The 69,058-nt window shown below is 38.6% G+C and overlaps 1 protein-coding gene across 3 annotated transcripts; it reads right to left on the bottom strand.

Moving 5' to 3' along the window:
- Positions 1 to 14,859: 14,859 nt before the first annotated feature.
- GPR174 (G protein-coupled receptor 174) lies at positions 14,860 to 54,645 on the bottom strand. Of its 3 annotated transcripts, XM_058658352.1 has the most exons (5): positions 54,213 to 54,645; positions 53,927 to 54,060; positions 40,922 to 41,014; positions 38,517 to 38,714; positions 14,860 to 19,422 (listed from the first exon to the last, which is right to left on the bottom strand). In XM_058658352.1, exon 5 carries the CDS (start codon positions 18,889 to 18,891, stop codon positions 17,866 to 17,868), a length of 1,026 nt encoding a protein of 341 aa, XP_058514335.1. In that variant the 5' UTR covers positions 18,892 to 19,422; positions 38,517 to 38,714; positions 40,922 to 41,014; positions 53,927 to 54,060; positions 54,213 to 54,645; the 3' UTR covers positions 14,860 to 17,865. The 3 variants fall into 3 exon arrangements, with proteins under 3 accessions (XP_058514335.1, XP_058514334.1, XP_058514336.1); XM_058658351.1 differs by lacking the exon at positions 54,213 to 54,645 and having other exon boundaries at positions 53,927 to 54,202; XM_058658353.1 differs by lacking the exons at positions 38,517 to 38,714; positions 54,213 to 54,645 and having other exon boundaries at positions 53,927 to 54,202.
- Between the last annotated feature and the right edge of the window lie 14,413 nt (positions 54,646 to 69,058).

The raw sequence follows: 69,058 nt of genomic DNA, 5'->3' as shown, positions 1-69,058 counted from the left end.
TATGCTGCTGCGGCCTATAAAATGCTGCTTGCTGGTGCTTTAGTTGCTTTTGAAACTAGGCAATTATAAATAACTAATGATATTTATGCATATCCTGTTAGCACATTTGCTGGACCATGGAAGAGGGTGGGTCCAGGCCCATGGGAGGAATACATATTGCTGAATAGGGGGATGCAAAATTCAAACTGTTAAATACCACACATTAAGGTATGTTTTTAACTTTTAAGATCCACAATTTTGGAAGTTACTCTATGCACAGTTTATTCTCTGAGCTCACTTTTTCTCTTTAGTTTTTACACAAAATTATTGAGTTTATTTTTCTCCATGGCAAGATGGTGTTGATGTCCTTATCTTTGCAATCCTATTGAAACACTACTTATTAGCCTACTAAGAGTCAACAAAATAAAACAAACAGAAGCAATCTGCAGTTCATGGTCACTCTTCGGAATGACCACCTTCTTTACCATCTTTACCATCTCAGGAGGCTTTGCATGGTTCCTTACTGCCAAAAATGGATCATGTCTGTTACCAAAGCTTATGACAAACTTTCTAGGACTAATTTGACAGATTTTCAAAATGAGAATGTCTGTGTATAAATGCATTTAATGCTAACATTGAGGTCCTCACCTCTTTTTTTTTTTAATTTTTGATGATGTTTTACATAGTTGATCAGGGTGGGAAGGATTGAGGGCTGGGGAAAAGTGTGTGTGCTCATTGTTTCCAAATTTTCTATCTCTTATTCCTGTCTCAGGGGGAAGAGAGGAGATAAGAGGAGCCATTCCCAGCCTCCCAACTGTTTCAATACCCAGGGATGAGGAACAGCCACACAGTATCAACACAGGGTCCTGATGTGGCACACGCTCCAAGGGTTCTGCCCAGGTGGTTTGGATAGTTCTGAAGTGTTGTCAGGGTCACCAATCCAAGGATGAGGAAACCCTTCCAATGTCCATTGGCTGACAGTCAACGTTAGAATCTCCACTCGCCCATATATTTCTGTCATCATTTGGCTGTGATGGTTGTCCAACTTGTTCTGTTCCCCTTCCTATGCTACAGTCCCAAATGTCTTCTGCAGGCCCCAAAGGGCTTCTTTATCGTCCATGTGCATCAGGGCTTGCCATCCACTGCTCTGTCTCTTCCACTGAGGAGGACCATTTCTCATAGGTGGGCCCTGCTGGACCCGTGGGAAGACCTCTTAACACCTCTACTGTCTCTAACAAATTACCTCTAGTTCCAACTGAATCGAATTGCCTGTTTCTTAACTGTTGGTTATTTTTTATTGTCACCTTTCTTGAGGTGCTCATATTATCTATATATTGATTCTCTGTACATTACAAATATTTTCTCCCATTTTGCTTGGGTGTCATCTCACTGTATTGATTTTTTTCAGTTGGTGTTCATAAGCTTGTGAGTTTCATAAATTTCATTGTTTTTGTTTTGCTTCATGACAAAAACAATCTGTTATGTACAAGGAGTCCTTAATAATATTATCAGATGATAGCTCAGCAGAAACACTGGAAACCAGAAACAGTTGGATAACATATTTTGACTGTCTCAAGAAAAAAAAAAGAACTCTAAGACTATAAATTTTCTTCAAAAATGATAAATTAAAAAAGACATTTCCAGATAAATAAAAATGCAGCTCATTATCACCAGACTCAACCCTCCAAGAAATATTAAGGGAAATTAAAATGTCATCACTGAAAAATAACGGAACACACATTATCTAAAACTTAAACAGCAATATGAAAATCTTTAGTACAGATAAACACATAATTATAAATTTAATTAGAAACTTCACTTTTTATACATAATTTAAATAAAAACTTTATAAATAACCTCAATTTACTTTATTAAATGTATAATAAATGAAGATGTAGTTACATATGAATAACAAATTCTAAGGAACACAACTATGAATAAGTAGACTTTTATATAAAATTAAAGTTAAATTTATATCACAGCAAAATAAATTGTATAATTTTGTATAATCTTGCTGATAAGTACTAAGACAACGTAAGATGCACACAAAAAGAGAAAACAGGGTAAAAAATCAACCAAACAGAAAGGAAGACAGTGACAGAAAAATTCAAGGTTACAGGAAAGAAAAGAACAAAATGGGAAATTGTACAAATTATTCAGACATAAAAATCAGCAAATTCCTGCGCTGAGCTGGCCGGGGGGCAGCATCAGCCTGTGGGGGCCTGAAGATGTGTGCTTGGAGTGGGGGAGGGCTCTGGGCATAGCACTGGTGGGGTATGTGGGGACTTGGTAGATCACCTCTAGGAAGATGAAGTGAACTTGGGGATTTCAACCATGTGCTTGGTTCTGGCCAGGGTGAAGGAGAGGGGAGGGGAAGAAGCCCCCATGTCAGCATGCTGTCCTGGTGTGCTGGTGGACCAGTCCTGGAGAACTTCAGCTGGCCTGGATCTTGGGTATGTGGAGGGGTAAGGCACCAGGCCAGCACATATGCCAAGAACTCGGAACTCTGGTGGGCAGGCGGAGCTCGGGAGCAGTATACCGCTCACTGGACTTCCAAAGGCTGGGCTGGAGAACCCATGTACTCCTGGGAGCAAGGATTATGGATTGATTAGGGAAAGAGGCAATAGGATATTGGGTAGGGATGACTGTCATGGGGGTATCTTGCATGTGAGGAATGACTCCTGAGTGACTCCCAAAGACAAGGTCTCAGTACTTGCAGGTAAGAGAGGACACGGAGACCTGGTGGTTTAGAGGAGAAAGGATGGAAGATCTTTATGGGTCACACTGATGCACCAGCCTACATGGGAGTCCTGAGCTGGGCTTGTTAGCATGGAACACTATTAGCCACTACATGCCAGCCCACACAAAAGCTGCCTGGCAGTGTTAGATCCCAGTACCTGAAAGTGAGTGTCGGAACAGAGGATGGGTCACATTAGGCTGGACCATGACAATAAGCAGCATGCCAGAGAACCAGGTCTGAAGGTAGAATCATTGAGAGGTGGGCCCAACCCTATGGAATTACAAGTCCCACTGGTTAACGCTGAAGAGTTGGGATGGTCGGCCAGCACAGTGGCCTAGTAGGTAAAGTCCTCACCTTGAATGCGCCGCGATCCCATATGGGTGCCAGTTCTAATCCCGGCAGCTTTGCTTCCCATCCAGCTCCCTGCTTGTTGCCTGGGAAAGCAGTCAAGGACGGCCCAAAGCCTTGGGACCCAGCACCGTGTGGGAGATCAGGAGCAGCTTCTGCTCTTGGCTTCGGATTGGCTCAGCTCTGGCTGTTGCGGCCACTTGGGGAATGGATCTTCGGATGGAGGATCTTCCTCTCTTTCTCTCCTCCTCTCTATATACATCTAACTTTGCAATAAAAATAAAACAAATCTTAAAGAAAAAGTTGTGGTGGTGATGAGCTGAGCTATGAGTGGCCATGGAATTCACCAACATTCATGGATATTGAGGCTGGGAACAAGCTGGTCAGGTCCAGGCTGCGTGTGCATCTTAAAACAGGGTTTGGGGCTGACCTGGCCACAACATCCACTAGTTTGTACAAGGCCAAGATGGAGGGGTAGGCTATAGTGGGCAAGGACATAGCACCCACAGGCATGCATGGAATCTGACTCTGGGAGTGGGGTGAGTGGGGGAAGCTCCCCTAGTGGATCATAGTTTCCACTGGTGAGCATGTGGTTCAGGCCTGGGTGTTCAGCAGGCCGGGCCAGGCAGCTCTACCTGTGGGAAGGGGGCTGACAGGGCAGGGCTGAGCCAACCTTAGCCCACTGACAATTGCAGAAACCAGGATGGAATGCAGGTCATGCTGGGCTAGGCTATCACACCCAGTGGTTTGCATGAGATAGGGATGGGGGCAGATTGAGCAGGGCCAGGTTGCAGCACACACCAATGAGAGTTGGGACTAGCGGTGGACCAAGTCAGGCCAGATTATTGCATGCAAAGGCAAGGCCAAGACAGGTAAGGGGCTTTGCCAAGCTGGGTCAGAGCAATCACTGGCACATGCAAGATTTAGGTCTGGTTGGGGAGCTAAGGGGATGCCCTGGCTGTGTTGTGGTTCCTACTGGTGAGTGCAAAGGCCAGGGTGGGGGCTGCTGTCTAGTCTGAGCATGGCTGTAGAACAAGTTTCCACAAGCAGCCATCAATGTATCTAGACCTTTCATGGGATCTAGGAAAACAACACTGAAAAACAAAACAAAACAAACAAACAAAAAAACCAGTTACTGCACTTTAAGACTGCTGATGTGTTCCCAGGCTCTCCCATTTACTCATGCTACACATCTTGCCAAAAACAAAAATAAATACTGATTCCACTCTGTATACTCGGTGCACAAGTGTGGACTAGATCTGGGATGCACCAGACTGGGCTAGACTCCAGCACCCACTGGTGCTCATGAGAACCAGGGTAGGTGTAGGACAGGCTAGGCTAGGTCTCTGCCCCTGCTGAACCATGTGTGAACTCTGTCTGGGTGTGGGACAGGCTTGGCTGGGCTGTAACACCTGGCAATAAAAACCAGAATGGGTGAAGGCTGGTCAGGAAAGGCCACTGTTCCTGTTAGAACAGGAGGTGGACTAAGTCGGGCTGGGCCATTGAACCATTGGTGAGCGTAAGAGAAAGAGCTTGGGGAACTCCTCTGTCGGGACATGTCACTGCAGGTGAGCACAAGAACCACAATACAGAGAAACCAAGATCAGGCAAGGTAATGTTACTCACCAGCATACATTTGGCTCAGGTCTGCAGCAGGATAGGCTGGGCCAGATCAGTTCACCCACTGGCAAATCTGAAAACCAGAATGGTGTGTGTGACATGCCATGTTAGGCCGCAACATCAGCCAGTTCACATTAGGACCAGAACTGGATGTTGGCTGGGCAGGGCTAGGCTGTAGCCCCCACCAGCATGAGTTGAACCTGGGATGGGCTGGGCCGGTCAGGTTACAGTACTCACTGGCAAATGTCGAAGTGAGATGGACCATGACAGACTAGGCTGCAACACCTAACCAGTACATTTTAGATGGGGCGGGGGGGTGTGCAAATCTCGTAGGGGAGCTACGGGGGGCTCCCCTGCTGGATCACTACTCCCATTGGTGAGCATGAGAACTGGGATTGGGGGCAGATCAGGCCGGGCAGGGCAAAACACCTGCTGGCCTGCCCATGAGCTGAATCAGGGGAATGCCAGGCTGGGTGACTGTACCTACTGGTGCATGCATAAGCCAGAGTGGGTGTGAGTTGATTGTGCTTTGCAAATTCTGTCAAGCTAAACTGCAGAACCACCTGGAGAATGCAAAATCCAAGAATGAGAGCGTGCCCATTAGGGAAACAGTGAGGCACACTGCCTCTTGGGTTGCCTCTCTGACTGGTAAGCATGACAACCAGGATTAGGTTCAGGCATGCCTAGATAAAGAGTGGCACCTGCTCACATCAATGTGGACTGGATAGTGGGACTGGTTGTATTGAACTAAGCTTCAATGCCCATTAACATGCATGAGAGCTGAATGGCATGTGGGATGGACTGGACCAGTCTGCTGCACATACTGGCAAACATGGCAACCAGGGCAGGGGGCTGGCCTGGTTGGGGTTATTGGTGGTCACTCTGACTAGGCTTGTAGCTCATGCTAGTATATGTGAAGACCAAATGTGTGGTTCACAGGATTGGGCTGGGCTGCATCACCCATTGGTTTGTGTAGAAGACAGGGCTGGAGACATAACTGACCCAGCAATTGCAACCACCAGTGTGCGTGTAGGCTGATTTGACTGATAAACTGGGTCAGACTGGCAAACATACACAACGATCAAGTCTGGGATCATCTCAGAGGAGATTTCCTTGGGGATTCCCCCCCAACTGAACCACTGGACCCAGAACCCTAACTATGGACAGAATCACAGGTTCCATGCTCTGACTGTGGAGCGCATGTGTCAGACCTGGGCCTCCTCAGTGGCTTAGACATAGCAGTGGATGGCATGTCTTGGTTCACATGGAAGATATGGCAGTACTATGGAGTCTGCAGAGGACACTGGGTACCATAAAAGAGAGGAGAGAAAAGAGGAGAGAGGACAGAAAAAATTATCAACTCCCAAGCCAAGCTTTGGCAGTGAGTATCTGGGCAAATGGAATCTCTAAGGTGGACTATGTCAACTAGTGGATTCTGGAGTCATTTCATTGTGCTTGGAGTGGCAGGATCAACAGCAATTCAGACCTGTTTAACTGCCAAAACCAATTGCCCAGGATCCTCAGAGAATTCCCCACATCGGGAACCCTGGGATGGCATCAAGTGGCTGTCCTCCATCCCAGGATATGGAGGTGGTTGGGAGACTGGGTGTGGCTTCTCTGCTTATTGGTCTCCCTTCTCCCACAAGCACGAAGGAAAAGATAATGTAGAAACAATGGTCTCACACACTTTCCTCAGTCCTTTGACCCTTCCCACCCAAATCAACTATGTAAAAATCACCAGAAATAAAATTAAAAAACAAAAATGACAAAAAAATCAGCAAACACATCAAAGTTGAACTTAACAATAGAATAGGTAGATCTAACAAACATTTACAAAACGATTTATCCAACAATTGCCAAATATGTTCTCATTCACATATGAAAATTTTTTCAGGCTTGTCACTCTTTCATGCAACAAATCAAGTATAAATACATTTTAAAAGTACAAAACCATATGTCTGTGTCTTCTTAGATTAAAATGAAATCAACACAAAAATCAGCTGTGATGGCAAGAATGAAGAGGGAAAAAAATAGAAATAAGAAGGAACCAAATTTGGAAGGAGGGAGTCATAACATGAATCTTTGTAGATGACATGGATTATAAATAGAAAAACCTAAACAGCCTACCAAAATCAGTGAGAACCGATAAGCATATACATCAAAGTTTCAGGATATAAAATTAGCATACATAAAGTACAATTTCTGTATTTTAAAAGCAAACCCACTGAAAAATAAAAACAAATTTAAAAAAATTCTATTCCAAGGAACTGAAAAGTCAAAATATTTAGGAATATATTTAATCAAATAACTGAAACATCTCTCCAAGGAAAATTATATCACTGATAAAAATGATCTTAGAGGCCACAAAAATGAAAATTAATACCAAGTTCATGGATGTGAAGAACTAACATAGATCAGATATCTTTCAGTATTACTCAAAGCATTGTCTCAGTGTCAAGCATGTTAAAATTCCAATGCCATTCTTCAAAGAAAAAAAATTCTAAAATTCACATGGAATTGTAAAATATACAGAATACATAAATTGATAAGCAGCGAAAGAAAATTGAAAGGAAGACAGAAACAAAGCTAGAGACATCACACTATCTGATGTTGAATGACCCTATGAAGCTAAAATAATCAAAACAACATGATGCTGGCCTAAAAGCAAACATAATAAATATAATAGAGAAGTCAGAAATTAATCCATATGCACATAGCCAAGCAATTTTTGACAAAGGTGCTAAGAAGATACTTTGAAGAAAGGGCAGTATATTCAATAAATGATACTGGCAAACTGGATATGTAGACATACATAGTTGAAATTAGATCTATTTCTTTATAATCAACAAAATTAACTCAAAGTATCAAAACTTAAATGTAAAACCTGGAGCTATGAAATAGCTAAATGAAAGCATAGGGAAAGCAATTCAAGATTTCTATATAGTTGATAATATTTTGATATAGCCCTAAATAAACTGGCAACAAAATCACAAGATTTTTTACAGGAAAAGAAATCACCAATGGCGGCGTGGCCCAGTGGCTAAAGTCCTCGCCCTGAATGCACCAGGATCCCATATGGGCACCAGTTCTAATCCTGGCAGCTCCACTTCCCATCCAGCTCCCTGCTTGTGGCCTGGGAAAGCAGTCGAGAATGGCCCAAAGCTTTGCGACCCTGCACCCGTGTGGGAGACCTGGAAGAGGTTCCTGGTTCCCGGCTTCAGATTGGCACAACACTTTCTGTTGTGGTCACTTGGGGAGTGAATCGTCAGACGGAAGACCTTCCTTTCTATCTCTGCTCTATGTATATCTGACTTTCCAATAAAAATAAATAACTCTTCTTAAAAAAAAAAAAAAAAACTTCTATCTGCTGATCCATTTCCCAAATGACCACAATGGTTGGAGCTAGGCCTCTGTGAAGCTGGGAACCTCAAGCTTCCTCCAAGTTTCTCATGTGGGTGCAGCGGCCTTAAGACTTGGGTTCTTCTCTGCTGCCTTCCCAGGTCATTAGTAGAAAACTGTTTCAAAAGTAGAGCAGGCGGAACTTGAATTGGCATCCATAAGGTATGCTGCAGCCATAGGCAAAGGATTGGCATGCTACGCACCATGGTGCCAGCCTCATTGTCACTATTTTCAGAGATTTATTTACACACTTATTTAAAAAGAGAGAGAGAGAGAGAGAGAGAGAGAGAGAGAGAGAGAGAGATCTTCCATCTGCTGACTCACTCCTTAAATGGCCACAGCAATCAAGACTGGGTTATGGCTAAGCCAGGAGTCTGGTTTCCCACGTGCCTGATATGGGCTCAATCAATTGGACTGTCTTTCTTTGCCCTCCCAAGTGCATTACAACGAAAATGATTTGGAAGTAGAGTAACTGGGATTTGAACCAACCTACTATATGAGTACTGGAGTCTCAAGTGTTGGTTTAACCCACCATGGTGATGGTTCCTATGGTTGTAATTCTTGAATTATATTTAATTAGCAGCGAAAACTTGGATCTTAGTATTTCCAATATTGCTCTGGCACCAAATCTGATATCATCTGGATGTCCTACAATTCAGTTGAATTCTGACACTACCTATCAAGATGTAATATGGTATCCAAAACAGCAAGTCTTTTGCAAGATTGTTGCCACTTTCAATGTCAAATATACGTTCCAGATGTGCTCAAGCCACTTGCAGTTTTCCTTGACTGATTATAAATCTGGGGTTTTCCACAAGAAATCCATTCGGTTCAGTTCACTCACTAGAGTAAGTCATAGAACATAGGAAAGTGTTATGCTTGTGAATAATAGTTCATTACAAATGTTATAAGTGAGCAGCCAGATGAAATATTACATAGGACAGGATCTGGGAGTCTTGAGTTCTGGAGCTTCTGTCCTAGGAGAGTCAGCATTTACCAGCCATCTTGAACATCAATATGTTCAGTAGCCAGGAAACTAGGTTTCATTATGTATAGGTAGTTTATTGGTTTATTGGGCGTGTAATAAAATCCTGTCTCTACTCTTTCTCCCCTTGCAGAAGCCCAGACTGATCTTAATTGCTTATTCACATGATTGTCTTTTTATTTTGGTAAAAGGAACTCACAGCAGATACCATGTATATCTTTCATTATGCCATATCAACAAAAGTAAGCTCACATGCAGCAAAGCTGAACATACTTACTCTTACATATACATTGTGAGTCTGAATTTTTATTGTGCACTGTAAGCCATACCTCACCTCATATGACTTTTTGTACAAAGAATACTGGATAACAGCTGAATGTATTTATACGCCTTTTGTATCTAACTATACAACATACATTTCATTAAATATTTATTTATTTGAAATGCAGAATTAAGAATGGGGTCAGGGATGGGAAAAAGAGAGAGAGAGAGAGAGAGAGAGAGAGAGAGCACTCTCATGCATTGGATCACTCCCAAATGTCTGCAACTTCCTGGGTTGGACCAGGGCAAAGACAGGAACAAGGCAGTCCCACATGTATGGAAGAGGTACAAGACAAGCCAGGAACTGCCACATGTGTGGCAGGGACACGGGTACTTGAAGTACTTGAGTCATCTTCTGCTGCTTTTCCACATGTACTAACATGGAACTGGATTGAAGTGCAGCAGTTAAGACTCAATTGGTGCTCATATTTCATACCATCTTTGCAGTTAGTATCTTAACACACTGCACAACGCCAGCCTCAACATACAATTTTTGAGTGCTTACTGTGTGCTCATCACACACACAAAAGTAGATAAATCTAATAATTGTCAAGTTGGGAAGAGATATAGAAGATGTTTAGACTGATAGATAAGCAAGAGGTCATGAAAGAAAAAAATTCAAAGTAATAAAAACGAACTTATGTCTACTATAAGTAAAAAGGTCTTTAGATAAGATGATCATCTTTAATAACTGAAGGATTTTGAAAACTGAAGAAAAAGACAAGATATCTACCACAGGACCAGATTACAAACCAATTTTGAAATAATTTTAATTCCATGGAGTAATCAAGCTTGAGGTGTGCTCTGGACCTGAATTGACTCATCAGGGAAGGTAAGAAAAAGAATTGTTGCTTCCCATCTAGAAAGCAAAGCTAGAGAAATGTAGATGGAAAAGTAACTATTGCACTGAATCCTTTTATTCTCCCCTTTCTTAACCCATCTTGCTGATACTTGTTTATAAACAAAGTACCAAAGCCATAACTATGGAGGTGTGGGGGGCGGGGTAATAAGATGAAATGAGCATACAAGGAACTGCTTAATTTGCAGTTTAGATGAAAGGCTTAGAACAGATTATGTCCTTCGTATCTTTTTAGCTATTTGCTTCACTTTTTAGATATGTCCAACCACTGATTTGCTATCCAAATGGCCACAACAGCCAGGGTTGGATCAAGATGAAACCAGGAACCTGCAATTCCATCTGGGCCTCCCATATGGGTGACAGGGTCCCTAGTATTTGAGTCATTGTTTGCTGCGCTCCTAGGCACATTAGCCAGCAAGCAATCACTATGTGAAACAGTGTTTTGATACAGGAAAGCTGATGTTGCAGGTGGTGACTTGACCCACTATTCCACTTTATCAACATTTCCATTGTACATCTGATATCCCTAAAATGACAAAGAAAAAAAGTCACATTGTGTCCCCATATTATTTTATATTTCTTCTACAGTAAAATAATTTTTGGCTTAGGATGTGACCACAAAGACTAATGACTGCAATTTCTACTCTCTCTTGCAACTTGGCAAGACCGTATTGCTGATTTGCAATCATCCACTTAGAAGAAAAAAGCATGCACTTCCTTCTCCATTTCCCAGCCCTGCTATTTGTGATGGAAATGTGATAAGATACTGTTGCAAGCAAAGCTTCAAACTAAATTTGGCACAATTTATCTGGTCAGAGAATGATTCACTAATTATGCAGTACTCAAAACCAGAAAAGTTTTCAAGAGTTCCACTTTGGTGGTGTGAATAGTGAGTTTTGTAGGTTCAATATAGAATCAAAGTTAGGAAATCACTTGACTATGGCTAAGCATTTTGCCTTGTTTGGTTGGAAAGTCTCTAGTAAGACGTTAATTGGCAGTTTCTGATTCATTTGGTTTAAGCTTTATTTTACTGTTTACATTGGGCTTCAGTTTACTTACACAGGAACCCAAGGCATTTCAGTTATCTCAACTTGAAGGCACACAAACTTTATCTTAAGAACACCTTGCAACATTCAGATTAAGGAAGCCCTCAAAAAAGGCTGGCATTACAAGAGAAGAGTTTGGATCTTCAAGCATCTTTCAAAGAAAAGCCATCATGCTGGCTAAGATTTTTACATGAAAGAGAAATATATTTCCATGTAGTTTAAGCCACAACTCTATTAATAACAGCTGGACACATAGCCCAATTAATCTATCCTTGTCAGTACAGATTGAAAGGAAGAAAATGCAGAATGTCTGAGGGAGATTTCAGCAAAGGTTAGCCACAAAACCATGGGCAGTGTTCACAGGGTAGACAAAACTATGGTATAGGTTTCAGAAAAATTACAGAATATACATTTACATTGATGCATTCTAATACCACTTTATGAAAATTGGTTAGTGGATCAACTTGAATTAAATGTAGAAAGGCAGCCTTTCTGCATTTGTGTTTTTGCATTCAGTGGAACTGAATTCCTGGAACACATTCTATGAAAGCCACTATATATTATAGTATGGAATCTGAACTGAGTTCAACATCAGTCTCATTAAGAATTCTACAGCAAAAAGAGGAGTTACCTAACAGAAAATGTCAAGTGACTAGATGTGTTTATTTGCTTTTAAATGTACTTGTGCTGATCAATAGGAACTTACTTTACTTGTAGAATTTTGTGTTAATGTTACTAGAAAGCATCTACATGGCTTTTTGTTCCTTGTCATCTCCTGATCACACATTGAACACTTTATGTATATTACACCATAATATACTAAAATATTTGTGGATGAAATCTTACAAATTCTGGGATGTATTTTCATATAATCTGAGACATGGGATTAAACATATCTGTGGAAGAAAATATTGAAGTGCACAAGCATTTGGAACAAGAGTTAAGATGCTAGTTGGAAAGTCTACATTCCATATTGTTGTGCTTGGAGTCCTGACTCCACTTTCAATTCCAGTTTCCTGTTAATGCACACACTCTACAAGACAGAAGTGGTAGATTAAGTGCTTGAGTAATTGACACCCCAGCACAAGACCCTGTTTCATTGCCTTGCTCCTGGGTTAAGCCTAGCAGAGTTTAGGCTATTGCAGATATTTGGAAAGTCAACCAGTAGATGGAAGATATCTCTTTTCTTCTTTTTTTTATTGGAAAGTCAAATATACAGAGAGGAGGAGAGACAGAGAGGAGGACCTTTCTCTGCTGGTTCATTCCCCAAGTGGCCGCAATGGCTGGAGCTGAGATGATCCATAGCCACAGGGGCTTCTTCCAGGTCTCTGGTAGGGGTGCAGGGTCCCAAGGCCATCCTTGATTGCTTTCCTAGGCCTCAGGCAAGGAGCTGGATTGGTAGCAGGGCAGCCAGGATTAGAACCAGCTTCCATATGGGATCCTGGCATGTGCAAGGCACAGACTTTAGCCTCTAGGCTACCATGCTGGGCCAAGGAAGATATCTTGTTGTATGCCTTTCTCTGTCAGTTTGTCTGTTTTTCCAGTAAGTAAATAAGTGATTTTTTTTTTGGTCAGCATTAATCAAATGTTAGTATCGGTTGAAGCTTAATGAAGGGATTTCATTATATTGATTCCTCTTACTTTGAATATGTTTGAATTTCCCCATATAAAATGTTATATATAATTTTCAAAATCACACATATGCACTTATATTTGTAGTTGTATTAAGCTAGTTTTTCTTTTTTAAAAAATGTTATACTTATTTATTTAAGAGAGAGATCTTCCATCTGTAGGTGCACTATCCAAATGGCCATAATGGCCAATGCTAGGATAACCAAACCAGGGGCCAGGATCATCTTTAAAGGTGGAGGAGCCCAAAGATATAGACCCGTTATGCTGTTTCTCAAGTTCATTCAAGGGAATTGGATTGGAAATGTTGCAGCTGGGACTCCAACCAGTACATGCACCTGTATGCAGATAACTTACTCCACTACTCCACAATACCTGGTCTCATGCTAGCATTTGTAAAGCTATTAATACTGTCAGTTTTTTCTAAGTCTTGTGTATGCAACATTGCTTAAGAATTTTGGAAAAAATCTTATCATTATAGGCCAGAATCAAAGTTCTGGCATTCCTGCAGAAAAAAAACAACAACAACAGAAAACAAAAACAGAAAGACAGTAACACTGGGGTGAGAGGGTCAGGCCTAAGGATAGCCCTCCCAATGGAACAGTTGCCATATCACTATTTGAAGAGTCACAGGGAGGCAAATTTAATGCCTGAACTAAGGGCTGCACCTAGAGATGAGTCAGAAGATGTACAACAGAAGGTAGGATAAAGAGAATTTGGTCAAGAAACAATAAAAGAAGAAATATGCTTCTTGCAAAATCTAGTAGTGGTTAAGGCTGAAGAAGTGCTGCAGAGGAAACTGCCTGTGAAGCTAAAGAGAGTTACAGCTCATTCTCATCCACTCCCACGTACACCACATCCTTGAATAACTGAGGAATATGGTTTAAACTGTCACAATCTACATGGCAGTTTCTCTTTCCTTACCCCATCACCCCACCGCTCTTAACAAAATACGGTAATAAAAGCATTGAAGTTACTTCTGGGCTGGCTTCATGAGGGTGCAGATGAGATAGATGTGTATCAAATTTGAAGGCATTTGAAACATGAGGCAGGTCTCATATAACATCATGATTTTCTTCAGGTCCACCAAGCATTAGGTATTTTTGCTAAAAGAACTCAATATTACTTAGGAGTTTTTCTGAAATAACTCAGTTTTCAACTTGTAGTTCTTTAGGTTTTACAGAGGATATCTGGGCTGTTTAAAAATGTTCGGAATAGAAACAAGGTGAGAAGAGAGCCGTTCAAGTGGGAGAGAGCTAGACTGATAGGAGGGCCCCTGACAATTTTGCTGATTACACAATTTTGTTGTTTAAGTAAGATTAGTTTAGGGGCATAGGGGGAAAATGGAGAGGGAATTTTCTCCACTGTCATAATAAAAGAAAAATCAGACATCTAGATCTGAGCAACCTTTACCACTAGAAATAAAACATTATTTCTGTCCCCACTTAAAAAAACACAAGGCTTTATGTTGGAAACACAGCTCACAGCGACAGGGTCGAGAATAACCCTGGTAGAGTGAGTATAATATACAGGTCTATCTAAGAGAATAAAGGGGAGCAGGGAGAAAGCCATGACTCACTTTTTTTTCTTTTTGAAAATATATTGCATTACTCCAAGGCAGAAAAGCAGTGAAAAATCCCTCCAAGAACTTTTATCTATGATAGTAAGAATACTATCAAACGTGTTCGAGTCTATCAGTTAGTTGGAAGAAGTAAATAAAAACACATTGACTTTTGGAGGCAGAGAACTTCTGTATAGTCATGGAAACAATCTTTATTATTAAAATTTATATTATAAATTAAAGTTGTAAATATACTCCAAGTGCAACATTTTCACAGTATCCTGGAAGAAAAACAAAAAAAAACTAACATAAAATTAAAGTTGCACAAAAGTTTCACTGGGGCACCCTCTCAGACCAAGATATCTTGGCCTGTTATTCCTGGGACAAACGTGTCCTCTTTGTGGAATTAGCAGTTAATCAGATTTGCTGCTTAACAGAGTGATAATAAAAACATAAAACAGTTTGAAAATAATAAATAACAGTAACAATCACGGAATAAAATGATATGAAAATTACCCCATATTCAAAATCACACTCATATGAATAATTATCTTTGTACTTCAGAATAGAAATTCAAGTAACTTTATATAGGCAACATGACATAATTTATCCTGAATTCTTCTTTGCTGTGATTGAATTGTTTAGTTTTGTACTGCAATTTCGTGGACCCTAGAAATACATAAATAAGAGGTCTGAGGAGTTTACAAGGAAAGGAGACTCAGAGAGGAGGCCACTCTCTGGACAGCAGCTTATAGTAGTACTTGTCTCCTAGTTAACACTTTTCCCGGAAATCAGGCCCGGCATTGGAAGGGACAAAGCAAAAGGAAAAAGAAACAAGATGTGATCTAAAAGGATCTGTAGCTGTGCTTGTGGACATGTTTCTTAAAATTCAGCATATCCTTTATGATAAGAAATCTAGTTGATCACTTATTAGAGCTAATCTGAAAGGCAACACTGTTAGATTCACTTTCTTTAAAATAGATCCCCATCCCAGTATGTCAGTATTTATAGTCTTTCCCTTGAAGGTCACTGCTTTGATTTAATGCCTGGTCATAAGGCCTGGAATTCATATGCCTGTGGATAAATTAAAACCAAGCTAACATTACTCATTAGCATCTTAATTTCAACAGGTTGATCAGAGCACTACTTTGAAAAGCAAGAGACAGAGTCTAAGACAAAGCTTTAATGGCTCACAGACTTGGGTGAAGTAAAAGAAAGCAACGAATACAAATCTAGATGGGCAGGCCTGGGGAGAAAAAAGGACACTGACCATTTATCCATTTGCTTAAATGTGTAGAAGTGCTGCTTCATAAATAGGCACCAGCCTCAGCCATCCTCCTACGAAAATCAGTTTTTTTTTCTCCCCTTCAGAAGAAAATATATAGCTTTAATATTAAGCCAGTCGATTAATAAAATTAAATCAATGGTCTTCCCAATTAGCCCTAAGGACTGTAATTCATACTAATATCCAAAATGGTAAGTAAAGATAGTACAGACAAGGTGCTCCGATTACAAGTAGCCACAAGTGGTTCACAATTCCCCAGAAGTATTACATACAATCTTTTAACAACACTAAATTGCAGTCAAACATAGTTATCTTAAAGCAAACAGACGAGACATGGTTTCAGTAACCTTTTAAAAATACCTTTTACCACTGTTTTAACACATCGCAACATGAACTTTATAAGGAATAATGAGAAGATACATAGATAAACTATCACTAGCAGCACAAAGTCAGTTTTTCTATTAGTATATTTTAGTAAGCTATGAGTCAATTCAACAATTGTCCAGAGAATAAAAAAAACATTCTATTAATCTCATATATAACAATTAATTTTACTTTTACCACTTTCCCCACAAAGCGCATTAGTATTATAATTCAGTATCTAGAACTAACCTCTTGGAAATATGATGAAACCCATGAATGGTTTCTACAGTCCGTCTAGGTGAGGAATAGAATTCAATTTCATTATACAGCACACAGATCTTAAGTACAACAATTTTTTTAAAGTTAGAGCTTTTAAAAAAATGTTTCAATTAATACTTATGACCTCATGTTTTATCCTGAGGTTTATTTCTTTTACAATATTACCAAACAAGTAGCAGGACAGGCTTTGAAAGGAATACCCAGGGCTGCCAGAAGGGACCTTCTGCACTTTCCTTGAAAGGTTAAGAATTATCTTCACTAGCTACTAAGAGATAAGGTGTGCAGGCTTCAAAATGCTATCACTCAGTCACATTTGGCCTAGAGATCAATGCGAACTCTAGGGTCTACATCACTTACTGCTTATAAATCCTACTCTTGCTATATAGGTCATTTGACAATCGGCACCGACTCCAACATTAAGAAATACAACATGGTGAGGATTGGAGAAATTTACTCAACTTGGCATCATTTTGTTACTCTGATCAAAGCTTAGTAATTAGTGCACTACTTCCGTAGGCTCAGAAAGTGCAATAATCTGAATTACCTTGGTTTTACTCAAAGAGCATAATGAAAACTCCCTTTACTGTAAAAGTCCATACATCTCCAGGAATGATAGGAAGTCATGAGAATCAGAATTCTGATCATCACTAATAGGTGACAATTTGCTTTTCCCTGTGCTAGATGCCAGTTAGGTCACTTTGTATGGATTTTGGCAAACTACATGTCCTCAGTAGATTCAAATGGCATCTTGGCATCTTATACAGTCATGGAGAGATATTGTATGTGAATCTGTGTATTTTCTTTAAGCATACCAGAGGTTTGAATCAAGGCATCCATTCAATGAATAGGTGTGACAGATAATGCTTCATATTGACATTGAATGAAGAATATATCTAGTTGACATTTCAACCCCAGTATTCGAACATACATAAGAAATAAAAATTATTGATATTTACAATATTTTATAGAGTCATATGCTGCTCATCATCCTTAAAATAAACCCCAAATGTGATACTGGAGCGTAAAGTGTGATTACTAGTATAAGCAGACAATGACATTTCCACTGGATAAAGAGACTCCGTATCCATTGTAACAAAACTACATGCTCGTGGTGGTCCCAAGCTAGTGATCTCTCTGTGAAAGATTCTTTCTGTATCACACATTATATGCTGATCCTGGCTGACAGCGTATATGTATAAAATATTTTATAGTTTAAGGGACTTTTATAGTTTAAGACATAAATATTTGTTGACAAATTACTACAAGGACACATTAATATGAATGATGGTGGAGTATAATGCTCCAAAAAGTCCTACATGAAAATGTGAGTCTTCCATGTAGTTAAGACAGAAAATAACTGAAAACAGAATGCTTCATGTGTACTTTGCTATAGCCTGGTGTACTGCAAATGTGTGCTTTCATTCCAGACCACATTCAGGGAAATTGTCTATTTAGCATAATTCAGTTGCTGTGGTAGAAATGATGTGGTTGCTAACAAAGGATTTTGTGTGGAGTTGAATACTGTCATGCAAATCTTGTCTTGAAAGCCGTCTCCTGAACTCATTAGTGGTGAAGTAGTATATAACTGGGTCAAGGCAGGAATTCAAGCTAGCAAGACACAATGCCACAGAATGAAATATTAGAATTACCCTTCTGGCTAGGCAGCTTTTAATCTCGTTGGATTTGACCAGAAAATCTAAAGGAAAACTGAAATGATAAGGTGCAAAGCAAATTAGGAATACCCCTGTACAGGTCAGAATCATCTTCAAGGCTTTCTTTTTTTCTCCAAGGTCCTGAGTCACAGGATATTTATCTCGCAATGATAAAACCGTCTTCCAGGTGCAATATAGAACAATCAGAAGAGGAGTAACAAACCCAATCAACTCGCCAACAGTCATCATGGCAACAGATTGGGCTAGATTGATATTCCTGGTAGGAAGATCCACAAAGCATTTAGTTCTGTTGCCTGGAGTGTCATCACTGATTCTAAGGAAAGGGAAAAGTAAGCAGGCAAGGCAGATGATCATCCATCCAGCAATGCTGATGTATAAGTCGTATTTCTGTTTGCAGTCATTAAAGCGAAAGGGGTACATGAGAAACCAAAATCGCCGTACACTGATGCAGACCAAGAAGTAGATGCTTGCATACATGTTAACATACTTCAGATAGAAACAGAACATACAGAGTCCAGGTCCAAATGGCCAGTCATGATTCAAGTAGTAAAAAATCCTCAATGGCAGGGAGAGAACTTGTAATAGGTCAGCAATGGCTAAGTTTATCATAAATATCACAGCCCTTTTGGTCTCTTTCATATAACCATAAAATACCCACAAAGCTAAAATGTTCCCTATAAGACCTGGCACAAGAATGACAGTGTACGTAACTGCATAGATAAAGTACCGAAAATCTGTATTATCTCCATCTAACCCGATACATGTGTCATTTGCTGGCATGATTCTTTCTAGAGAAGTTGTCATTGTCAAATAATGGTTCACAATGTAAATTCACACACACAAAAAAATGTTTTTTTTTCCCCTTAAAGACTGATTATCAATGGCTCGGAGAGACAGGCTATAAAATGATCTTTGTGTTACATCTGTAAGCCTCTGCATAGGATTTGGGAACTCATGGAAGAACTGTGTGTTTGCTTAGGGTTTGTCTATACTAATGACGCAGGTGTCTAGTGTGCAAGCATAGATGACAACTAATCACAATTTTCTTCTTCACTCTATTATCATGACTTCTGTGACATCATGATAGTGAATTTTCTCCTTTTTCCATCATGAATGTGCCATAGAGCAGTTCCTCAAATCCCCATGTGATGATAGCCATCTCTTCGTAGGTGTTTGGCAGAAAGCTTTTCTTTTATTGGCTCACACAGAAGGAAGGTTTGCTTTAGTGCACAATGAATTTGACACTCTTCAGTGATGATTAGCTTGTACAGATCAGTTTTCCGGGATGTTTTCAGATATGTGTTGAAAGTTAAAATGTGAGAAACAAAAGAAGAGCTGCAAGCAAAGGAAAACAAACCGGTTATTGTTTGGTACATCTTTTAAAAAGGAAAAAAAAAACTTAAGCATAGAAAAATGTATTTGAATTGAAAATTTTGACATCAGTGGGGATGATATGTATACTTCAACAAGGCACTTCATAATCACAGAAGAAGTACACAAACTTCACAAAGTTCACTGACAGTCTGGAGTATTATTTAAAAAATACATTGCATTCTGTGTATTTTCTCTAGAGATTCTGATTCAATGTGTTTGGTGTAGGGCCTGGAGTTAGATTTTTAAAAAGCTTCTCACATGATTCTGATATAGCCAGCTTAGCATTTGTCTTGGAGCCATCATTTGGGGACCCTGATTTCACCCAAATCCTTCCCAGATGCCACAAAATAAGTGGGCAACAAGCTTCTTTTAACATACTTCCACTTACATTGGTCATTTAATCACCTCTTAATTATCCAAGACAACAGACAATAGCACCAGAACACAGAATCAAAATCCCCAGACAGTTGACACAGCTGGGTCCATGGCCCTAGTTCTGAGGTAAACAAATTTTAGCTTAGGGACCTGGATAGTTGCCACAAGGCTGTTGAAATCTAGGAAGACTTCACTGACATTAAATATATGTGGGGAGAACAAAAATGAAATGGGAATTATGAAACATCCTGTCTTGGATTATCAAATCCATGTGGTTTAAAGTGTGCTTAATTCAGCTGTTAAAGAAATTGTTATTATTATTATTTTGACCCCATCCGTTAGCAAGAGAAATAGGCCATTTTTTCACAGACATGATGCTTGCCTTATTTAAAAGGTTTGATACATGGCAAATCCTATGGAAAGACTTTGAGAAGTTAATTAGTTGAAATTTCTCATATCATATAAAGATGATATCATACAACATGAGAAAGCACAGAATAACATCAATACTGAAAGAGTTTCAAAATTCAAGGCTTTTTAGTTATCAAGCTGTAGCATAGCTTTGAAATAGTCTCACATGTAGTTATTCTTGATCAGGTCACAGACAAAATTGGATGACAGGTAATAGGTACACAGAAAAATGAAGTTGAGTATCACCAATCATCAGAGAAATATAAATGCAAACATAATGGGTTATCAGCACACCTGTTAAGATGGCTCTTATTAAAAATACAAGATAGCAACTGCTGGTAAAGATGTAGAGAAAAGAGAACTTCTGTACACTGTTGGTGGAAATGAAAATTGCATAGTCATTATGGAAAACATACAGATTTCACAAAATATTAAATCTAGAACTACCATATGATCCAGCAATCCTACTCCATATTGTGTATAGAACCCCTATTTAACTATAACATTATTCATAATAGAAAAAATATGCAGATAACCTATGTTTCTACTGCTGGATGAAGAAAATATGTATTGTAAATTGTTCAATCACAAAAAGAAGAAAATCATGTTTGCAACAACATGGATATATGCAGAGGAACCTATCCTAGGTAAAACAAGCCAAGCACAGAAAGGCAAATACTGTATGATCTTGTTCATGCATAGACTATGAAAGAGTCAAGTTCATTGAAGTCAATGTAATGGTAATTTTCAGCACCTGGGGATTGGAACATGAGGAGATGTTGGGCAAATGGTACAGACTTCTTGGTGTAACATTAAGAATTTCACAAGATCGAATGTAGAGCAGAACTACCATGATTAATAACATAGTATTTATTTGAAATTTTGTAGGAGAATAAAATTTCCAAAAGCTTAAAATATGATTTATTTAAAAAGAAAACAGAAACAGGAAGAGAGAACTGGTTCACTCCCTAATGGCTAGGACACCTGGTGCTGAACCAAGTTAAAGACAAGAGTTGCAAGCTCAATCCAGGTTTCCCGTGTGCATTCAAGGAACCTAATTAGCAGAGCCATCATCAACTCACTTCCAGGGTCTGCATTAATAGAAAACTAGAGTCAGAAATGGAAGGAGGGTATTAAATCTAGATACTGTGATTGGATACACATGCATTTTAAGTGACATCCTAATAGTGAAACCAAATACTTATCCCAAGAAAGCAGATTTTAAGTACTAACATGTTTTTATACACATAATTTCGTGTTTTCATGAAACTTTCCTTGATCTTTGTGTAAAATATGTTTCAGCATGCTTATCTCCCTTTAGCATCTTTTCTTTCTATTTCCATTTTTATCAATATACTCTTTCATATTTTTTGATATATATATTTCCATTCCAGAATATAAAGTTCTAAAGAGGCCTGGTGTGGTGGTCTAGCAGCTAAAGTCCTTGCTTTGAATGTGCTGGGATCCCATTTGGGCACCCATTCTAATCCCAGCAGCCCCGCTTCCCATCCAGCTCCTGGCTGTGGCCTGGCAAAGCAGTGGAGGACGGCCCAAAGCCTTGGGACCCTGCACCCGCATGGGAGACCCAGAAGAGCTCCTAGTTCCTGGCTTCAGATTGGCGCAGTACCAGCCGTTGTGGTCACTTGGGGAGTGAACCATTGGATAGAACATCTTCCTCTCTGTCTCTCTTCCTCTCTGTGTATCTGACTTTGCAATAAAAATAAATTAATGTTTTTTTTTTTTAAAAAGTTCTGAAACAAGGTCAACAACTGGTATGAGTTAGAACAGCCACAACAATAACAACATCAACAACAAATTACAGTACCATGAAAAAAACAAAAAAACAGAAAAACAGTACTGGGGTCTATCATATACAGACGTGGGGTTATAACGGAACATGCATCCCTGCATCCAGATGAAAGATAGAATCCCAATGAAACTGTTGGATATGCGTAGACAATGGGATGCTGGACTGTCTGACATTGTCTGTACCAACAATGTCGGGGTACACTTAAATAAGAGACTGATAGAATTATGATTCCGTATGAAGGACTACACTATTATAACAAAATGGGAAAAATGTGACGGGGGTGGAGTTTGGGGGGGAATTCCAGTCTATACAAAATTGTACCTCACAATTCAAAATTCAAAATAAAAAAATATTAAAAAAGTAGTCCTAAAGAACAACCATGCGTGTATGTTTCAATACAATGCTATATATCAGTGTCAAGAAATGTATAAGATACAAAGTTCTCAGTATTTGGTGAATGAAGTTATTTTAGCAAGTACGTTTAGTAAGTGTATATTAATTGTAAATATCATCCTTCCTCACTTCAAACCATATTTCGTTACAAACTTCTTTTGTAGCTATTTACTTTTTTATTTTTTGGCTAACATAATAGAAACATATTCTTTAAAGATTTGTTTATTTTTGTTGGAAAATCAGATATACAGAGAGGAGGAGAGAGAGAGGAAGATCTTCCATCTGATGATTCACTCCCCACGTGACGGCAACAGCCTCGGCTGAGCCTATCCAAACCCAGGAGCCAGGACCTCTTTCAGATCTTCCACTCAGGTGCAGGGTCCCAAGGCTTTGGGTGATCCTCGACTGCTTTCCCAGCCCACAAGCAGGGAGCTGGATGGGAAGAGGTGCCTCTGGGACATGAACTGGTGCCCATTTGGGATCCAGGAGCAAGCAAGGTGAGGACGTTAGCCACTAGGCTACTGTGCCATGGCCCAGAAATGTATTTTTTTTTAATGGTTCTGGAGGTTTAGTGATCCAATATTAAAGATTCAGCTGATGCAGTTTCTGGTTAAGGTTCCTTTCCTGGATTTCAGATGACAAACTTTTCTTGTGTCTTCACATGCTAGTTAGAGAGAACTAGCTACTGTTTCTTGTTATTTTAGTTTTTGCGGTTTTTTTTTAATATTCCATATATACAAAAGAAATAGATTTCACATTTTTCATGATACATACTTGTAACTAGATTTTAGCAGATTCAATATTGTTCGTAGATTGAATTCTAATGAAGTACTGATATTCCCTTCCTCCCTCCTTCCGTTTGTCCCTCCCTTCCTACCCACTCTCCTTCTGACCCCTTCTTTCCTTCCTTTCTTCATCTTTTTTTCGAGACAACATGTTTTGAATTTACGTTGCAGTAAAAACACCTATTGTTCCACGAAATATCAAGTTTAACAAGTTAAAAGCAAGCAGAACCTACTTTAGCAAGAATATATGCAAGGATCACAAGTAATAATTAAATGATGTAATTGCTCTTACTAATGCTTCAAGTACATATTGAATGACAAAAATTAATGTGTAATCTTTGTCTTGTTCCAGATCTAATGTGAAGTGTTTTCAGCTTCTCCACATTCAGTATACTATTGCCTGTTGATTTTTTATATATTGCCTTTAAAATTTCGAGAAATGTTTCCTCTATACCTAGTCTGTGGAGGAGTTTTATCATGAAGGGATGCTGTATCTTATCAAATGGGGTCTCATTATCTAAAGAAATGAACATGTGGGTTTTTTTGTTCTTCATCCTGTTAATTAGATATATGTGACTTATTTATTTGATGATGTTGAACCACCTTTGCATTTCTGAGGTAAATTCTACTTGAGCAAGTCATATAGTATTCTTGATGTTGTTTTGGATTTAACTTGCTAATATTTTGTTGAGAATCTTTACATTTATGTTTAGTAAGTATAGAGTTCTGCAGTTTTTGTGTCATGTCTTTGATTTTGATACCAAAGTTATGCTGATCTCATAAAGAAAGTTTAGCAGAGTTCCAGTCTGTTCAATAGCTTGGAATTATGAAAAGCATGGAGTTAGCTCATTTTTAAAAGCTTTGTAGAGGAGGAAAAAAATGGCCAACCATGGAGGGTTGATGTAAAGGGGAAGGCAGAGAGAGAGGGCCAAAAAGTGCCAGAAGAAGGAGCAAGTCTAGTTAAAAATAGTATACACAGGTGTGCGAATCCCACAGGACACTGCGGAATCAACAAGATCCACGCAATCCGGAGAATCAACCAAAAATAACAACAACAAAAAACCAAGGCAGCGCTTGGTGGTCGGCTTAGCGGCACCTCAAAAAGGGTGAGTTAAGAACCCAGCAGGGGAAAGGCTGGCGGGAATTTTAACCGGAGAATATACAGGCAACTTTAGGAAATCATTGCACAAAGCCCCTCCAGTGGTGACTAGAAACTGCAGGAGTGCTGAAACCTCTAGCACTGGTGGCAATATTAATAACCTTGGCGGGACCCAGGCAAAGACAGGGACGCCTAACTAACACACATTCCCCCCTAACGAAACGCTACGGTACTGGAAGGGTGCTAGGACCTTGAAGTGTGGTAGCCGGCAGCTGCGGCAGCAAGGGTGAAATCCCCAGGATCACAGCTAAACTAAATTCTGGGCCAACCCAGGCCGGGGGAAAGAGGCAGCGGAACAGGGCCTGCCAGATCCCGTACCTCAGACAAAAAAAAAAAAGGAAAAAAATAAAATCCAAGAGATGAGACCCGGGCGCCTAGGCGCCGAAACCTAAGGCGCTGAAACCTGAAACCCAGAAGGGAAACAAAAAAACAAAAACTCCCAGGGCCAGAAGGAAAACAAAAACCTAGGCTAGCAAGACCTCAGGCCACCCACCAGGTGGCAACAGAAGTCAAGGGTGAGAATCCAGCAACACCTTGGGCCACAAATATGGGACGGAATAAGAGAGTTAGTGAAGTAGACACAGCTTGCTCCACCCCAAAAAGCCACCATAAAGCCTGGTCAATCGCAGAGATTACAGATGAAGAAATTGAAGACGTCTCTGATAAGGAGTTCAGAAAAATAATTATAAAACTCTTCAGAGACAATGAAAAACAATGGGACGAGCTCAAAGATTTTAAAAACCACATAATCACAGAAACAAAATCACTCAAAAACGAGATCCTAGACTTGAAGAACAAAGTTGAGAGCTTAGCCAACAGAATTACAGCAGCAGAAGACAGGATATCCGACTTGGAAGATTCCCAGAATGTAAGCAGGCAGATTATTAACCAACTAGAGTCACAACTACACAAGGCAACCAAGACGATCGAGATGATGAACGACAACATCAAGAAGTCAAATATCAGAATCATGGGGCTCCCAGAAGGAGTGGAAAGAGAGACAGGCATACAACCAGTATTTGAGGAAATTATGCAGGAGAACTTCCAAAATACCTGGAACGTGAACCCAATCCAAATTCAGGAAGGCAAGAGGACTCCCCACAGGGTGGACCCAAAACGATCCTCCCCAAGACACATGGTAATCAAGCTACCCTCCAATGAATACAAAGAAAGAATCCTAAGGTTAGCACGAACCAAAGAGAAGCTTACATTTAGGGGCAGGACCATCAGAATCACTGCCGACTTATCAGAACAGACGCTCCAGGCAAGAAAGGAGTGGAACAAAATCTTTCAAGTACTGAAAGAGAACAACTGTCAACCAAGAATACTTTACCCAGCAAAGATTTCATTTGTATACGAGAACGAAACTAGATACTTCCACAGCAAAGAGAAATTAGAAGAATATGCCAACACAAAACCAACTCTACAAAATCTCCTTAGAAATGCGCTACTCCCAGAGAAAAAGGAAGCAAGCCATAAGCAAGGATGGCAATCAGGGAGATTGCAATAAAGTCCATCCACAGAAATGACAATCAATTACCAACAACCTCAAAAACACAGGCATATGGCACGGCAAAATTATAATTTCTCAATATTAACCCTCAACACAAATGGCTTAAATTCATCACTCAAAAGGCACCAATTAGCAGACTGGGTTAAAAATCAGGACCCAACTATATGCTGCTTGCAAGAAACACATCTAACCAGAAGAAACTCCAAGAAACTCAAAGTGAAAGGGTGGAAACAAATATTCCATGCCAATGGACGAGAAAAAAAGGCTGGTGTGGCAGTCCTATTCTCAGATGATATGGACTTCAAAGTAACAAACGTCAAAAAGGACAGGGAAGGGCGGTACATCTTCTTGAAAGGGAGGATCCAACAAGAACCAATCGCCATTCTTAACATTTATGATCCTAGCCCAGATGCACCCAGCTACATGAAACAACTACTTTTGGACTTAAAGGGAGACATACGATAATTCTGGGAGATCTGAACACCCCACTAACACCAATAGATAGATCAACGCAGCAAAAGCTCAGCAGAGAAGCCACAGAACTCACACAAACAATAGAACAACTGGACCTAGTAGACATCTATAGAATATTTCATCCTAAGGCCACAGACTACACCTTCTTCTCAGCAGTGCATGGCACCTTCTCCAGGATAGACCACATAATAGGACACAAAGCAAGTTTAACTAACTACAAAAATATCAGAATCATACCATGTACGTTCTCAGACCATCACAGAGTGAAACTGGAAATCAACAATTCAAAATGTCCCAGGAAACATGTAAACTCCTGGAGGCTGAACAATATGCTATTAAACGAACAATGGGTTAGAGAAGAAATTAAAGACGAGATCAAAAAATTTATGGAAACCAACGAAAACCCAGATACAAACATCCAAAACTTATGGGACACCGCCAAAGCAGTGCTACGTGGTAAGTTTATTGCAATTAGCGCGCACGTCAAAGCCCAAGAAAGGCAACAAATGCAGGAATTAAGCACACACCTCCAGGAACTGGAAAAGCAACAGCAGAAGGACCCCACAAACAAGAGGAAACAAGAAATTATCAAAACAAGACAAGAACTAAATCCGAAAGAAATTAAAAAAAAAAACCATTCAGAAAATAAATCAATCAAAAAGCTGGTTCTCTGAGAGGATAAACAAAATAGATACCCCACTGGCCCGATTGACAAAAAAAAAAAAAAAAAAACAAGACAAAGCAAGAATTAGCAGCATCAAAGATGAAAAAGGCAACATAACAACAGACACTACTACCATTAAGAAAATAATTAGAAATTATTACAAAGAACTATACACCAACAAATCCGATAACCACTTGGAAATGGAAAGATTCCTAGACTCCCACCACTTACCAAAACTCACCACAGAAGCAAGACCTGAATAAACCCGTTACTGAATCAGAAATAGAATCAGTGATTAAAGAGCTCCCAACAAAGAAAAGCCCAGGCCCAGATGGTTTTACCACAGAATTCTACAAAACATTCCAACCAGAGCTAACCCCAATGCTTTACAAGCTCTTCAAAACAATAGAAAAGGAAGCAACTCTTCCAAACTCATTCTATGAAGCCAATATCACCTTAATCCCCAAACCGAATAGAGAATTAACGGAGAAGGAAAACTACAGACCGATCTCCCTGATGAACGTTGACGCTAAGATTCTCAACAATATCCTAGCCAATAGAATACAAAAAAACATCAGACAGATCATCCATCCAGACCAAGTAGGTTTCATCCAGGGAATGCAGGGATGGTTCAACATAAAGAAATCCATAAATGTGATACATCACATCCAAAAACTGAAAAACAAAAACCATATAATAGTATCAATAGATGCAGAAAAAGCCTTCGACAAAATTCAACACCACTTCATGTTAAAATCCCTAACCAGGGTGGGGATAGAAGGAACAATCCACAATATAATCAAAGCAATATATGAAAAACCCAATGCCAGCATCATACTAAATGGAGAAAAACTGGATCCCTTCCCACTGAGATCTGGAACAAGACAAGGCTGCCCACTATCCCCACTACTATTCAATATAGTCCTAGAGGTACTTGCAGAAGCCGTAGACAAGACAAAGAAATCAAAGGAATCCAAATTGGAAATGAAGAAGTCAAGCTTTCACTATTCGCAGACGACATGATTCTTTACATAGAAGAACCAAAAAACTCAATACAAAGAATCCTAGAACTCATACGAGAATTTGGCAGAGTGGCAGGATACAAGATAAATGAACAAAAATCAACAGCCAGAATCCAAGTACCTATGAAACTGTGTTACATAATACAATGTAATTAATGAATTAAAATAATAAAATAAATTGTAAAAAAAAAATGTGTTACATTGCCAGTCTGAGTTTGTGTGTACAGACATCCACGGGCATGGTGCTCTTGAGAATTTCTGGCCTTTTTCCTAACTGTTTCCTTCTATGTTTTGCCTATGGTCAAGGGGACCATGTCATAAAACAAGCTTCGTTCTCATCCTGCAAAATAAACTGTTTTCCAGCATTTTATAAGTTAAAAAAAAAAACAACAGCCATAGTGTATGCAAACGGCCGCAAGATGGAAGAAGATCTAACCAACAAGCTACCATTCAAAATAACAGAGAAAAGCATGAAATATCTGGGAATAATTTTAACCAAAAGAGTAGAAGACCTTTATGAAGAAAATTACAAAACACTCAAAAAACAAATAGAACAAGACCTCGAAAGATGGAACAACATCCCATGCTCCTGGATAGGCAAAATTAATATCATTAAAATGTCTATACTACCAAAAGCAATATATACATTCAATGCAATCCCAATCAAATTACCCACAGCATTCTTCATCGAACTGGAAAAAATGATACACAGATTCATCTGGAAACACAAAAAACCACGAATAGCCAGAACCACTCTGAAGAACAGGAACTTAACAGGGGGAATCACAGTACCGGATCTATGGACATACTACAGGGCAGTGGTCATCAAAACAGCCTGGTACTGGCACAAAGACAGAGAGGAAGATCAGTGGAACAGAATAGAAACAACAGATGGAAACCCACACAGATACAGTCAATTAATCTTTGACAAAAAGACAGACAACAATCCAAGCAAATGGAAAGGTCTGTTCAATAAATGCTGTTGGGACAACTGGTTGATAGCCTGCAGAAACAAAAAGATAGACCCACATCTCTCACCATACACCAAGATCAAATCTAAATGAATAAAAGATCTAAACCTACATCCAGAAACCTTCAAACTTTTGGAAGAAAATGTTGGAAACACACTGCAACACTTAGGGGTAGGCCCTGACTTCCTAAAAAAGACTCCAAAAGCAGTAGAAATCGAGACCAAAATAAACAATTGAGACCTCATTAAACTAAGAAGCTTCTGTACAGCTAGAGAAACAATCAACAAAGTAAAAAAAAACAACCTACAGAATGGGAGAAGATCTTTGCACACTACATAGGAGATAGAGGGCTGATCTCCAGAATATACAAAGATCTCCAGAGAAACCAAAACACCAGAACAAAAAAACTGCTCAAGAAATGGGCACGGGAAATGGGCAGACATTTCACAAAAGAACAAACCCAAATGGCAAACAAGCATATGAAAAAATTCTCAAGTTCCCTGGCAATAAGTTAAATCCAAATGAAGACAACCTTGAGGTACCACCTAACGCCAGTAAGGATGGCACACATACATAATACCACCAACACTTTCTGGCGAGGTTGTGGGGAAAAGGGAACCCTTCTCCACTGCTGGTGGGACTGTAGACTTGTACAGCCTCTATGGGAATCAGTTTGGCGAATACTCAAACAACTGAAAATCAACATACCATATGATCCAGCAATAGCACTCCTAGGAATATATCCAAAAGATCTTCTACACAAGAAACCAACATGCACGTCTGTGTTCATAGCAGCACAATCTACAATCGCAAAAACCTGGAAGCAGCCAAAATGTCCATCAATAGAAGACTGGATAAGAAAGCTATGGTTCATCTACTCTATGGAATACTACTCAGCTATTAAAAAAAACGAAATGCAGTTCTTTGTGGTCAAATGGGCCTGACTGGAAACCATCATGCTAAGAGAAATGAACCAATCCCAAAAGGTTAAATGCCACATGTTTGCCTTAATCTGAGATGAAAAGATGACAACTTGGAACATAGTACCTGTATATTGTAATATTAGTGCAATCTCTAACAACCTGTATCCAATGCAATAAGATAATGAGATATAATCTATAAACCAACAATTAATGTCAGAATACTTAAGATCTACATCGAAAAACTGTAAAACCTACTATACCCTCAATACGCTATGTTAACCTGTAATGGGGGGGGGAGTGCAGGGAAATCTTTCAGGACCATAAAAAGAGTGAGAAAAAAGTACAATATAGCCTATCAAGATCAAATCTGGTAATTCATAGACAACAGACTCAAAGCGGCACTAAACAACAGTAAAACTACTATACCAATGCATGAGGGGGGAATTGGGTGCGATCCTGACAACCTCTTAACAGGAGGTCATGTGCGTGGAGCAGGGGAGCACTCCAGAGTGGAGCAGGTGATAAGGAGGAAGCTTGGATCCCAACCATGAAGACTCCCAGACCTTCACCACAAACTATTAATATGAGCAACAAGGACTATATCTCCACTGCCAAGGAGGCCACAGGGAATTGGATGCCCTCGGAGGTCGAGTACTCTGAGGTCACCCACCCCCAACCGGAGCTTCCGCAGGGGATGGAAGAAGTCCAAACACTATCGTGCAGAAACCAATGTCATCGGAAAGACAACCAGAAGCCCTGAGCGGTCCACAGAAACAGAAGAACAATAAATGTCCTTCGGGACCAGGGAGGAGAGCTTTCTCTGGTCCGAGCCTGGCTCCACCTCTGGACTCCCGCCCTCCCTCGCAATGACCATCAGGATCGCTTCGAAAACCCCTCACAGCAAACAATCATACAAACTAAAAAAACCCTAAAATAAATAGACAAACAACAGAAAGTAGAGCTTGAAATCTGACAGGAAAGAGCTGGCGTGGATTGGCTCATGCCTCACTGGGTGGGACACAAAGATTAGTTACTCCTCACCATGGTGTTGAGGATTTTCCTGCACACCCCCCCAAAAAAAAAATGTTCTGCACCTTAAATGTCGACAAATATCTTGTTAGAGTTACAAGCCAGTCTAGATTATCCTAAAATCTGCCAAGATCAGCAAAATTATACTTCAACACAACAAATGGCTAAATACTAAAATGAAATAGACATGAGACAGCTGAATGGTACCTTATAGCCATTTTAAGGTATATAGCAGCCGGTCCTGTATATAAACTAAAATTGAAATGTCAATGAGCTAATCATAGGTTGTGGTTAGGACTTGTTTTTTTTTTTTTTTTTTTAACATACTGGTTACTCAAAACCATGTCAATTCCATAATGTTGCAAATTGCTGTTGATGTTATATTGGGACTCTTAATTGACTGGGATGATATTCTACCAGCTCTAACTTTGGACCAGAAATGGTCTCCCCAAGAAACTGTTCAACCCATCTGGACAATAAATAGCTGGACTCTATGCTTGGTATATGTTTGCAAGGAAAGAATCTTGATTGAATTTGAACTGTAATACTGCATCAAGGTGGAGGAATCCACCAGGGTGGAGGGGAGGGAGGGGTGGGGAATTTCCAGAGCCTATGAAACTGTCACATAATGCAAAATAATTAAAAAAAAAAAGCTTTGTAGAATTCAGTAGAAAAGTTATCAGGAATCTCCTTGAAGGAATATTTTTTTAAAGATTTATTCATTTTATTACAGCCAGATATACACAGAGGAGGAGAGACAGAGAGGAAGATCTTCCGCCCGATGATTCACTCCCCAAGTGAGCCACAACGGGCTGATGCGCGCCGATCCGAAGCCGGGAACCTGGAACCTCTTCCGGGTCTCCCACGCGGGTGCAGGGTCCCAATGCATTGGGCCATCCTCAACTGCTTTCCCAGGCCACAAGCAGGGAGCTGGATGGAAAGTGGAGCTGCCGGGATTAGAACCGGCGCCCATATGGGATCCCGGGGCTTTCAAGGCGAGGACCTTAGTTGCTAGGCCACGCCACCGGGCCCTCATTTTCTTATTTTTTAATACACTCTCAATCTAGTTGCTTCCTATGGAGCTGTTGGGATTGTCTGCCATGTTGACACAGTAGGTTTATATGTTTCCAGGGATTCATCCACTTCTTCAGTTTTTCCAGTTTATTAGTGTATAGTTTGTCATAATCATTTCTTATGATTGTATTTAAGTATTATTGGTTGCAATGTCTCCTTTTTAACCTCTATTTTTAATTTATTTTAGTTTTTTCCTCTTTTTTATTAGTCTGGCTGACAGTTTTAATCAATTTTATTCATCTTTAAAAAAACACACATTTTCTATTGGCTGATAATTTGTGCTTTTTAAAGTTTCACTTTCATTTATTTCTGCTTTGTTCCTTATTATTTCTCACCTTCTGCTTTGAGTTTTTTTTTCTTGTTTTTCTGTCTTTGAGGTTCATTATTCAATCTTTGATATATTTCTGTTCCATAAATGCAAGTACTTAAGGCTATAAAATTCCCTCTCAATATTGCTTTTGATGTATCCCACAGGTTTTTGATATGTTATATTGAATTTGTTTACTTTTCTTATAATTTTTTTCTGAAGAAGCGTGTTTCAAAGTTTTGTAAGTATTGGCTCTTTCTCACTTATCATTCATTTTTAAACAGGCTCCCAAGGAAGATGTAGTATACCATTGGAGTATACTATATTAGTATACTAATGTGTGGCTAAGAATCAAAAAGACCCAATTATTGCTCCTTCAATTAATAGTAATATGAGCCTGTGCATACCACAAAACCCCTGTTTCTTTGTTTTGTTATTGGTAAAGTGAGAATTGTCTTGATACACAAGCTACATTATCAATGTGAATTAACTGGATTAATGTGTCTTACTGTGGTTACTTTCTAGTACACAGTAATGAATCAGTAAATATTAGCTATTATGACATATTATTGTCTATAACTTCATGATTTTAACTATTTTGCTTATTTGCCTTGTACTCTAAGTGAAGCCCTTATTATTCATCACTTCATTGGTTACTTGCACACTCTCTTCCACACAATATTGTCATGCTTTTTCTTAAGATGAGTTCTTAGGGGCCCAGCCTGATAGCGTAGCAGTTAAAGTCCTCACCTTGAACTCACTGGGATCCCAAATGGGCACCACTTATAATCACTGTGGCCCCACTTCCCATCCAGCTCCGTACTTGTGGGCTGGGAAAGCAGTCGAGGACGGCCCAAAGCTTTGGGACCCTGCACCCGCGTGGGAGACCAGGAGGAGGTTCCTGGCTCTTGGCTTTGGATTAGCGCAGCTCCGGCCGTTGCAGTCACTTGGGGAGTGACCCAGCAGAGGATGGAAGATCTTCCTCTTTATCTTTTCTCCTCTCTGTATGTCTGCATTTCCAATAAAAATAAATAAATCTTAGAAAAAAAGAAGAGTTCTTTAAAAAAAAAAAAGAATTGTTCACGACTTCTCACAAATCATAAGGTAGATAGTCAGTCACTGAGTTGCTTAATAAGAAAGCTCCTCACCACTATAAACTGCTAAATACTAAAATAAAAATAGACACGAGACAGCTGAATAGTACCCTATAGACATTTTAAGGTGGATAGAAGCCGGTTGTATATAAACTAAAATTGAAATGTCAATGAAGTAGTCACAGGATGTGGTTAAGAACTTGCATTTTCTAACCTATTGGTCACTCAATACTGTGCCAATTAACTCCATAATGTTGTAAATTGTTGTTGATGTTATGTTGTGGCTTTTAATTGGACAGGATGATATTCTGCCAGCTCTGCTTTCAGACCAGAGATGGTCTTCCCAAGAAACTGTAGAATTTATCCGGACAATAAGATGCTGGACTCTATGCATGGTACGTGCTTGCAATGAAAGAAACATGACTGGATTTGAACTGTACTACTGCAACAATACGGAGGAATTCAATATGGGGGGAAGGTTTGAGGAAGGTTTTGGGGAATCACAGAGCCTATGAAACTGTCATAAAATGAAACATAATAATAAAAAAAAGAATGCAAATAATGAAATAAAAAAAAAAGCTCCTCTTTAGAGCTTTCTTCCCACTATTGCACCAGCGTGCCCAGCACTACAATCAACATGAATTCCCACTACTCAAACACTCATTTTTTTTTTTTTACATTACAAACAATATTTGTTTATATTGCTATTTCTACCCCTGGAATATCTTCTTTGCTGCTTTTCAAACCTATCAATTTCCTTAATAGTTGTGTCAGTTCAAATTTCCTGTTCTTCATGAAACGTTTTGTAGCTAACATTCTTACGCTTAACCCCTTTTCATGAACCCCATTTATACCTCTGTAAAAGAACCTAACATTCTCTGCTTTGTGGCATAATAATTTGTGTCTGTCTTCTTTACACCATTGTGCTGTGACAGCTTCACCCTAACTCTGTTAGAACCTCCTGGAAATTACGGCCGAGGCATATTCCTCTGTATCCACTGGAGCATCTACAGCCTTGTCTGTGGTTCATTAAGTATTTATTCATCACTTATTTGCTCAGCATCTGCAATTTTCTAATCATCATTTCAGAATATAGACAGCAGAAAAGGGCACATGATTTTTGTGTTCTTGAATCTTACAATCTAAAGCAAAGAAAAAAAAAAAACATGTAGTGTAAAATGTGTAATCCCAGGTAATGTGCAATGTCCTTAACAAGCACACAAAAGGAAGTCACCAAAACTGTGAAAACATAACGCCCTAAAGTGAAGTGAACTTTATACCAAGACTCGCCTCCTGAAGTATGTATTTTTCTGGTGGCCATTCCCTCTAGAGCACATCTTCATGCTTTCTCATCTCTAATATGGCAGCTGGTAACCATTTAGGAGCATTTCCCCTAACATTTTTCTGTCTATTGTTTCTCAGCCTTTTGGCTAAGATCAAGTGTAAGATTTTTCTGGCTTCCTCCTGGGAAAGTTGATGTCGCTTGCCTTCGTTTAGATAACATTATTTTCTCTGAGGATAAGTTACTTGGGATGAATGACGGTGTTGTCCAGCATGGGAAATCCTTAATCTACTGTGTTTAAATAACCATAAATATTCCCTTATGTAACAGTTAGAGGAGCAAAAGATCAAGAATACATGTTTTTACAGCATATATATAACTGTTCTTTGAAACTGTTCTTTCCCAAAAAGTAAACCATATTATAGAAAGCAGTGAAATACACTTTGATTTTAAATGAGACATTCCTTTGGGGGAACATGCTATAATCCTTGAACAATTTGTTTCCTTACTACAGGAGTCAGTTTCTCTTCAAAAGCACTAACATCTATGGGAAAAGGAAAAAAAAGAGAGAAATAAAAGAAGAGAATGATGGCATGAATTTAGCATGCTAAATTTTCAGAGCTCTACAAAACTGTTTCATATGGAAATTTGGTGGAATTTGTTACATCTATTTAGTAATATGTCTGTTCAACCAAACCTGAAGTTAAATGAGTTTTACTTGTCTTAAACTTATTTTACAGTGACATTGGGATTTTTTGTTATTACTCAGGTGAAGTTAAGTTCAAATGAATGTCACAGACAGCGTTATGTATCATTTTGAGATTTTCTCTGTGCAAATTGTTACTATGAATGAAGATGTTAACTGATTAACACTTTAAGACCTCTCCCACAAAGGTGATTATCTGTGCTTAATAAAATAAAAAATTGAAATATTTGATTATTACATTACTTAATTGCTCATTGTGGTTTTTAAAATACTTGTGGCAAGTTGAGACACTATTGTAAGGAATGGAGCCCTTCAAATAGAAACCCCTCATAATCACCAGTCATAGAAAAAAATTCTCAAAAACTAACTTTATTCTAAGTTCTGGTTAGGTGCACATTATAGTCAGTTAAGAAAAAGAAGACTGAGGGTCTGGTGCTGTAGCCTAGCAGCTAAAGTCTTCACCTTGCACGCGCAGTGATTTCATATGGATGCTGGTTCTAATCCTGGCAACCCTCCTTCCCATCCAGTTCCCACCTGGTGGCCTAGGAAAGCAGTCAAAGATGGCCCAAAGCCTTGGGACCCTGAACCCACGTGGGAGACCAGGACGAGGTTCCTGGCTTTGGATTAGCGCAGCTCTGGCCATTGCAACCACTTGGGGAGTGACCCAGCAGAGGATGGAAGATCTTCCTCTCTGTCTCTCCTCCTCTCTGTATATCTGACTTTCCAATAAAAATAAATAAATCTTAAAAAAAATAAAAAGAAGACTGAGTGCTTGTATTTTTTTTAACATATTGGTTACCCAATACTCTGTCCACTAATTCCATAACATTATAAATTGTTGCTGATGTTATGTTGGGGCTTTTAATTGATCGGGATTTTACTCTGCTGGCTCTACCTTCAGACCAGAGATGGTCTCCCCAAGAAGCCATTGAACTTATCTGGACAATAAGATGCTGGACTCTATGTTTGGTATATGGTTGTGATGAAAGAATCTAAACTGAACTTGAACTGTGGCAATGCAGCAAGGTGGAGGAATCCACCATGGGGGGAGGGTTTGGGGAGGGGTGGGGGGAATCCCAGTACCTATAAAACTGTGTCACATAATGCAATGTAATAAAAAAAAAATACTGAGTGCTACAAGTGATAGCAAATGATGTGGGACTCAATAGGTATATGAGTGTATATGGGAAGCAAATGTATTATTATGAAACAAAAGTAATCAGTACTGCTGGATAGAAGATAGTGGAATGATTTCTTCTTTATTCTTACCAGCACACATGGAAAACTGTAGGAATATTTTTTATAATTTTTGAAAATCTCCAAAAGCAATAGCTCAAAATATTTATGGGAAACCTGTTCAGGAAGTGCATTTGGAATAAGGACAGACAGCAAATACTTTGGAAAGTTAATGCCTGGTCAATTGTCCTGGGAAATTTACTAGTTCTTCCCTACTGGATGCTCCATAATATTAAAAAACAAAATAACAACATGAGAGGTGCTGTGTCTGAGTGTCACATCCACTCAGGCTCTCCACTTAACTTTGACATCATCTACAAATCCCCTGTAGGTCAACTTCAGGAAAGGAGAAAACATGTATGTGAGGACAATGTAGTTATTGTAAGCATTGCCATTTTGCCAGGAAGTTCTTTCATTTAGCTAAGTCTAAATGTCTCTGCTGAGATCTAAAATCTATTTCCTCTTCTGCAGACAGTGCACATTTGTCCTCTACTCTGACAGTACTCTTTTAATTACATGGAGACAGCAAGATTTTCACTCAGCCTCAAAACATAAGTGAATATTAACCAACCGGCTAGTCTTTACAAAGACCTTTCTTTACCAAAGATTACTTCAAAAAGTTCATGGAAAGTTGAATTCAGTTTTTACTCTAAGGGAAAAGAATTTTGAGATTTGTGTATTTTTATAATGTGCGGTTTCTGCAGTACTATTGTATATTCTCATTTGGAATTATTTCACACTCTGAAACACAACACACCAGAGTTGATACTGGATATGGGTGCCACCAGAGGCTACTCAAATCTGTACTGAAATTAATGGGTACTTTAGCTGGTATGCACTTTCTTGCCTTTTTCACCCATTAAAAAAACCTAGGTAATTTTCACATAGCTTTCACTCCCTATGGTCTTACACTTAGGCACTTAATTTACAGATGTCTATTTTTATTCTTTGCCTTTTTTCTTAGATTCTTAACATATGGTCCTTGGGCTCAATGCTTATTCTCAGATGGACTAAACTGTAATTATTCCAAGGATGTAGTCAAGGGATTTACATTTTAACAAGTTTCACATAAGACCCAATCTGAGAGCCTTCAAATCTAATATTCCTTGAGTTATTAGGACTACGCCATAAATTCCATGCATGGCCAAACTAGAATTCTGGCAGTCATTGACTGTGCTTTCTTATCGCCACTGCCTGTGTTCTTGATCTCTGCACACCTTAAAAGATTTTATTCCATCTTTTCCGGTTGAAAGCTTGTCTACCTCCCCACCCCAACCTACCTCATACCCCACCTCAGCCACTATCAAAAGAAAATTCTACCTCCTTCATAAAGGTTTTCATATCCCTCGCTTTTCTGTGATCATAACAGTGAACTCTCATAGGACTTTGTATTAGAAATATGCTTTATTTCTTATCCATCCCACTAAATCATGAAGCTTCTTAGCAGCAGACGGTACTTTAGTCACTGTTATAATTCTCTACCTCCAAATTGCTCAGGAATGCAGTAAGATGTAACTAAGCTTATTGAGAACAACAATCAGAGTTGCAATATAATGTGAAGTGCTTTTATATCTCCTATATAGAAGTTTGTGAACAATTAGAATAAAAAAGCTCTATTTTATTGAGAATTGTTTAACTTGTAATTCATACCGACTCTCAGAACCTTACGTATTTATACCTGGTTAAATACTAGTGCAAGTATCACTTTTGATAAGTACTAGCAGACAGTTTAGAATTACATGTAGTCAAACATCTTAGGCATCACCATATGCTGTTTTATCACTCTTCATGTATTTAGCCAAACCCTTATGTTAGAAGACAACATACCGTTTGAGAGTGCTCCATTTTTATACATTAAAGTTCAAATATTTTCACTTTGTAGAAATGATGAGAAGATCACAGGTTATGTTACAGTGGTAAAACTGTATGAATTTCCTATTCTCAGCGCTGACACGGCTCTGGGGATTTTCCTCAGCTTTGCTGAATCTTCCCCTTGTCTTTTAGACCAGACATGAGCATTTGGACCTGAAGAGAGATTTTTTTTTTTTAAAGGAAAGTTATGCGCTTCCAAGCTTACATAAAATAAATTAAGGTCCAAGATAATCAAATCCTTCTGGCCTTTTTCACTTTTTCCTGTCCTTCTCTTATAAATTTCATTTTGAAAGTGGGCCCTATCCATTGCTCTACAGGATTAATAGGCTGTGAAAGTGGAGGAGTAAACTTGTCTTACATTGTCTGGTAAAAAGGAAAAGGGTAGAGTGGAAAATGTAAATCAGTCCGCAGGGCCTTACCCCAGGGCGAGCTATGATTTGGGGTGTATGCAGCTACTTAATGTGGTGTGATTTTTAGAAACTAAAAGGCCTTCCTTTAAGAAAAAAAAAATCAGAAAAAAATATTTTTTGACTTGTTGGGTGGGACCAATTTTGTTTTTTAAGAAGCATTACCCTTTTGCCGTATGTAGCAACATTAGGGTAGGAATCTTATACACATGCTTGTAAAGATGTGGACCAGAAACTTTCCCTGGGAATGTCCAAATCCCACGCAAACTTGGAATTTCTCAAGCCTGTGTAACCAGACCCATTCTTTTTTCATTCTTTGCCTTTCAGCTCAGTTACATATCACTTCTGGTTTTTGTGTTTAGCAGTCTTGTTTTCCTATACAGTTAACAGCTTTTTATTTACACTTTAGGATCATTTTCTCCACACCACATTATTCAAAACCTATAGAACATTGTTTTAAAGAGCAAAAACATTGTATAGAAATTCCTAAGAAGCAATGAAAATCTTCAAAAACTTCAGAAAGTCTCCTTGTGGAAAATAGTTTCAAATGTGAAATGTTAAATATTGAATACAAAAGACAAAAAATGAATCATGCACATTTCAGTAATTAAAAAGGATCCGTGGTATGGTTAACATTGCAAGCGCTAGGGAATTTATTTCAAATATTCATATTTCACCCTTATAATTTACATGACAGTTAATATATCCCATCCCTTGATTAGGGTTTGAGTTAGTAGTACTGGTTTGAGTATTGCTCTTTTTCTGTCTCTCAAGATTATACTTTGATTAGTCCTTGTCATGAATATGAATAAATATAATTTTATTCAAGTTCCCCCAGGTTAGTTTTAACCAGCACCTTCATCTGTTAATACCTCCATCAGAAATACATTACTATATCTGTGCCAATCAATGATTATTTTTGACAATGATTGTACTTGCCACTGCCTGTGAAGGCTCCTCTTTTTATTTCGATCTCTTCTTGTATGTCTGGATTCCAAAATTTTTTTACAGTAAAACTAACATTTTAAAATTCTGCTTGTCATAATTTTCCCTTGTTTTTGTGATCCATGATAGAGTAGCTTTATACAAGAAAATGTGAAAATGGAATTGAATAATATGGTAGCTCTTGTACAAATTTTTGAAATTCAGGCATATAACAAATTGTCCTCAAGTTCACGGAAAATGCATGTTCTTAAAAGTTATGAGTGAGCTTAAAATTTCTTTCATAGCAAAACAAAATTGTCTCAGTTCTATTTTTCCTGAACTTTTAGAAAGCACTCACATATATGTGTATTATACTGATACAATTTAAACAGGTGCCTGGCCTTGTTGTTTTTTTTTTTTCTCACTTCCATCAAGCTTTTAACTCTAATTCTGTTTCTAATTCTGATTATAATTCTAATTTAACTTTAATTCTAATTATATCAGCAGAAGCCTATGTGGTTTTTTGACACAGTATCAGTTTTATATATATAAGTCTATATATTACATTCACATCTACAGCATATGTTTTACTGGACTTGAGTTAGCAGCACCCTGACTTCTTGGTTAAGGGTACAACTTAGAGATACAGTGTTTATCTCCAGTGTAAGTTTTGTGCAGTCATTTTGCTCATGATTCTTAAAAGTGGTGTTGAGAATCAAAACAATCTCTTTGCAATAATTGCATATCTAGGCTGTTACTTGGATATACAAAGAAACCAAAAATTATACATGTCTTAGAAATTCATATCGCCCAACTAGATACCTGAGATTGACCAGTCAAGACCAAGTATATACTTACCTGACAATTACCATGATTCACCTAGAGCAATAACAATTTTTTTGCTTCTTTGTCATCCACAGTAGATGAGTAGGTGACTTTCTTAGTATCTGTCCAATGCCCACGGGATGCAAGAAAAATGTTTTAGGAATCATGCCAAAAAATAAGTCAAGACCGTATCTGAGTGCTTACCGTTCTCTCCAGTAGTGGTTGAACTCCTTATTCAAAACAGTGGAGTCTCCTGAGGAAGCAGTAAGAAATCTGGATGGACAACTTTATTCATACCTGAAAGAATATAGAAAACCAATGATCAAATGCAATATCATGAAAATTGTCACAGACAGCTGGCAAATTCTAGCAGGTAGATACTGAGACACCAGAGGTTAATTACTGTTGAAGAAGAATATGGGGAGGGTACACCTAGCTGATGGTGACAGTAAAGTCAAATCAGTGGAAATTGCTTCACTATCTGACATTTTTGATTCAATAATCTTTAGGCAGGGCGAGACAATGTAGGAATATCAGTAGCAGTGTTCACAAGCTACTCCCTGGTCACAAGCAGATCTTAATTCTGATGAACTGTCCCAAAAAAATCCCACAGTATCTAGTCAATCTCACAACATAGCTGAAGGGTCAAAGCTGTCTTTACTCACTCAGTGATCTTTTCTAGGGAGTTTTCGTGATGACAACAGCTTGTTTCAGTAATTAGTGAGTACATGTGAAGCAAGACCCAGGGGGCCATCAGCACAAGTGGTGCTAGGAGGCAGATTAATTTCTACACAAAACTGTCTTGCACATACCTTTGCTATGATTATGATAACTTCCTATGTGTGGTGCTTTAGGGACACCAAATGTGCACCCCACCTCTTTGGTCTTCTCAACAAGCTTTTCCTCAGGCTTACCAAATTGCCTGAAATGTCCCATACAGATTCAGTTTTTTAAGAAACTGGATTTCCAGCAACTTCTTAATAAAGTGAAAATACTACAAGAGGGGGTTACACATAAATCCATTAACTATAGTGACTCTATCACATGGGCTCCGTTTAAGTTAACGGAATTGGAGTAGGACAAACATGTGGCACAGCAATTAAGTCACTACTTGAGACACTTGCATTCCCTTTGCAAGTGCCTGATTCAAGTCCACATGACCCTGATTGTGATCCACCTTCCCACACATCCTGATAGAAAGACTTAATCATATGAGTCCCTGTCACCTACATGGGGGACCCAGACAAAAATCACAGATCTGAGAAGCACAGATGGAGTTTGAAGCTCCTGACTTTGGCTTGCCCCAACCAAGGCTATTAAGCCATTTAGTGGATATACTGGTAGATGGAAAACTCTCCTGTCTCCTTTTCAAAGAAACAAAAATAAGTAAGTATAAGTTTAATAAATAAAGTACAAGCAATGAAATAAAAAGAGATACCAAGATACATTTTTTTTTTCTGGTAGAAAGAGGAGAAGTAAAGTAACAAAGAGGGCAGCTTTAGGTTGGGTATAGAATACGGTTACCTGATTACTTCCAGATTGCTGCCTAAGTGCTGACAAAGGATGCTACAAAGGGAAGCAAAGGACAGAAAAGATTAGAGTGAAGGCAGCTAAACCCCTACACAAATTTAATTCAAGTTCATCCCTTTAGCAAGATGTTTCTCATATAGACTTCTTCTACTGAAAAAGTTTATAACAGACCTTTAAAGATATTTGTATTAAAAGAAACTAGCAAAGTGAGAAAGATAATAAGATCATGAGTAACTAAAAATCATTTCCAGAGTCTAAATTAATATATAGCTTAAGTTCAAATGCCAGCTCCAGTTGCAGATCTTGAACTAGTTGATTCTATTTGATTTTCCCTTTATCTTCCTCTCCACTCCTCCTCCCCTCCCTCTTGCTTGCATCCTTTATAAAATGAATAAAATAAATAACAACTACTCTAGCAGTTGACCAGTGGTACAGTAGATTAAGCTGCTGCCTGCAATACCAGCAACCTATATGGATACTGGTTGGAGCTCTAGATGTTTTACTTTGAATCTAGCTAGCTACTAATGTGTCTGGGAAACAACAAAACATAGCCCAAGTGCTTGGAACCCTGCAGCCCACCTGGCAGACTTGGATGGATTTCCAAGTCTCTATATTTGGCTTGCTCTACCCAGGTCATTGTAGCCATTTTGAAAATGAACAATTGGATACATCTTTCTCTGTATCTCTGTCTCTGTCCTCTTTCTCCGTTTAGTAACTCTGCTTTTAAAATAAATGAATAAATGGCTTAATAATAGCAATATCTTCTCCTAGAGTATGTTGTTAGGATTATGCAAAATATCTCAAGTAAATTCCAATGAGACAGGGCTTGCCCCCCTAAAAAATAACTAACTTATTGGGCCCGGCGGTGTGGCCTAGTGGCTAAAGTCCTCACCTTGAAAGCCCCGGGATCCCATATGGGCACTGGTTCTAATCCCGGCAGCTCCACTTCCCATCTAGCTCCCTGCTTGTGGCCTGGGAAAGCAGTTGAGGACGGCCCAATGCTTTGGGACCCTGCACCCGTGTGGGAGACCTGGAAGAGGTTCCTGGTTCCTGGCTTCGGATCGGCACAGCACAGGCCGTTGCGGCTCACTTGGGGAGTGAAACATCGGATGGAAGATCTTCCTCTCTGTCTCTCCTCCTCTCTCTGTATATCTGACTTTGCAATAAAAATAAATAAATATTTTAAAAAAATAACTAACTTATTTTCTTCATCTTTTCCCTATCATTAACAAGCATGGTGATAGACACAGACGATTCTTCAATACATTCTTTCAGATGAACTGAGGAAGAAAATTATGCTAAAAGGTTTCTGTGAAAAAAATCATTTGTCTTTGTAAGAGGGTAACAAAATAAGGGTACTATCTGAGTAGATGATGAGTACCTGAATGGTTTTCCCAGAGCCCCAGAATGCAAGTCATTTTTCTATGTAGGTTACAAAAGAAAACCCAGATAGAACCCTACAAGCTGGAAAAGTTATAAACCAGGGTGATAGTTTGTTGTGTATGGAAGTGGAATCATAACTGTCAAGTACCACCTGAGTGAGGGAGAAATGTGAGGGCATGCAAGTAACAGTCCACAGTGATGCAGTTCAGTGACTGAGAAGGGCCACAGACTCGTCATAAATACCTCCACAAATCTAGCCAGGAAGAAGCAGAGTGTAGTAAAAGAGTGAATATATTAAAGCACTTTTAAATTTTTTATCATTTTTTATTGTATTTCTTGAATAGAAGTTGGGCCAGATGTTACCAGATATTAGCCCAGTGATGTTGAGGTTGTAATTTCTCCAATTTTTTTTTTTTTAACAAAATCCTTATCACAAAACTGTTGTTTTACTTGCTAACTCCTTAAACTAGACCAAAGAAGACAGAGTATCAGGAAATTAACAGTAGTCAGAAATACAGGACTCCTTGTGTCTGCTCTTGGTCTTATCACTACTTAAGGGTGTAACCCGATGAACGTTCCTTCCACCTCTGAGCCTCAGTTTTTCATTTCCTCATTCTGTAGACTAGATTACTCCTAAGGTTACCTTGAGTTATTTTTTTTAAAGATTTATTTATTTTTATTACAAAGTCAGATATACAGAAAGGAGGAGAGAAAGAGAGGAAGATCTTCCGTCCGGTGATTCACTACCCAAGTGAGCGCAACGGCCGGTACTGTGCCAATCCCAAGTTGGGAGCCAGGAACCTCCTCCAGGTCTCCCACGCGGGTGCAGGGTCCCAAAGCTTTGGGCAGTCCTCAACTGTTTTCCCAGGCCACAAGCAGGGAGCTAGATGGGAAGCGCAGCTGCCGGGACTAGAACCGGTGCCCATATGGGATCCTGGTGCGTTCAAGGCGAGTACTTTAGCCATTAGGCCACACCGCTGGGCTCTGTTAGCTTGAGTTATGACAATAGGGCTCTGTTAGCTTGAGTTATGACAATCAGCCTCATGGAAAGTTTTATTCAACACACAGACCTAATTCTTGACAAAAATTGAAAAATACATAGAGAAATTCTTTGTAATATTTTGTCACTCCACACTTGAGAAAAAATCCTCATACTACAACTTAGCTATGTTGACTCTATGTACAACCCAAGACTCATGGTCTTAAGTTGTTTTCCTAGTTGCCACAGACTTGTTCCTGTTGTTGCCTGCTCCCCCTTAGGTGTAGTCTCCCTGTTTGAAAAGTGGATTAAACTAACTTGCTAATGGCACAAAATTGGAAAAGAGTATCCAGGACCTTCAAAGGAGGTAGGCAAACATTTTCCCAAGCTGACTTCCTCAAGTCAGTCATGGCAATCATTGCAGATCCAAGCCAAAAGGCACACAATACCACAGAGGGAAAATGGCAGACATGTTACAGACAGCTCCAAATCCTCCTTACATGTTACACTAGAGCCTTTTAGGCAGCATCCAACAAGTTTGTCAGCACATATGTAGTGAACATCTGGACAGCATGGTGTTTTCATTGATAAGCATAATGTTGACAAGGATAACTATTCAGTGCATCTTATAACATGCTTTATCTGCTAGAAGAAACGATAAAGCATTTTTAAATAAAGACTAAATTTCATTAATATTTATTATGTATTTATTAACCTGTCATTGATTTGTATTTGCTCCTTCATTGATACAATATAACTGAGACCCAGAGAAAGCAAGGGATGCATTCAGAGTTACACAAAAAGTTGATGACAGAAGCAGAGCTAGAATCAACATTTGGTCTGAAAACCTTGTGTTCCTTTGCACATATCACTCATTTTCCAAACTGCATTCCCCTCAAGTATATGTGAATGCTTCTCTTTATCTTACATACATGAATTACTTGATATGGATTTTATATTTTAAGTGTTGTCAGCTTTCTAAATCAGAAACCAGTGCACAAATCACCAGAAGAAAGTCACTCTACTTTCCGCACTGGCATGGAAACTCATTTCTTACTATTTGCAGAATAAACTACCACCTAGTCCTTTTATCACACATTCTCTCCCTGATTCTACTTCCCTGTATAGAGGTATGCACTCAGTGTCTATAATGAATTTATCCATTTCCAGTGGCATCTAATGCTGGAAGGAATAAAGCAACTGAAGTGGGAAAAAAGTTTTACTTTCCCTCTCTATTCTTGTCAGGATATTCGGTTAAATTATTAAGGTGGTACACACAAATGAAGTGCTGAACAATACCTTGTGTCAAATCAAGTCATCATTTTAGATTCCATAATATATAAAAGAAAAGAAACATGATTCCCACTTTTCAGAACTTATAGACTGTCAGCACTGTCAAAATAGAAAAAAAAAAAAGAAAAACAAGAGTTGTATTAAATTGTTAAATTGAGTAGGTCAAATGCCAGGTAATATGGAAAGTTGTCATACATATAGGGCACAAACTTATAACAGCGGTTGGGTTATTTCATATGGCATTTCAAAATGTAATGATTTCACTAATTCACAAAACTCATACTTCTCTTTATTTATTCAGCTGCAAACCTTTCACGCTATTCCTCATAAAAATTTCAAGCTGCGAGATTGACAAAGGATAATGCTGCCATGTACTGAAAGAAATCTGTCAGGTGAAACACAGTCACAACTCAGCTTTTGCAATATGGCTTCAGCGTGATAGCATATAATGTTTGCAAGCTGTACATAGAGTTCAGATGAAAAAAGATACAACGAATATGTCCAGGGTCACATGATAATCCATATGTTTTACAGAAAAGTGCCTTTAATCACATTTTTCTTACAGATAAAAAAATGGAAAAAAATGACAAATCTTACTGTCTTCTGCGGGTCTTTGTCTCTAGTCAACCTCGAAGAACCATGACCTGAAGCTCAGTTTTGTCCTGAAAGCATGGTTTAGAACAGGGCTCAGATATGGAATTCCCAAGACTCTTTTCCTCTTGTATAAGAATCATAACCATGTGGGACTGAGGCAGTAGAGAGAAGGAAAATATAGTAAGGAAAAAATATGGTCAGGAGATAGAGTGATCTAACACCTTGTTTTTATCTTATGTTTTAATTTTTTATTGTTACTGTTTGCCATGATACAGTTTTGTAGGCATAGAGATTCCCCCTTTTGCTCCTCTCTCTGCCTCCCTGTTCACTCTCCCCTTCCACCCCCCAAGTTATTAAAGTAGTGTAATCCTTTACTGACAGTTAGAAGTTTAACATTCTTTTATTTAACTGCATCATAGCATTGTAGGTATAGACAAAGACAAAAAATCTAGTATACTACTGTCAAGGTATGTTTAACTGTTACACTGGGAATCCTTTTATTTGGGAGTAGAGCTGCATACTGTAACATATCCCCACTTCCTGGTATGCTACTGTCATTATACAGTTCATCTATGAGAACATATGTATATACCTGTTCACCTATATATCTGTTTTTATACCTTGCATGAAGGTTGCCTTATATCAGAGATAACATATTGGTCCTTTTGGGACTGGCTCATTTCAAAGCACAATATTCTCCAGTTGTGTTCTAAAGCTGATTAGATAGAATGTTTATCAAACTAAATCACCAAACAAAACAATATTAGTTAGATTCTAGTTAATGCTGTCTTTAGTATAGCTGTAGACTGTACTGTGAACCTTATACTTGCATGCTGTTGCTCCAATTCTTAAGGAAAGATCTTACTTTTAAATATAAAAAAAATAGTTCTAACCATGTTCTAATGATTGACACATAATTTTGCTTTTGGGGTCAATGATTACATGCTATTCTCTCCAATTCTAATATCCTGTAACCAACATAAACTGCAGTAAGAAGCCACCAAATGAGAGTGCATAAAAATAAATCTACTGCCTCAGATTTATTTAGGAGAAGCTTTCCATATAGTTTTGCTCCCCTCCAAAGCCTTTTTTTGTTGTTGATTTTAACTTGCATATAAAAGCACATATATTTTTTTGAATCTTTGAAAGAGCTCCATATCTGCAATTCAGGACCTTTACTCTTAAACTTTAGTGTGTTACAGATTATACAAGGGATAAGCACTAAATAGATTTTTCACAAGTTTTAATATGAGACTCTTCATCTATCAATCAGTGTAAGTGTAGATGAGGTAGTGACTACTTAAGGTAGAAAACATCATGAACTTACATATATTCATACTAAATTCCTTCTGTGCAGTCAGATATAATATGCATCAGATCTTTCTCCACAAATGAATAAACTCCATGAGGAAAGGGACTGTTATTGTTACTCATACCTCACTATATAAAAAAGCAAATATATTGCAATGGTTTATTGAAGAGAATAATAATAATATATAATAATACACTATCTATTCTTAATCATTTTATTCTCTGTTTCATATGCTCCCCATTTCCTTACTCAACTGTAAATTAAGTCTATCTTTGAAAAAAGCCTATTTTTAAATTGGTACACTTTGAATCTCTGTTTTGAACTGTCTTCATCCTCAAATGGAAAAGGATAAGACAACAAGTTATGGCTTAATCATACAGCAACAGCAAAGTAAAAAGGAAAGAGCTTTGGCAACTAATGTTAACTAGATTTGCAGTTACAATGTATATATGTTGTAGCTTTTTCTAGAGTCAGTATTAGGAAGATACATTATTTAGAATTGGCAAAAATTCTATAGGAACAAAATAAACAGCTCAAGAATTCTCTGAATCTGATATAAACCTTTCATTTATGATTGGGACTCTGGCCATGCTCTGAAGATGTGCAGATGCTCTGGGAAATCCTAAATACACCTCCAGAACCATACATCACAATGGAAGCTTCTGTATATTTCCTTTCGCTATGGACATTTGAATAATCCTTAGAACTATGGTAATAAAACAAAGCAAGGGCTTGGAAATCTCCATGAGAAAAATGAAGTCAGTAGGCTTATGCATGAGGCTGAGCAAACCAAATCTTATTTACATTTCCAAGCTACGTTTTTCAAACCTAAACGTGACTCCAGATCTATCAAAGGGCTTTGCAGAATTAAAATCTTACTTTGAAAGCAAATTTTTATGTATAAGCCTACTTCTTTTGAAATTAATGTTTTTAAATTCAAGAAAAAATAAGGAAATGATCACCTTTTAGAAGGATTTCATATTTTTGTCCCAATTTGAGAAGTGACTTAACATGTCAAATTACCAGAATAGTCTTAAAATTTTCAACAATGTCATACACTCTTTAGGGAGAAATGCGTTGGGATGATTCATCATCAATTTTAATTCTAAATGCATCCAAAATATTTCCAAGTCTCCTTGTTTGTCACTAAATATGAAGAGTGAGGGAAAGAATGGCAAAGCAACCCACATATTGGAGATGCCACAGCATCTGGTGAGGAGCCATTATGATTAACAATCATGCCAAAGTTCAGATTTTTTATGGATCTGGAGTTTTAATCTGGTCATATGTGTTTGGCCCAAGTCCCAGTCAGGGAATAATGCATAACCCAATGTAATCAACCTTAATATTTCTTTCCTTTTGGACTGTGTCACAGGGATTTCTCAAATTTGATTCCCAGAAATCCGATAGCTTTAGAATTCCTTATTGATTTACTCCCTAGGAAAAATCAAACCAGGCACATGGATTACGTATCTCAACGTGCAATTCTTACAACTGTAACTTAGAATCTAGATGGTTATTACCACATCATTCTGTGTCAGACTGATCCTGGTCCTATTCTGTATTCTGAAACACAGCACTTTTCTGCCTGAAAATTGCAAAATGTCCTCATCATGTTTGCTTAATCAAATTTCATGGTACCTAACTGAAGGACATTTACTGCATCCTTCATGACCAAAGCGATCTTTCAGCAAGGTGGCAGAAACAAAACTGAACAATTCAAAATCCAGTATAGGATCTCCCACTTAGGACTCAAATGTTCTTTTCCCAGTTAATCGTCATTAATTATCTAGGATGGTTGCTTTAGAGTCCAGGTTGTCATGTTCACATTCTGCTTCAGTTAGTTAGATTTTTCTTTTTAGCCTTGATTATCTTTTGGAGGCCTTAGAGTTTCGGAGGGAAAGGCATACTGTACAAGGTGTCATGTTGTGGATGGTGCCTGCTTTTTTTTTTTTTTTAAAGATTTATTGTTACTGGAAAGCCGGATATACAGAGAGGAGGAGAGACAGAGAGAAAGATCTTCCATCCGATGTTTCACTCCCCAAGTGAGCCGCAATGGGCCGGTGCGCACCAATCCGATGCTGGGAACCAGGAACCTCTTCCAGGTCTCCCACGGGGTGCAGTGTCCCAAAGCATTGGGCCATCCTCGACTGCTTTCCCAGGCCACAAGCAGGGAGCTGGATGGGAAGTGGAGCCGCCGGGATTAGAACCGGCGCCCATATGGGATCCCGGGGCTTTCAAGGCGAGGACTTTAGCTGCTAGGCCACACCACCGGGCCCGGTGCCTGCTTTTAGATTAACTAGACCAGATACTTCTACTGTCTTTTGGTTCTTCTTCAGGGGGACTACTGCCAGGTCATGATATTGAGCTACCCTATATTTGGCAGAATTAATTTTATGAAGAGTCAAAAAATCATCACCACTTATTTTTTAGCCCTATGTTGGTCAGAAGAGGAGGTGTCCTAGTACCCTCAAAGTTAGAAGAATTATAAGATTAAGAGGGGGCAAAAAGGAAAACAGGTCCCATTAAAACTGGGCCTAGATATGTGAAAGCAAAATGTTACTATCATGATAATATGACAAAAAGTCAAGGAAATGTGTCTTTAGAATAATAAATAATAGCTTTGGTATAAAAATAGAGGGCAGGAAATTATAGACTAAAATAGAATATCAGTTTCTAAAAATCCCCTCTGTGGACTGGATCTTTTCATTATTAGTTGGGCAATGATATTTAGCTGTAGCGCCACATGTGATAAACAATAAATCAGTGTATCTTCTACACGCTATTTATATCAGCACATTATTTGATCTGATATTTCAAATAGAGTAAATGTCTGAAATATTCTTGCTTTTATGTGTATCTTATAGTACACTCATTTATAAAAAGCAATTAATTATAAATTTTATAAAAGCACAAAATCAGTTTATAAAAGTATTTGAATCTGATCTTCAAGCTAAAGATGAAACTGATGTTAGACAAATAATCGTAATAGTATTAAACTCTTCTGTCTGTTACTTCAGAATGTGGAGAAATCCTTGGTATTATCTGTCACAAGCAGTGTGACCCTGAACCAAAATTCTTTTGCAAGACACAGATGCATTATCAGGAAGTAAGAGTGGGGATGAGAGGCTTTTGACCTGGTGGCAGACCTTTGCATGTGCTTTAATTTGCTATTGAGAAGATAATTGTACTGTCCAAGGTGCAACTGAACCTGACCTGGCAGCTCATGTTCTCACCCTGGGCACAGTTCATGCTTCTACATAACACACGTAGCTGATGATGTAAATTCTTTATACTTCGGTTTCCTCATGAAATAATGTATTGAAACTCTTGCCCTATTTACAATTCAATAGTCTATACAGACTTGATTTTGGATAATATTTTGCAATTCTGATTATTTTTTAGCAACTCTGTCTACATATTGATTCTTGGCCGATGCTAATGCGGTCATTGCTACAAATGAAAGCCATACCTCAGAAGCACACTCTCCCTGCTTGCCTCCCACAGCCTACACCAAGACAGCCACTTTGATTTTTAAGACCCGGGTAACACTTGATTATATAATATTCCTTAGTATTCATCAAGCTCCTAATTACTGTATTTTCATCAGGATTCACAAACCACCAAACTTGTACTTGCTTAGATCCTTAATGTGTTTTTCAGAGCTACTCTGGGACCTTGACTCCTTTCTGAAGTCTGGAAATTCTTACACATCAAGACTTCCTGCATAGGCTCTCTTGTCTTCTGAATTGGTGACTGTTGCCCTAACACTTGATAAGCATCCAGTATATGGTGAAGTCTGGTTTAATGTTGTATTACAGCACTAGTAGATATTTATTTGCATTCAATATTCTTTGGTACAGCAGAGATAATTATTCCCTATTCTTACAATGAAATAGCGGTGAAGCCCAGTAAATCAAGATCTGGTTTCATATCAAATCCTCTAGGAGAATCTTGATGTGTACCTTAGTCCTGAGAGATTCTTCAGTGATTTCAAAATGATGTATTTTAATACTTCCAAAGAATAATGCATGCTTCTTAATCCACAGCCTTGTCAGGCAGCAAAGAATAAAGAAACAAACTGTGGACTGGGAGTCAACAAACCTAAGCCCTGATCTTTCCTCTGTTCATTTATTCACAGAAGTACTTGGCCCAATAACTTCTGCTCTCTGAGTCTTAGATTTTCCAACAATGAAATGTAAATTGTCAATCAACATCACCTTCCAGACACAAACATCACAGATAATCTGTTATTACTTCCATAAGCGGCAAAATCTGGATCTATTTCTGGTAACTTTTTATTTTTCTGTTAGGAATCTGAACACTGATTTCTAACAGATCTTGTGAAAATGGAAGGCTATGAGGAGGTCACTCCAATAAGCAAATGAAATAGAGCCGTATGTTTCCCCTCCATTCAAGATTGTATATAGGTCAGGAAGAGAAGTTCAATTGCCTTTCTAGTCCAGAGTATCTGAGTAGAGCCAAAAATGGTAACAAGAGGATGATAGGAAGTAGGATTCTTTTTCCTCTCCTTGTCACTGAAAATGAATATGGCAAAGCTCATTCATCCCTAAAGGTCTTCAGATAAAATTCCGTCAATAGTCCACTTGGTATTTATTCATCTTTACAATACTTAGCACCACATCACACTGGCCTCAAAGCAGTAGATATACTGGGTAGTTCCAATCACAAGAAAACATTACTAAAAACATATAATAAGACAGAACAACACGTGTATTTACAAGTTCAAAGCACATTTTCTGTCATTAAAAATACATTCTCCCTCAGATATCAGTTTTTCAGAGAATGGTTTTTGTGTGACCCAAATAATCTGCCATTTTGATGGTAGAAACTTTCCTTGGCTAAGAAACACAAATTCATAAAATTCATAAGATATTTATTCATAAAATAAATATCTTTGCCTCATATGTGATATTTACAATAGCTAGAAGAAAATAATACTCCATGTTAAGTGCTCTGAAGATCTCTAAAATACATAGTCCTTATTGCAAACAATTAGCTTTCTCTTTCCTAGAAAAAATTAGAACAGTAAAGGTAAGACGTGTGTGCACTGCAGGTGACAGAAAAAAAAAACAGCAGGAAATTTATTTGAGATTTAATCCTGGCTCATGGTGTACTGCATCCCTCTTGTTGCTATTATCACAAATGAAAAGCCATCTTTTCCTTTCTCTCACACTCTCAATGCAGCTCCGGGCAGTTGCATGCCTCTGATAATCTCATCATTCAATTTAGAGTTAGAAAGCACCTTTTCTAAATACCTTCCTTTTGAGCTCAAAAAAGAAATATGACACCAACCAGAAAACAAATTTCCTTACATTTCACCAAAATAATGTAAGTCAATTATGAGTATCTAGAAATGTAAATTTGATTTACAATCATTTAGCTCATTTTTAATGTACTGATTACTTGCTCTGATAGTCACAGCTTATCCATCAGAAGCAGAATAACTGTGCCTGTCTTCTATCTTATTTTTCCTGACTTTTCATAATCATTATTTTCTGGACCACCTTCTTTGAAAGCAGGGTTTTTCAAACTATCACTAGCTACAACAATACATTCACTTTTAGACTGAAAATATGTAATCTACACAGGAAGACAGGAAGATGCTTTTACAGTGGCACAAATTCTCATATATTATAGTTCTCAGCTTTAAGATTATATATGATTTAAGAAGGAGGTAATATTAGCCATTTTAAACCCTTGATAGACAAAAATAGCATTCCCAAAGATAAACGGTAAAAGATAAAATTCACCTTTCACATTCTGGTAAACACCTTAATACAGTAAGTTAAATTACAAAGGCTCACAGGACTATTTAATTGAATATAAATTGAGCAAAGCACATTTAAAAAAAATCTCTCCATGTCAAACTTGCATTTCCCCAAGTTCTAAGTTACCTCCCCTCCCACCTCAATCAGTCAACCATATAATCATTTTTGTTTGTGCAAATACCAAGGAAATGACATGTGAGGATGGTCCACAATTACCCTTAAATCTGACACGTTATCCAGAACATGGCATAAAGAGTCCCATTCAGGACAATAACACTGAAATGTACAAAAGATAACTAATTATGCTTTTAAAATTTGGAGCATACCGTTTCACTTTCTTTCTGTTTTCTCCAGGGATCTCCAAAGAATTCATGCGACAGCCACTCCAACAAGGATGCTAGTGATGTGTGCATCAATTCCAGCACTCTGTTCTGAGAACAACCAATCCAATCTCTCTTCACTGTCAGAAAGAGAGGAGAAAGAAAAAAGAAAACAAAAAATAAAGGGGAAGAAGGGAGGAAGGAAGGAAGAAAACTTTAAAAGCAATAAATAAAAAAGAATGATGAAAGCAAAAATAAATTAAAAAGAAGGAAATTAATTTTTGCGGATTACCTAACCACTACCATGTTGAAAAACATGGTAGTAAGATGTCAGAGTGAAATATGTGAGACACTCTGTGCACACTGAATATTTCCGTATTCCAGGGGGCAGCGTTCTCTCTCTTTCTCTCTCTCTCTCTCTGATTAATGATGCAGAGTTACACTATAGGCTGTACATAGAGTCGGCAAAGCTTCCTACCTAGCAAAAGAAACTCTCCTTTCTATTTATAGGGCCACAGTGCATTGTCTTCCAATTTTGTGGTTGCACTCAGCTTTGAGTTTGTTAACACACAGCCTACTTGCTTTTGAGGTCCTTTGCTGATGTCAGATGCTCTCTGGCCCCTTCCACAGTGGAACACTTCAGTCTTCAGTATGATTATTTTATGCAGTCTTCAGTTTTGTTTTGTGAGAGTGGATGTTTCTCTACCTACCCTTTGCTAGCTCAAAATAGGATAGGTGAGGGTAGGGATAACCTCTGTTTATTCTTGAACACATCTTGAACACACAAACTCCTGAAATGTTGACATTGAAATAAATACCCTACTCCTTAAAACGAATTTGGTGCGGTAACACATTTTGCACTTTCTGTTTCCCTGCTTCACATTGCCCTAAGGGTCCCTGTAACCAGGAAGTATAGGTAAGACTGCGTTTCCTGCTTGTGGGTAGGGTGGGTTGGGTGAAAGAAGACTGATATATCCTGTACCCCAGGTTCAGTAGCGAATTTTTAAAGAAGTTCTAAATTTAGAGCCTCTGGATGCAGAAGCCCTGGAGAGGAAAAACACAGTATGTTAGGCACCCAGCACTCCCCTCCAGAAAATCACAGGAAAATTAACAGGGGGGTAGGTGGAGAAAAACCCCAGGATTTGAGGAGTAGCTCTAGATTAGAACAAAGCCACCTTCAGATGAGATGTTTGGGGAAAAGGCACTGGTGTGGGTCCAGATCGATAACAGTGCATAACCAATGGGTGAAAACACTTTTGTCTTAAAAAAAAAAAACCCTCTTTCATTGTTTCAGAAACACTAGTCTTCTGGAGGGAAGCCTTATCTTCACCCTGAACTTTGGATTTTTAAAATCTTGATGTTCCCAGAAAATAGCATACCTGTTTAAAAACTTCAGAATGAAGGAGTTTACAATAACTGGAAAGGCAGGATATACAAGATAACTGAAAATATCCAAGGATGGGAAAACTGAACTGCCAAAAGCAAACAGAACTTTTGCTCTAGGATAACTGTGGTAAGGATGAACTGCAGAATGTGGGATGCAATTAAAGGAGAAGCAGACTAAAGATTCTAGATGTTGAGGGGGCCAGACATATTGACTGCCTATGAAAACAGTGTTCGTACTTTGTCTTTCTAACTATGCCACTGAGCCCTGGAAGATTACATGGGTAATACTTCACTTAGATAGTAATTTCTACTTGGTTTTGCTGTGTCCAGTGTTTATTTTTGGTGCCTTTTCCCCTCAAACAGCCTTACCTCTGCCAGTAAGGATTTATTGAATAACTGCTAATGGCAAAGCAGCGGATCTTACACAGCTAGGGAAAGAAGAATGGGAGACAAGAGTAGAAAAGAGCTGATCAAGTGCGACCCCATGCTTTTTCCCCTTTCTTCTTTTTATTTTTCTGAAATCAGTTAAGCAGATAAGATACTATGCAGTGGCTTTGGATTTGAAGCTAAGAATGTCATATCCAATGCTGTAAGATCTCAAAGAGGAAGTGAAGCACAATGGAGGAATGGTGCAGGGCTATAACTTCAGTATGTAAGGATGGCAAGTCTTCCAGGAACAACCAATTTTGAGCTGAGTCTATTAGACGGAGACAGATGTGGATTTCTTTAAACTACAAATTTTGCTACGTTGAAAGGGTCATTTCTTGATATGCTTATTTCGCTCTGAGTTATCTTCACTAAATAAGCTTCGAATGCAGGTATATCAGTCATTTTATCTAGAACGCGCATCTTTCGAATGTTCAACCTCAGATAAAACATACAGGAGTCAACCTTTATGTAATTTTAAATAAAACACTCAGTGATGGAATTGAACTACACTGCACTTATGTTTCCAGTTTAGGTCAAAGAACTGATGAAAATTAAAGGACTGTCCCTCATAGCATGTCAGAGCCGGAAGGGGTGTCAGTGATGAGTTAGATCATATTCTCATTTTGAAAATGAAACAACAGAAGGAAGCGAATTCAATCTCACCATAAATTAATTACAAAACTGGGAACTGAAACCTGTTTTCTAAAGTCTGAAGACAATGTCCTCACCAAAATCATTTCTATCCACCTACACCAAGTGGCATCTATGAAATGCATGATTTATTTGCAGGTACGTTATCTGTGACAAAGCTTTGTTTTGTTTGGTTACAGAGGAAAAGTCACATATCAAATGAACTCTAAGCTCTATTGGCTCTTCCTTAAGGAATGGATATTCTGACTGATTTAGATGTACTTGAGAAAAGAAAAAGGTCAAGCTCACTCAAATTAAGAACAGAGACCCAAATAATTAAAAAATTTCTCTGATTCATTTCTGAAATATATACTAAAATAGAAGTGAAGTATTATTATTATTATTATTTATTATGCATTATTTCTTTAAACAAAGAATTCATCTAATGCTTACCTCATGATTCTAAAATTACTGTGTCCACTTAGCTTATTGGCCATGCTGCATATAGAACATTAAATGTTATGATAGAGATTGTGATTAAGATATGTTTTTAAAGCATATCCACACTACCAAATCTGCAATTTTAAGATGTTCTTTCATTTTAAAAATGTCCTATTCAACTTTCATACTGGGTATTACTTAGTCATAATTAAATTTTGTTTAACACTCTATGGACTGAAAAGTACTTTATGCCTTGACATACACTTTCCCAGTTAATGATAGTGCTTCATTGAATGCATTAAGATACATTTTTAAAAATGGTTATCCTAATTATTTTACAATCAGTTGTTTAAATGTTAACTATACTTGTTCTTTATGTAATTAAAACAATTTGTTTGTTTATGAAGGGGAAGGTATTTTACAGTATTTTATAGCTTAAAGTTGGAAATTAGCCAGGCATTGTGCTAAGTATTTTCTTTATTATCTAATTTACTCATCAAAAGAACTCAGTTTTAAAAAATGTTTTCTTGGGCCCGGCGGTGTGGCCTAGCGGCTAAAGTCCTCGCCTTGAACGCACCAGGATCCCATATGGGCGCTGGTTCTAATCCCGGCAGCTCCACTTCCCATCCAGCTCCCTGCTTGTGGCCTGGGAAAGCAGTCGAGGACGGCCCAAAGCTTTGGGACCCTGCACCCGCGTGGGCGACCCGGAAGAAGTTCCAGGTTCCCTGCTTCGGATCAGCACGCAAAGGCCATTGTGGCTCACTTGGGGAGTGAAACATCGGATGGAAGATCTTCCTCTCCGTCTCTCCTCCTCTCTGTATATCCGGCTTTACAATAATAATAATAAAAAATCTTAAAAAAATGTTTTCTTTACATTTTATGCTTGAGAAAGCAAGTTCATAATGTTAAATAATTTCTTCACTGTTGTGGAAACTTGAAAATCAAGAAACACTGAGTATTGACTTCTGTTTTGTAATTAAAAATGTTTCAAGCCAGAGAATACCCTTGCCAATGTTCAGGCCATAGTAATAATACAGGTTCTAGTACCTGTTAGTAAACTGTAACATTAAAATATAATTGTGCAACCAGTATTGTTGTTCAGAAGGTTAAACCCTAGCTTGCAATGCTGACATTCCATATGGGAACCAATTTGAGCATGTCTGCTCCACTTCTAATCCAGCTTCCTGTTAAGGTACCTTGGAGAGAAGCAGAAGTTGGGCCCCCACACTCATCTGGCAGAGCCAGATGGAGTTCCAAGCTCCTGTCTTTGTCCTGGAAAAACCTTGGCCATTGCAACCATTAAGAGGGAGTAGAAGTACTTTTTCTCTCTCCTTCTCCCTTCTATAACTCTGCTGATCAAATAAGCAAGTCTTAAAAAAAAACTTAATTCTATCAATCATCTTAAATAAAGTGGAACTTAAAGGATGGTAATGTGCCAAAGTGATTAAGTTGCCACTTGAGATTTCTTTATTACAAAACTGACTACCTGGGTTCAAAGTCCTGTTCTGCTTCCAGCTCCAGCTTCCTGCTAATGTGTACCCTGGGAGGCAGCTTGAGTACTCCCAACTCTCACATGAGTGATCTGGATCGATCTGTGGGCCCATGGCTTCAGCCTATCCTAGCCTGACAGATGCAGGAATTTGGGTAGTGAATAGGATAATGGAAAAATTTCAGATTTTGAGATACTGAAGTTCTAGTGTCCCTAGGGATATCCCATATTTAGGGAACTCCCACAACATTGTATAAAATAATCCTCACCACCATGATTATAAGCATCTACAAATGATATCACTTACTCAATTCTTTCCTTGTCAAAAGTTTCCAATTCTGAGTCTGTGTATTTTCTCTTTCCTTAGCACCTAGTCTCTGAACTGATTATGGAAATGTATATGGAAATTCATTTTATAGAAATTTACTGAGTCCAGGAAGACTGTTGAGGGGAATGGGTAGAGAGTTGTTTCTATCCCTGAAAAATAGTGCAGAAACCAAATACAAAGTTCTGGTTCAGTCAGGATTACATTCACTTTCCAAACGAAGACAGCAAAGTTTATCTGTAAGTTCAATTTTCATTGAAGAAAAAAAATAATGGTCCGAAATACACAAAATTAAGCTATTATAATGATGATGTCATCATGTCAGGACAAGTTTGATGCATAAAAGAAACCTAAATTTTATAGAAAAATATCCAGAGAGCATTACACTAAAAATCAGAAGTATGAAGTACAAATCAACACTAGCTTTCACAATGACAATGATACTGAATGTCAGAGCAAAGGAGTGCTATTTGTGTCTAGATGATCAAAACAGTATTCAAGTCAGCAGTTGTTTTATTGTTATTGAGACTGAGTCCTTTTAAGTCATTAACAACCCATTAGTGAATCTTTTTACCATGTACACCTTTGGTAACAGGATATTCACTTGGCTGGTGCCTACAAATGTTACATTACGCAACTGATATTCATGGATACAGTGAAAGAAAACCCCTTATCCAGACACAGATCTAAAGGTTGTCTAATGCACACAGTGTAATTCTCAATGCAAGTTTTATACCTCCCAAAAGCCCATCCATACACATGCTGCCATCTGAACAATGATTTCCCCCCATGCCATGTGTGTTCTTCCCTTTTGGCTTTTCCCTTTTTATTTCCTTTTCATATGAATAAACTCCGTTTCAAAGAAAAGATGTATGACCTCAAATTCCTTAATTAGAATGGATTTATCAAGTAAATATGCTTTTAGTAAAAACTCTGGAAATTTCAGGTCAATTAGTAGGAAAGAAATGCTGAATAGGAATTTAAAAAGTGTACAGATTAATTCCCAATACAATTTTTCCCTGAGTCACAAATATTGAACACATTGGAAATTCATGGGATGAAGGAAATAAAAAAATTCTTGGACATGTTGAACATGGATTTTTTTATTAAGTATCATTCATGGACTTCATGTCTTCAAATCTCTGAAAACATTTATAGAATTTTCTATGTGTGTTCATCTACACATCTTTTAGGAGAACTTTTATAGTTGAGACAAAAATAACCATTGAGCTAACAAGTATTGCTACCTTTGTCTGCAACCTGACAGGAAGTACAACCTGACAGGAAGAAGCCAGTAAGTAGTAAGGGTTTTCAGATGATAATTCCCCCAAATAGTTACAAACCACTGATCTGTCCAACTTCCTCATTTACATGTAATGAAATTGAAGGCCAGTGAGTTACAGTTTGGTTAAATATGGTTTAGCTAAGCAAGACAAGCTCAATGGAAATTATTCTGGAGGATGATTTGCCCTTATCGTGTATTTTTCCTTGGTTTATCCTGAGGGTCATTTTGGGTGATGAAGTAAATGTTCAATGTGTTGGATATAGGCTCATGCTGATATTTTCAGATCTGGGTAAAGGCAGAAAAAAAGAGGTAAAAGGGGAAAGAAAATGTTGATCATCAGGGCTGTGGCCATGATGTTGAAAATAATTTTAAAGTAGAGGTTCTTTAGCTTAAAGAACTTTTGAAATTATACAATTTTTATACATTGATTTATGTAAAGTGCATGTATTTATGCTAATTCTCTGTGTGCATTTTACTAGGAAAGCAATCCTTACCTGTCATAAGCTTCTTAATAAGGTATTATGCAAAAAACTGAAAAGTCATTGTCTTAATTTTCCAGTTAATGTAATAATGGTCCAGAGAATACAGGGGAATTGCTCATATTCTCATAGCTAGAAAAGGGAAAAGCCAAGACTGGAATAAAAATTCTCCATTTTTATTCAAATTATCTGCATTATCTAAAGATTAATTAAAACAATTACTTAGACAAATCACTGAATTTCCTGGAGAAAATAAGTATGTAAGCCTAGATGCCACACAGACAGGGACAATTCAGCTAAAAGCAATGCCCAGCTACACCATGGGAATACTCCAACAAAAGCAAAGGTGTGGTTGCCATCCAACTCCCAATATATATGACTTTAGATTCCCGCAGATACTTCAGGCTTCATTGCAGAAAGTCTAAGCTGCCTGCCTGACTCAAGTCTCTTATTGTTTTCTGGCACGTTTAATGAAAATTTACCTGCTTGACTTAACCTTGAGTTATAGATCTGTATACCAGGTAGAGCAGATTGAAGATAGATGGATAGATGATACAGATAGAGAGAGAGAGGAAGGAAAGAAGGAAGGAAGGAAGGAAGGAAGGAAGGAAGGAAGGAAGGAAGGAAGGAAGGAAGGAAGGGAGGGAAAGAAAGAAAGATGACAGAGGAGAGAGAAAGAGAAAGAGAGATTTCAATTTCTGGATGTAGTGGTACAGGAAACTGCCTGGAAGGGATTACAGTAGACATTGGGTGGCTAAGTATAGAAGATTTTTAGTGGAAGCAAAGATTGGTTACTTCTTTTATATCACAGCTTATAAAGGATATTGGCTTTGATAAGAAATGAGGGACCCATTCAAGGTACTATGTAAAATTAGAAATCACTTGCTGATACTTCTTGGGATACTGGTAAGCCATCTAGCTTCATAGTGAATTAGTTTGATAGAAAACTCTAATTCAAACAGAACTTTGAATATGAATACTCATAAAATATGAATTCCTTGCAAAGCCACAACTGCAGCACTAATTTTGAATTACCTGTATTTTTAGGAAGTGTATCTGCTTCTGATGGGATACTGTCAACTCAACATTGATGCCTGGTCTCTTGCATTATATATTTGAGGAGATAAAAAGAAATTACCAGAGGAAAAAATAATGAAGATAATTAAGTGCTAGTTATAAAAAGAATACCGAGTCTGATAGTTCAGTGGTAAAGAACGATTGATTAAAGGTGGAGATAGTAAGCATGGTGGTTTTGGTGAGAGTGGAGATCTGGAATAGGTAGTATTCTTCATATCTTCACAGAACTCTGAAATGAGATGAATATTTTTGGAATGGAAAGCAACTGTAAGTCGCTATATATTGATGCCCCTGCTCAGTCAGTACCCTGAATCTCACAAAGAGAAGCAAATTATACAGCTTCTTTTATTTTTTGGGACACTGGAGGTGAAATATTCTATTATAGGTATAGTCTTCATATACTATGTGAGCACTTGTGTTATATAAAACGAAGAATGTTCAATAAGGAAAAAGTATCCCTTGGCTCAGAAAGCTGGCCTAAATTGGTTCCATTGTACCTTGCTACTGAAACCCCATTTGGGCTGCATATTAGAAAAATTTAAAACTCTAGCAGAGTAGAATATATATTCTCAAACTGGACATTTATATTTCTTATTAATTAAGCTGTTCAGGTTTCATGTGCTACTCCACCTCTCTCCATTTTTAAATCTGGGAAGGACTTATGTATTTTAGGCTCATTTTCCCAGTTGTTTAGGTGTGCAAATTATATTCAACATGAAATCACATCTTTGATTTTTACCTGTTCTTTTTTGTAATAAATCAAATGTACAAAATCATCCATCAGTTATTGTCTTTTTATTTCTGTTTGTCATTATTTATTTTTTTTAAAGATTTATTTTATTTGTATTACAAAGTCAGATATACTGAGAGGAGGAGAGATAGAGAGGAAGTGGAGCTGCCAGGATTAGAACCAGCAGCCATATGGGATCAAGGCAAGGACCTTAGCCACTAGGCCACGCTGCCGAGCCCCGTCATTATTTATTAAACAAAGATTGCTCCAGGTCACCAAAAGCCTCGACTGAACAGGCATTGCACCAACTCTATTGCCATACAAGATGAAAGTGACAGTAATGACTAATATGCTTCAGTTGTGCATATGTATATATATGTATATATATAAATAGACAGGCTGAGTCTCTGGTCTCCCATTGCAAATGGTAATCCTCCTTGAAGTAATTAATCAGACTCCCAATAAGGGAGTCCCAAAAGATTTGTCCCTACTGGAGCTTCCTCACATCCTGTGGCTGTTTTTTCCCGTTTGAGTCCTGTATGTCTCAGGTACTGGGAAAGTTGGATCTACACGAACAGAAGTATGACATAAGACCCTTAACTTACACCTTAAGCAAACAAAAAATTCCTCAAAGTGGATCAAGGATCTAAATCTATGACCTTATTTCACAAAATGACCAGAGGAAAACATCATGGAAATTCTGCAAGACACAGATGTAGGCAATGCCTTCTTGAAGAAGCCTCCAGAAGCACAGGCAATTACAGCTAAAAGTAATAATGATGTTAAATCAAGTTCTAAAGCTTCTGCACTGCAAAGAAAACACTGAGCAAAGGTGAGGAGACAACCGATGGAATGGAGGATAATATTTACAAACTAGGAAAATAATAGTAGATTAATACCCATGATCTGCAAAGAGTTCAATAAGATGAACTATTTTAAGAATCCAGTTAAGAAAATAATAAAGGCCAACTTTTTTTCATTTTTTTCTTTATTTTTGGCAATCTTTACATAGTTGATTAGGGCAAAAATGTTCAAGGGCTACACGATATTGAGTGAGACCATTATTTCAACACTGTTTTATGATGTATCTGTGGTAAAGGGGGGATATCGAGGGAGAAGCCCCACCCAGTCTCCCACCCATCCCAGGTCCCTGATGTGGGGCATGCTCCGAGGGTCTTATTCAAGTGGTTTTGATAGTTCAACAGTTCTGAATTGCTGCCAATCTCGCCATTGCAAGCACGATGTGGTGGCTGAAGAATCCACTAATTGACATAGTCCATCTTAGAGTTTCTGTTTGCCCAGTTTTTCACTGCATATGGCTGAGGTGGTTGACTGACTTGTCCTGTCCTCTGTCTTTTCATGGTTAGGGTTCTGAGTCCGGCAATTCGATTGGGGAAGCCCTAAAGAAACTTTGAGGTGAACCCAGACCAGGTTCTTGTGTGTACTTGCAAGTATGGGGCCCGGTACAGTCCATCACCCCAATCAGCTGGTGGTTGCAATTGCTGGGTTGGTTCTGTTTTCAGCCCCGACTTCCACTGGAATCAATGGGTGTTGCAGTCCAGCCTGGTTCTGCCCAACACATACTTGGCCCTTGGCCCTCGGCCATCGGCCCTCTCATAAACCAGTGGGAGCTGCAACCATCTCCCATAGGCCAGGGGTAGGTGAATGAAATGACCCTGGCCAATCAGTCTTTCTTTGAAACAATGTTACTCCTGCCCTGGTTCATGCTCAGGGCTCTGTCTTTGGCTGCCAGCTTGCTCATCACATGTAACCCAGTGATCTTGACTGTTAGTTGCCATCTTATTGACATAGTGACCTCTTTGCCCCTGAGCCCCACATCTCCCCCTTTCTTTGCTTTTTTTTTTTAAGATTTATTTGTTTTTATTACAAAGTCAGATATACAGAGAGGAACAGTGATAGAGAGGAAAATCTTCCGTCCGATGATTCACTCCCTAAGTGACCACAATGGCCGGTGCTGTGCCGATCCGAAGCCAGGATCCAGGAACCTCTTCCAGGTCTCCCACGTGGGTGCAGGGTCCCAAGGCTTTGGGCTGTCCTCGACTGCTTTCCTAGGCCATAAGTAGGGAGCTGGACGGGAAGTGGAGCAGCCAGGATTAGAACCGGTGCCCATATGGGATCCTGGTGCGTTCAAGGTGAGGACTTTAGCCACTAGGCCATGCCGCTGGGCACCCTCCCTTTCTTTGTTAAATGGGGCTGGGATCCATAGCGGCTGTGCCTGGCTTAGGTTGCCCTCCTCTGAGGATCTTACCTGTCATCAACTATCCAGCCATCACAGGACCCTGGGTGACTGTGCCTAGCTTAGGTTGTCCTACTCTGTGGGTCTTACCCATCATTGGCTAACCAGCTAAGCTGATGAAATGGGCTTTAAGGGCTTATAAAGGGCTTATAATGGGCTTTAAGGGGGTGCTAGGCTGTTTTGGCAATTTATTGAAGGGCAACATGAACCCAGGCATCGGGTAGGCAGCAATTGGCGGCCAAGTCTTCAACCACTTCAGCCAATAAGATCACAGACCTAAAGTGCTGTTGAATAAGCTGAACAAGTTTATTAAAAATGTAGGGGCCAAGGGTGAGTAGAAGTAATAATATAATCAAAGGGCCAGCAAGAGTAGAAATTAAGATGGTGAGCCACGGAGAGGAATTAAACCATGACTTGGACCACCCCTGGTCTTGATAGTGTTCTCTACTTCTTTTTGCTAAACTTTCTCTAACCTTGGCCATAGAATCTTTAACTATTTCTGAACTATCAGTATAAAAACAACATGTCTCTCTGAGAGCAGTGTTAAGTCCATCTTGTTGGAGAAAAAGATCGAGGACTAGTCCATTCTGAAGGACAACCTCAGATAAGGATTTTAAAGATTCCTGTAAATGACTTATGGATTGTTCTATCCTCTGTATATCTAGGTCGATATCCACCACCCAAATATCAAAATTCATTAATTCAGACAAGGATATGGTGGTTTCACTGTTGATGGGGATTAAAACTAGTTCAACTATTGGGCTCGGTGTGATAACCTAATGACTAAAATCCTTGCCTTGCGCTGGTTCTTATCCCGGCGGCCCCACTTCCCATCCAGCTCCCTGCTTGTGGCCTGGGAAATCAGTTGAGGACGGCCCAACGCATTGGGACACTGCACCTGCATGGGAGACCTGGAAGAGGTTCCGGGTTTCCGGCTTCGGATCAGCGCGCACCGCCCGTTGCGGCTCACTTGGGGAGTGGATCATCGGACGGAAGATCTTCCTCTCTGGCTCTCCTCCTCTCTGTATATCTGACTTGTAATAAAAATAAATGTTTAAAATCCTTGCCTTGAATATATAGCCAGGATCCCATACAGGCACCGGTTTGTAGTATCCTGGCTGCTTCACTTTACTTCCAGCTCCCATGTTGTGGGCTGGGAAGGCAATAGAGGATGGCCCAAATGCCTTGAGACCCTGTACCTACGTGGGAGACCCGGAAGAAGCTCCTGGCTTCTGGCTTCAGATTGGCTCAGCTCCAGCCCTTGTGGCCATTTGGAGAATGGGCCAACAGACAAAAGATCTTTCTCTCTGTATCCCCTTCTCTCTGTGTATCTGCCTTTCCAATAAAAAAAAAAATCTTTAAAAAAAGCAGGAAATTATTATGAAGTTATTTTTTAAAGACTTTGAAAACAATGCTAAGTGTGCAGCTGAACAACTATTTGATGACAGAATCATGGATGCAACCATCTCAAGAGAAGCCAGGAATGAATATTGGTTTATACAGAAAATTGCTGGTACAAACAAGATAACAAACATTGCGAATATAAACCTAAACCAGCAGAAACATTTCTGGACTAAACAAGATAGGAAAAAATGAGATAAAAGAAAGAAAGTTGTCAGATGTTTTAGATTCTACAGAACTATTGCTTAGAGCTATGTGCCTGTAAACATACACTTGTGTTCAAGAAAAGGGAAGGATGAACCTTTTTCAAGTTCATCAGACTTGTCTCTTTGGCTCTAAACATCACTTAAGCAGAGCTATGGGGAATGAGGAAGGATGCCTAGAGCTTTGTATATGGAATTCCAGGTCTGGCAAGTTTTAGGTTATGAATCCCCTTTCTATTGTGTCTTCAGGAATGAAACTAGAACACAGGTGTGGCCAGAAAATGAAGCTTCCAACCGAGAAAAAAATTGTTCCCGTGCTGGAAGATCTAATGGAATTTGCCTCACCAGTTTTCGACTTGCCAGGGACATATCCTTCCTTTTTATTTTTTTTTTCCTTTCTATTCTTCTTTATTGGAATTGGATTCTCTACTTAAATGTTTTTCTCTACTATACTGTGTCGGTTCTACCATCATATTTTAGACACGTAACATGAAATAGATTTAACATGTTTAGAGCTGGAGAATTTGGGATGTCTCATTCATTTCTGAGTTAAATTATATTTAGATGAGACATACTTTTTGTTGATGCTATAATGAGTTAAGCTTTTGGGGCTGTCGGGATAAAACGTATATATTTTGAATATGAAAAGGACCTGAAATTTGATGGTTATGGAAGGAATGTTGTGTAGTACCTTCCATTTATTAATTAACACGTATGTTGTTTCTGTATTTTAGCTAATATGAATAGTGCTGAAATAAACATGGGACTTCAGTTATTTCTTTGACAGATTTATTTCATCTCTTTTGGCTATATATCCAATAATACAATTGTGAGACCAAAAAGTGAACGGCTTTCATTTTGAGAGTGTTAAATTTTTATGACAAATTTGGCAACTTCTGTATACTGCACATGCTTCTGCAAAAAGAAACATTTAGAAAATGGAAGGATAGATTTTTCAGGCTGTAGTAGTTTTGAATGACAACTGCTTTCATTTAAGACTTGGAACGTTTTGGTCCATTCACCCTTGTCCTGGCCAGCTGAACCATTCTTAGAATGATTATCTTATAAGTGATTTTATTTTCTCTTGCTGCTTTAGTTTTTTTGTTTTGTATGTTTGATCATTTGAATATAATATGCCACAGAAATTTTTATTTTGGGTGAAATCTATGAGGCTAACTAAAATCTATGAGTTTCCTGAACTTTGATGCTTATTATATCTTTCCAAATATTTAGAAAATTTTCAGCAATTATGTCATTGAAAAGATTTCCTATGCATTTCCCTTATCTTCTCCTCCTAAAGTACCCATAATGTAAATATTTGCTCAATTAATAATGCCCCATAAATTCAGAACTTCTGTTTATTCCTTGTGACTTTTTTCCCTATTTGAGTGGGTTATTACTAAAGATTTAGCTTCAAGCTTAGAAATTCTTTCTTCTGCATCCTTGTTTCTATTGCTGAGATTCTCAATTCTGCTTTAAATTTCATACGGTGAGTTATTTAGATCCGGTATTTCTGTTTCTTTGTCTTGATCTCTGTATCTTTGCTGAATTTTTCATGGGTATCATGAATTATCTTTCTAATGATGTTGAATTGTTTGTTTTTAGTGTCCAGTAGCTCATTGATTTTCCTTAAAATCATTATTTTCGGAGTCAGCAGTGTGGTATAGATGTTGCATTTGCTGCCCAAGGCTGTTGATATCACTTATGAGAAGCAGTTATTGTCCGGGTTGCTCCCACTTCAAATCCAGCTTGCTGTTAATGGCCTGGGAAAGCAGAGGAAGATGACCTAAGTCTTTGAGTCCCAGCTGCTATGGTATTAGGCTGCTAGTTCAGGATCAGGAGTTTGGATGTCATACCTGCTCCACCTATGTACCTCTTTCTGCCCACCTGTGAGTCAAATGACACTCACCTATCACTACCTGGAACCTGATGTGGGGTGATATTGTGTTGTTCCATAACCACTACACTCCCAAGCCCCTTAAAGCCCGCATAGGGGGTTGGGAGGGGTCATTCTCTAACTCTCAGTGCATGCTTTATCGCTCAGGCTCTCAGCCTCGCACATGTCCACTTGCTAACTGGATTCCTGCAGACTTATCATAAGGACAGAAGGTAGCGATCTTTCTCCCTTACCCTTTTACTTTCTGGGTCACTCTCCCTGAAAATGGCTCATGTGTGTCTATATTCCTCACCTATAAATAAACTTTACCATTTGCATAAGCTGTGTCATTGCATGTGTTTCAAATGCTTTTCAAGTAAGAGTAAGAACCTGTGAAATAAATATTTGGCTCAAACTTAAACCACAACACCACTACCCATATGAGAGATCCTCATGAAGCTCCTTTTGTGGTTTATGACCATCTGGGGATTAAATCAGCAGATAGAAACCCCTCCCCTTTTCTCTCGCCTTCTCTCCTTCTGTTTGTGTAGCTGAATTTCAATAAATAGTCTTTCAAAATATCATTTTGAAGTGTCAAACAATTTGTACTTTCTCATGGCTTGATACTAGAGTGGGAATTACTTGAGTCTTCTTCCTTGTTTAAGCCCACTGAGCAAAGTTTCTCTTGATTCAGGGTTGGTCTCGAGAGACGGAAAGGAAATGCTTTGTACTCAGCACCTTTGTAAGAGGAACACATATCTGTTCTCTGCAACATCTAGACCCAAATTAAGCTTCCTGAACTATCTTCTCAGTACTGATAAAACTGTAGGAGATGGCCTGACATGACAGCCTAGTAGCTAAAGGCCTCACCTTGCACACACCAGGATCCCATATAAGCCCCAGTTTGTATCCTGACTGCTCCACTTCCCATCCACCTCCCTCCTTGTGCCCTGGGAAAGCAGTAGAGGATGAACCTGCACCCACATGGGAGACCCAAAATAAGCTCCTGGTCCCTGGATTTGGATCAACTCAGCTCCAGCTGTTGTGGTCACTTTGGGAGTGAACCAGGAGATGGAAGACCTTTCTCTGTCTCTCCTTCTGTCTGTAAATCTGACTTTCCAATAAAAATA

The sequence above is a fragment of the Ochotona princeps genome, chromosome X (genome assembly GCF_030435755.1).
Source record: "Ochotona princeps isolate mOchPri1 chromosome X, mOchPri1.hap1, whole genome shotgun sequence".
Classification (NCBI taxonomy): domain Eukaryota; kingdom Metazoa; phylum Chordata; class Mammalia; order Lagomorpha; family Ochotonidae; genus Ochotona; species Ochotona princeps.
The sequence above is the reverse complement of the archived record's forward strand: the minus strand, read 5'-3'. Positions and strand labels throughout refer to the sequence as shown.

What these genes read in the sequence shown, in the direction of transcription:
- GPR174 (XM_058658352.1), bottom strand. Translation starts at nt 18,891, where the DNA reads ATGACAACTTCTCTAGAAAGAATCATGCCAGCAAATGACACATGTATC.